This window comes from Malania oleifera, chromosome 5, assembly GCF_029873635.1.
Source record: "Malania oleifera isolate guangnan ecotype guangnan chromosome 5, ASM2987363v1, whole genome shotgun sequence".
NCBI classification, from domain to species: domain Eukaryota; kingdom Viridiplantae; phylum Streptophyta; class Magnoliopsida; order Santalales; family Ximeniaceae; genus Malania; species Malania oleifera.
The window spans coordinates 110,113,427-110,185,515 of NC_080421.1; the positions used below are offsets into that span (position 1 = coordinate 110,113,427).

The 72,089-nt window shown below is 36.2% G+C and overlaps 2 protein-coding genes and 1 non-coding gene across 5 annotated transcripts; 2 read left to right on the top strand and 1 right to left on the bottom strand.

The window, feature by feature from the left end:
• Positions 1 to 2,732: 2,732 nt before the first annotated feature.
• LOC131154826 (nitrogen regulatory protein P-II homolog) lies at positions 2,733 to 19,722 on the bottom strand. Its single transcript, XM_058107594.1, has 8 exons — positions 19,333 to 19,722; positions 19,192 to 19,237; positions 18,959 to 18,986; positions 15,966 to 16,053; positions 15,804 to 15,871; positions 15,454 to 15,523; positions 3,134 to 3,169; positions 2,733 to 3,044 (listed from the first exon to the last, which is right to left on the bottom strand). Exons 1-8 carry the CDS (start codon positions 19,520 to 19,522, stop codon positions 2,971 to 2,973), a joined length of 600 nt encoding a protein of 199 aa, XP_057963577.1. The 5' UTR covers positions 19,523 to 19,722; the 3' UTR covers positions 2,733 to 2,970.
• Positions 19,723 to 39,489: 19,767 nt separating this feature from the next.
• LOC131154827 (uncharacterized) lies at positions 39,490 to 43,722 on the top strand. 3 transcript variants are annotated; one of them, XM_058107596.1, is made up of 4 exons: positions 39,490 to 39,826; positions 42,635 to 42,685; positions 42,765 to 42,839; positions 43,411 to 43,722. In XM_058107596.1, exons 1-4 carry the CDS (start codon positions 39,674 to 39,676, stop codon positions 43,582 to 43,584), a joined length of 453 nt encoding a protein of 150 aa, XP_057963579.1. In that variant the 5' UTR covers positions 39,490 to 39,673; the 3' UTR covers positions 43,585 to 43,722. The 3 variants fall into 3 exon arrangements, with proteins under 3 accessions (XP_057963579.1, XP_057963580.1, XP_057963581.1); XM_058107597.1 differs by having other exon boundaries at positions 39,562 to 39,826; positions 42,641 to 42,685; XM_058107598.1 differs by lacking the exon at positions 42,635 to 42,685 and having other exon boundaries at positions 39,567 to 39,826.
• A 15,893-nt stretch (positions 43,723 to 59,615) lies between these two features.
• TRNAF-GAA (transfer RNA phenylalanine (anticodon GAA)) lies at positions 59,616 to 59,688 on the top strand. The gene has a single exon. It is a non-coding gene; the product is annotated as a tRNA-Phe (tRNA).
• The last annotated feature ends 12,401 nt before the right edge of the window (positions 59,689 to 72,089 follow it).

Consider the following 72,089-nt stretch of genomic DNA (forward strand, 5'->3'; position numbering starts at 1 on the left):
GTCCCTTAATATTTTTCAAAGTTATCTCTGTTCTACGTTTTTGCCACGTTTTATACAAAATTCTTTTTGTCTTTATGACCTTTTGTACATCTTTATCCCACCACCAACTCTCTTATCTATTCGAAAATCTTCCTATTGATTACCTAAAATCTCGTTTGCTATCTTTTTAATAAAGTTAGCTAATCTATTCCAAAGAGTATTTGTATCTATCCCATTTTCTATGGTCCAATCCCCATCTTTTATTATTTTATCTTTAAATTTTATTATATTTTCTACTTTAGGTTCCACTATCTAGTTCTCTTACACTGGTTTATTTTATCATTTTTCTTCCATTTTTTAATACATATGTCTAACACTAAGACTCTATGTTGTGTGGTTAGGCTTTCACCTAAAATAACGTTACAATCCTTGCATGATAAATGATCTACCCTCCTAGGATAAAAACAAATATTATTTGACTTCTATTTTGTCCACTTTTAAAGGTTATCAAGTGTTCTTCTCTCTTCTTAAAGTAAGTATTCATTATACTAAAATCTTATGACATAGCAAAGTCTAAGATCATCTCTCTAGACTCATTTTTGTCTCCATATCCATATCTTTTATGTATCCTCTCATAATTTTTATTATCTCTTCCAACATGTCCATTTAGATCTCCTCCTATAAATATTTTCACTATCCCTAGTATGCCTTGTATAACACTATCTATATCTTTCCAAAATTGTCTCTTAAGATTTTCTACTAAGTCGACTTTAGGAGCATGAGCACTAATGATTATTATCTCGTCTTAATACCATCTTGATTTTTATAATTCTATGCCCTACTCTAGTTACATTCACAACGCTATCTTTTAAGTTTTTGTCTATAATAATGTCTACTCCATTCTTATGTTTCTCTTTTCCAGTACACCAAAGTTTAAATCCCAATTTATCAATTTCTCTAGCTTTCTCCCCCACCCACTTAGTTTCTTCAAGGCATAAGCACTAATGATATTTATTATCTCTTGTCCTAATACCATCTTGATTTTTATAATTCTATTCCCTACTCTAATTACATTCACAACGCTATCTTTTAAGTTTTTGTCTATAATAATGCTTACTCCATTCTTATGTTTCTCTTTTACAGTACACCAAAGTTTAAATCCTGATTTATCAATTTTTCTAACTTTCTCCCCCACCCACTTAGTTTTTTCAAGGCAAATTATATATTAATTATTCTTCCGATCATTGTATCCACAATTTCCATACTTTTACCCGTAAGTATCTCTATATTCCAAGTTACTAATTTAATCCTAATTTCCTGAACTAACATCTTTATCTGTCCACATCCAGAATGATGCAAAAACCCTCGCATGTTTGACACCGTAGCACCGACACAGCGTGTTGCTTCGGGGCAACGACCTAACCCACGCTTGCCCACTTTTCACTACACCCAGGTGGTTCAAGTACAACACATCGCTCATAGGAGCGCCCCAGCAAATATTCTGAAAGGATTCATATCATAATGATTTAACAAATTTTACGCTGGCTGTCAACTACCTAATGCAACCCTCCTCCTTTTCCCGAGTTTGAAACCGACTGTGTGTGAAAAAATTAGAACATTAAGTACATCACATACGGAGTTATTACATTATATTATATACATCAAAATTAGAAAAGTGATTGAAATTATTTTTAAAATGTTACAATTATGTATATATATATATATATATATGCATTAAAATTTAATAATTGCTCAATTTCTCATATGTTATAAAATAAAGTATTTAAATTTTACTCAAATTTTACATTTTAAACTCTTATTTAATATTAGTGTGATATATATTTGTATTTTATTTCTTAGAATTAATTTTATATTTAAATTGATTCACCGCAAATAAACTCATATCATATGCACACATCCGTTATATTTTTTAAAAATCCATACTCCCAAACACTACTTAACACTATGTTTAGGAGAATGGACTTCGAACCTACAATTTATATTATATTTCATCCAAATCCAATACAAATCCAAATCCAAATCCAAGACCTCTTCAAACACAAGGTAAATACTTTTAAAAAATATTCAAAAACTCCCCTAAAAGTATAGGTTCCAAGAAACACTTTCAAGGTATTTCCTGTATTTTTATATGCAATTTTCCACATACAATGAAAAATCATTGTTAATAACACACTTATTATTTTTATTATTATTAACAAATTGCTCTTAACCAAAGGCATCTCAAAAACAATTTCGAAAATAGCTAAGAGACATATTTCAGTTTGAAAAATACACTAACAATATCCCTTATTTTCATTTAAAACTAATTTTTTAGATCCTTAACCAAAAGGCCCAAGAGATCAATTCCCACAACGGGAATGGGATTAAAATTTAAGCCCATTAATTATATCAGCCAAACATTATACAACAGGCCCACTAACACAATCTAATATTGGAACTCCCCCTATCACAGCAAGCAAGCAGATCAACACTGCCTCATCCAACGCCTGCAGTGAAGATGGATCATTCCTTGGGAGTGTAACAGATAGAGAAAAATAAATGAATAAATCATAGATGAGGTTGGCTTATGAGTCTCCTCATGAGACAGATCAAGATACTTCCATTCCATTTCTTGAACATTGTAAAACCTGTAGTCACTAAGGGTACCCACCTTTGGTTCTTGGTTATTCTGCTCTTCTCCATCATCTATCAGTTCAGCTAAAGCTGTTTAGATAAGAAAATAGAGCAATGGCTTGGGAAAACTGTGCTTGCGCTTTATGTTTCTAACAAAAAGAGAAACTACAAAACTGTGCTGCCCTTTTATTCTCCTTCCACATTAGATGTTGTATTTAGGAAAAAAAAAACACAATAGTACTGCGATATTCTGAGCTTAGCCCAGAAAAATGGAGTGGGTGGAGGGATGTTATTAGAGCACAGTGCTGAAAAAAGGGTTAGATGCTAATCTTCGATCTTCATTGCTCATCTCAAGACTCAAGCAGGTGATGCAATGGGGGAAATATCAGATCGCCCTCCCGTCATCCTTTCAGCTTGCTCTCCACGCTCTCCTGAAAGTTGGGCATCAATAAAACTGCTTAGAATGCACTTTGAAAAAGCAGAACTCCTCTGAAATGATATAGAAGAACTAATAATTTACCTGTGCGAACTCTTATAACGTCTGACACGGGCACCACTACACAAAAACAATGAAACCTCATTAGGAGTTTGATCAAATAGTGACTCTCTCTCTCTCTCTGGTAGTATAGTTTTCAATGAAAGTCTTATATCGGAAACATACGATTACAAAGCCGTCTCCATGCCACAAGGCTCCCCGCACACAGAGGATAGGGAAGGTCAACATGGTGTACACAGCATTACCTTTCTATACAGAAAGGCTGTTTTCTTGGACCCAAAACCGTGACCAGCCAGTCATAAAGTAGCAAACTTACCAACATAATCATTAATTCTGATTATAATGAAGATCAGTGCATTGTGATTATTAAGTTATTTGACCTAACTTTATGTGCCTGCACTTGAGTTTGGGCCAAGTGAGCTAGCTAGCTCGACCTCAGTTTGACATTGACCCATTCTATTTTCCATTCTTAGCTCAACCTTGGTTTGATTGACACTCGCCCGTTCTATTTTCCATTCATATACATATATCATATTCATTTCATATTGTATAAAAAAAATATAACCTGATAATTAATTATTTAATTAAAAAATTAAGTCAAATTATTGATATCATGGGTTCTGATCTTACTATTCATAAATTTTACTTTTATGGGGGATATAATCTTTTCTAACTATATGCATGCTATAGTCTTAATTGAAAGCCACCTGAAGTTAGCTCAAGGCTCATTCGAAAATAATGGGCTGAGCTTGAGCTTGAACCTTCCTTTTTGGGATGAGGTTCAACAAAATGGTCCAGAGCCAGTCCACCTGAAAGGCCTATAGCTAAAGCTACATGCAGAGGTAGATAAACTGAATGTCCTTGAACTAGGTCCGATAGCATGACATAAAATTCAACCTTCCTATGCATGAAACCACATGAGAAATTCTGTGATTCTCAGTGAGCAATTAACGCTATAATTGAGCTATGTTGAAGTACATTGTTGGCCCACAACCTAATAGCTTAAGCTTTTAGGTAAAGTGGTAATTTAACATGGTATCAGAGCTGGTTACTAGGAGGTCTTGGGTTTTAGTCTTGTTGCCCGCATTTATTATGTGGTGTTTAAAAAAAATTATTATGTTCCCTATCATAGGTGTTATTTATTGTGTGTTAATCTCTCCACACACTGTTCGGCTGCACGAGCAGGCGAGTTTTAAAGCTTGATATGCGCTGTTGGCCCACAACCTAATAGCTTAAGCTTTCAGGTAAAGTGGTAATCTAACAAGCTACTCCCCTTATGCCTTCAAGTCGAAGGAGGTTGTCAGGCTTCAATTTCAAGGGTTATACCCCTTCATTTCACTCCATGCTTTAGAAGTTACATCCCCTATGTTTTCCTCCATAATTATCCTTCGGTAAGAATTACTTCACTTTCCTTGACCAAGTCTTTGTATAAATATATATCATTTTTATCCCAAATGCCCCCTAATCCTAAGCTTTGGAAGCACTTTCAGGCTTAGGAGTTTCAAATATCTTTACTTCCAAGTCACTGTAGATCCACATTCATTTCCTGATCAGAACAAAACGTAGCCTCTTCACCAAGCCAAACAGACCTCAGTTCAACCAAGTCAAGTAGGCTGAGCCAAGCAGACCAGGCCAAACACAGCTGAGCATACCTTAGCATTTACATAGAACCAAGCACATCTCGGTTGTCAATCCAAGCAGACCTCGGCAGTCGATGATCAGCAGAGCTCTGCTGTCAAATGTGAGCAGAACTCAGCTGTCAATTCAAGCAGCTGTCAAGTTGACTTTTGACCAGTGAGCCTGCATCTTCCAAGAACCGCTACCTCAAGATATTCCCTGGACCTGAATATCCACTCTAAGAGACCACTCTTTGCTTGACTTCCTCCATCCTACTCCAAGAGAAAGTTAACTTGTGGTTTTTCTCCATAGACACGCAGCAGGCCTCTTCCTTCTCCTTTCATGCGGTTTTTTTCTTTGAATATTGTTAATTTTTCTTTAAAAGTCCTTTGAATATCCCTTGAATGTTTATTGGATATCCTTCAAGCATTCCTTGAATATCCCTTCTGAACATTTCTTGAACATCCTTCAAATTATCTTTAAATATTCAAGCATCTTTCTCATCATTCTTCGGATATTCAAACATCTCTTTGCACGTTCTTCAAACATTCAACAGTTATTTGATCACTCTTATACATTTTCTTTCAACACCATCTCATTGATCTATTTGTCATAGATTCGAAAAAAAATTTCATGATTCTTGTACACCACTGACCATGTAGGACCACACATCTCCTTCCATGCATGTGTAGCAGACAATGTTTCCTCAGCTGGGAGAACTTGGTCCACCTATGCTCCAAAACTGCATACCTCCTTCAATCAAGTCTGCCTGCCAACTGCCAAGGAACGTGCCCCTTGGCCTCAAAGGTTGAAACCTACCTTTATGAGCATTTCTTTGAGTTGGATCCACACTTCCTACTTCACCTCTTCTTTGTAGAAAGCCTCCAATTCTGTAACTTATATATGTCAACTTGCCCCAAACTCTTGGCAAACACTCGTATGCTCTGCCTCCCTTCTTCTATGACGTGGTCACCAACTTTCCTATGGAATCTTTAGGGCTTGCCTTCGGATGAGGAAGCACACTCACTGGGGTGAGGTGTGGTACTTCACTTGCAAAGCAGGATGCAAATTTTTCTTAACCAGGCCCGCCTCCATACATGGATGAAAAAGCATATGCTATTTTTCTTCTAGAGAGATAGGCCTCCAAGGACCTTTAGTGTGGTCCATTCCCTTCCAAGATGATCATCATTATTCTCTTACCTTCTTGAATTCACACGTCCTTTCACCTGACTCTCCCTTTGTTTACAGCCTAGAGGCACATACTTCCTTCCCTCAGCCGTGCCAAGACTACAATAGTCTCAAAAAAATTGCAGCATTTGGCCACTCACCAAGGAGTTACCCCATATTAAGAGTTAATTGAAGAGTCTAGCCTTACCTCCTGTGGGCTCAGCCCCGTAACCATAGGTCACTAGCAATTATGCTTTGCACTTGCATATACTTGATGCTGAAAACACGAAGAGACCTCTTAAGTGAAGAAGAAGCTCTCCTTCACTCCAGGCTCCAACATGACAACCAACTTGTTGTAATAATGATCGGATAAAGGATGCACAGCAGAATAAGTAAAATAACAACAAGCAAATGAAACACAACCAGTAAATGAGAAACAACAAGAATCAACACAAGAATTAACGTGATTCGGCAAAGCTTACATCCACAGAAGCAATCGGCACAATAATTCACTAAGAAATGTCAAAGTACACAATATATTTCACAATGATCTCTCTCTTCTATCAATACACACCTAGAAGAACATAAATAAGACTCCCTCGGAATTTTCACTCCAAATTCCCAACCACCCCAACGTTCCAATTCAAAATTAAAATATTTTCTCGCAGCCCAGATGCACTTGTCGACAAGAACAGGGCACTCGTCAACGAGCCAGAGAAGGCCACTCGTCAACTAGTACGGCCACTCATCAATGAGCCCATTTTTCTGCTCTCGGTATCTCAGAAACTCTGAACTTTTAGGCCTCTCGGTATCTACTTGTCGACGAGTCCCCGTTGTGCAGCACCCTTATGTTTTTCTTCCTTTCTTTGTTTATGAAACCCCAAGTATAAGAGTCACACCATAAACAACAATCTCCACCCTCGCGATTATATGCCCCTTAGGAGAACCCGAAAAACATATCTAACTACTCCACCTTGAACTTGAAATGCTCGGTTGGGTTTGTCTCCCTTCTATCAATTGGAAACATGGAGTAAGTTCAAGTAATGCTTGAACTTTTCACTAGCCATCGATTTTAACAAATATCCACTGCATTTTCAGACGTGTGAACCTTCTCCAATACAAGTTCACCCGAAGTAATCAACTCCCGAACCCGGTGCAACCTCACATCAATATGCTTGGTTCTAGCGTGGTACACTTGATTCTTTGCTAAGTAAATAGCACTCTGAATGTCACAACGCAGCACAACTTCATCTTGCTATAATCGCAACTCTTTGACTAAACTGGTAAGTCATAAGGCTTCCTTTGCAACTTCAGCAACTATCATATGCTTCAGTTGTGGACAATGCCACTAGAGATTGAACCATGGATCTTCAACATATAGGTCCTTCTACAAGGGTAAAGACACAACCCGTTGTAGACCTTCTCTCATCCATATTTCTTGTATAGTCCGCATCAACGAACCCCATAACTGAAGGACAACCCTGTTGCTTGCCGAACATGATGCCATAATCTGATGTACCCCGTAAGTATCTGAATATCCATTTGATAGCTTCCCAATGCAATCTTCCTGGATTAGAGAGAAATTTACTCACCACACTCACGACATGTGCCAAATCTGGCCTCATACACACCATGACATACATTAAATTCCCCACAACGCTAGCATAGGGGACCTTTGACATGTCCCGAATATCCTCATCCGTACTTGGGCAATCTGCAGTAGACAGCTTAAAATGACTCGCTACAGGTATGCACACCGGTTTTGTATCAGCCATGCTAAACCTCTCTGACAACTTCTCCACATAACCGCCCTAAGATAACCATAACCTCCCTGCAATTCTGTTCCGGCGAATCTCCATCCCAAGTATTTTCTTGACTAAACCAAGATCCTTCATGTCAAACTCCTTACGCAACAGTTCCTTTAACTGATTCACCTCAGTTAAATCTTTTGCAGCTATCAACATGTCATCGACGTACAATAATAATAAAATAAGAGAACCATCATCAAACTTGTTCACATATACGCAGTAGTCATACTCACATATTTTGTAGCCGATCTTGATCATGTAGGAATCAAATCTTTTATACCATTGCCTTGGAGGCTGTTTCAACCCGTAAAGAGATTTCTTCAACTTGCAAACTAAGTTTTCTTTCCCTAGTTCACTGAATCCCTCTGGTTGTACCATATAGATCCAATACTATTCTGATCGAAGTGTGTTGGACCACATTTGAAAAGATCTCATCATAGTCTATCCCCTTCTTCTGTGAGTATCCTTTTGCCACCAACCGTGTTTTGAATTTCTCTCCTTCCTTTTCTGAAATGGTTTCTTTCTTCTTATATACCCATTTACAGTCTATCGGTCTCTTCCCATGTGAAAGCTCCACCAATTCCCAAGTTTGGTTCTTATGAAGTGATTCCATCTCCTCAATCATTGCACTCATCCACCTATCTTTCTTTTGACGGTGCACTGCCTCTTGAAATGTAGTTAAATCGTTGCAACTAGTAAGGAAAGCATAAGACACTAACTCTTCAAATTCATACCTTGGTAGAGGTCTGATAGTGCATCTGGATCTCCGTATAGGAATATCGTCGACTTGCTAGTTTCCCGAGCTAGAGCTCCCTACAACCAAAGGACCATGATCATTGCCCTTACCCTGAGCTTCCAACTCCACCTGCACAACATGTTCATCACTACCACATCTTTCTGGTTCCTGTTTCTATTCATCACAATCTTGAGTACGCTTCACCATAACCTTTTCATTAAAGACTACATCCCTACTAATCACCACCTTATTTGCCACCGAGTCCCACAGCTTGTACCCCTTCACACTCTTCTGATATCCCAAAAAGATGCAACAACGAGACTTCAGGTCAAGCTTAGACCTCTCCTCACTAGACACGTAGACATAGGCAAGACACCCGAACACTTTGAATTCGGAGTAGTCTACTACATTTCCTGTCCATACCTCTTCTGCCACTTTACCCTCTAGTGATGCCATTGGTGATCGGTTTATCAGAAAACAAGTCATACTAACTACCTTGGCCCAAAAGTTCTTTAGTAGCCCTGCACTTAGCCTAAGACACCGAGCTCTTTCAGCCAGATTCCGGTTCATCCTTTTCGCCACACCATTTTGCTGAGGTGTCCGGCGAACGGTAAAGTGTCTCTTAATGCCCTGCTGCTCACAAAACTCCATAAACCGAGAATTAGCATACTTAGTCCCATTGTTTGACCTTAGATATTTGATTCTCCTCCCGTCTGGTTTTTCACTTCATCTTTCCACAAATTGAACGTGGCAAACGTATCAGACTTGTGTCACATGAAGTATACCCAGACTTTCCGTGAGTAATCGTCAACAAAATTCACATAATACACATATTCACCCTTTGATGCAACTCTAACCGAATCCAAACATCGGAATGCACATAATCAAAAATACCTTTCGTCTTGTGTACAGCTGGTTTGAATTTTTCCCTGTTTTTTTTTTCAAGAACACAAATCCTATAAAAGTTCAGCTGACATGATTTCAAACTTTTCAAGAGCTTCCTCTTGTGTAATTCCTTCATATCATGTTCCCCTATATGCCCAAGACGCATATGCCACAAGACAAGATCATCAGATTCGGCATCTATGACTACAGCTTCACCTACAACAATAGTTCCCTGCAATGTGTAGATATTCCCATCTAACTTTTGTCCTTTCATCACCGTCAGATTTCCTTTCCATACTTTCATAACTCCACCTTTGAAATTGTACTTGAAACCATTACAATCCAAGGTGCAAAGTGATATCAAACTCTTCCTTAACTCTGGTATATATCTTACATTGCTCAAGGTTCTCACAACACCATTAAACATTTTTATCTTAACATTTCCTATGCCAATGATCTTATAAGAAACATCATTACCCATAAGAACTGAACCTGAGTTCACTAACCTATAAGTGTTGAACCACTCCTTGTTTGGAGTCATATGGTAAGAACATGTCAAGTCAAGTATCCAAGAATCCGTAAGGTTATCCAACCCCGATGAAACTAAAAGAACACCACCATCACTACAAACCGAGCCTCCTTCTTGAACCACATTCGCTAATTTCGAAATCCCCTCATGCTTTTCAGCGTTCCCTTTCTTCCAATCCGGACACTCCGATTTGACATGCCCCTTTTTACCGCATTTATAATACCGAATTTCCTTTTTCTTCTTGGATTGAGTACGGGATTTCTGACTTGACCCACTTTTAAACTTTCCTTTGCCACGCTCATTGTTTCCTTTCACCACAAGTCCTTCTCCTTCATCACATATTTTCAGTCTTTGATGAAAATTCAGTAAAGCGCTTGTTATCTCTTCTAGATCAAGAGTCATTTTTCCCCACGTAAGGGTGGTAATTAGATTTTCATAGGTATGAGTCGATAGCAAGGAGTTTAGCAACATCAAAGCTTTATCATCTTCATCAAACTTAACATCAACTCTCATCAAGTCACTTATGATTTGATTAAAGGCATTTATATGTTGATCTAAGTTTGATCCTTCAACCATCTTAAGCCAATAAAAACGCTGCTTAAGAAAAAGTTTATTCTTGAGAGATTTGTACATGTACCAGTTTTCTAACTTTCGCCATATAGCCGCTGGAGAATCCTCCTCCATCACACAATAAAGCACTTCGTCGGCCAAACACAAGCATATTGTAGAAGCGGCCTTTGCTTGCAATTCTCCCCATGAAGCCTCATCCATTCCATCTAGTTGAACACCAAGTAAAGCCTTTCTCATTCCTTGTTGCACAAGTATATCCTTAACTCTTTTCTGCCATAGACCGAAATTTTCGATTCCATCGAATTTTACAATGTCAAATCTTGCAGAAGATGATTCCGATGTCATGACAACAATCGTTCTAATACCAATTTGTTGTAATAATGATCGGATAAAGGATGCACAGCAGAATATGTAAAACAACAACAAGCAAATGAAACACAACCAGTAAATGAAAAACAACAAGAACCAACACGAGAATTAACATGGTTTGGCAAAGCCTACATCCACGGAAGCAATCGGTACAATAATTTCACTAAGAAATATCAAAGTACACAATACACTTCACAATGATCTCTCTCTTCTGTCAATGCACACCCAGAAGAACATAAATAAGACTCCCTCGAAAGTTTTCCTCCGAATTCCCAACCATACCAACGTTCCAATCCAATTCAAAATTCAAATATTTTCTCGTAGCCCAGATGCACTTGTCGACGAGAACAGGGCACTCGTCAACGAGCCCATTTTTCTACTCTCAGTATCTCAGAAATTCTGAACTTTTGGGCCTCTCGGTATCTACTCATCAACGAGAACAGGCCACACATTGACGAGTCCCTGTTGTGCAACACCCTTATGTTTTTCTTCCTTCCTTTGTTTATGAAACCCCGAGTATAAAAGCCACACCATAAACAACACAACTGAAACTGCCTTTGAAGTTCAACAGGGCACACCTCGGCTTATTAAGATCAGAAACTCACAACCCTATCATCTCCTCCAACATGTGCATCACTACCTTCCCCAAGAGAACAAAGATGAGCTGAGTATGGTGATACTCAAGACCCTAGGTTCCTCCCTCCACCATGAGGCCTTCTGGAGTCTGCACATCTTATCATTTTTTTTTTTTTTTTAATTATTCTCTACCCATCTTCGGTAACCATTTTACCTTTAATGTACAGCTCAGACTCACCATGGAAGAAAAAGTAAGGATGCTTCAGCAAAGTATGTTGGACTGTCGAGGCCAAATGGACAAGATGCAAAAGCAATCCATAAAGAATGTCACTCGAATGAATGACCTTAAAGACAAAAATGCCTTTCCTTGCCAAATGGAACTCATAGCTGCCAAATAAATTGAGGTTCAAGGGCCTCAGAAGTCCCAAAAGAACAAAAAAACTCTCAACAAATACCCACTAGGTTTATGAAGGAGTCTTCCATCCTACCAAGATCAATTCGAGATGAAGTGCCCCTGATATCATTATTACCGGGATCAGCTCTGTAGGATATTGCCATTCTAGCCCCGATGAGGATGGATAGGATGACAAGGAAGATTGGGGAAGTGAGGCTAAGAGGGTTCTATTATAGTGGAGGAGAAGTCTTGGGAAAAGGAAACATCGAAATACAAAAAAGGCTTTGTGGTTCCCTATGTTTTTGGGGAATATAAAAGAAAAGGCTCTAAGAATCTCAGCACCAAGGCATATCCTGAGACAACGGTTCTTGGAAAATGCAAGCTCCTCAGCAGAAAGCCAACTTGACAGTTGAGCTCTCCTCAGAACAGATAGATTATCTATGCTCAGTATTGACAGCTAAGCTCTGCTTAGATTTGGCAGCTAAGTTCTGCTTGGAGTAAATAGCTGAGCTAAGCTCAGGATTGATAGCCAAGGTATGCTCACCTTAGATTGAATGCTAAGATCTGCTCACTTTGAATTGAATGCCAATGTCTGCTCGACTCGGATTGAATACCAAGATTTGCTTGGCTCAGTTGAACCAAGGTATGTTTAGCTCAGTGAAGAGGCCAAGGTTTGTTTATTGTGAATCTAATCTGGCATAGAATAAATAAATAAATAAATAAAACATGGTATTTAGTTCTATGATATAAAATACTCCTAAAGCCTGAAAGAGACTACCAAGGCGCGAGAGTGGGGGTATTTGCTGGGGATAAAAATGATGCATAAACGAAGACTTGGTCAAGGATAGTGAATGGTTAGGATAATTATGGAAGAGAACAAAGGGATTGACCCCTAAATTATGGAGGGAAATGAAAGGGTATAAGTTTGAACCACGGGAATTAAAGCCCCATAACCTCCTTCGACTTAAATCCACAAGGTATTAAACATGGAGGTAGCTCAACTATAAAAAGAGAGCTCATGAGGGGGTAGGACACAGTAAACTTATTCTTACTGTTGCCTTTTGATTGTAATCTCTTTCATCCTTCTTGACTTAAGATCCCTCGAGTACTCCCCAGGTCCTTTAAGCTTCTTCATTTTTTGCTGGTGATCAAGAATGTGAATTGGTCCCACGGATTTTGGCAGCAACAAACCTTCTGTTAATAATCTGCTTCACAATCAATGCTGGTTATGGGATTTGTACCAATAGATTGTAAACCAAAGATCATGCATTCCTGGATTATTTTGTAATTGTTAGCACTGGAGGAGTCCATGGGTGGGCTTGATACACATGAGTGAGCACCAACTTAACCCAAAAGTTTAAACCTATTGGGTCTTGGGCCCAACCATGTATATAAGCACTCATCGTCCACTTAATTTTTCCAATGTGGGCCAAACTCACAAGTGGAATTCTCAATAATATACCCCTCACTTGTGAGTTCCAACTGCTCCCCCTTGAACGAAAACTGTCTCCCTCATGCAAGCAATCCCAACTCTCCAACAGTTGTTTAAGTGGGTCTTACCACCACATCTTGTTGAGCTAAAATGGAAACGGAGAGTCTTGATGAGCCTTGATGAGGATGAGCTGCGGAGAGCCAGCTTTGATGCGCTGGAGTGTCAGTGCTAATCCACTCATCCCATTGAATCCCATTAAACACCTTCCTTTACTATCCATCCCATTCAACTATATAATGGAGATGCGTGTGCGTGATGTGTATGTGAGAGTAATTATGCTGAAGGTGAGAGAGAGAGAGAGAGAGAAAGGTGTGAGAAAGGCTGAGTTGAGTTGAGTGGTGCCTCCTCCTCTTGTTGTATTTTCTCCCAAGTTATAGTGAAATTCGGTGTGCTCTGTGGATTTAGGTCAGATTGGACCGAACCACATTAAATCTGGTGTTCCTATTTTGCTTGTTTATTTTAATTGTTGTGTGAATGTTGTTCCTAAATCCCTAACAAACCCAACCATGTATATAAGCACCCATCATTTACTCAATTTTTTCAATGTGGGATAAACTCACAAGTGGAATTCTCAACAATCTTCCCCTAACTTGTAAGTTCCAACTGCTCCCCCTTGAGCGGAAACTGTCTCCCTTATAGGAGTAAGCCTAATTCCCCAACAGTTGCTCAAGTGGGTCTTACCACTAGCGCCTTAAATGCGTTAGATTGCATTTCACATGCTTTCAAATCAATCCTACCTCTCACATCTTGACTTTATTCGGATCCATCCCCAACCTAGATGATCCTTATTGGCCGCAATTACACACTTGGTCCTCCAATTGTTAGCACGTCAAGAGAATTAACTTCACGTCTCAACTTTTTTACAATGTCGCTCACTCAGAGTTACAAACCATCGGCTCTTATGCTTCTTGTTAGCACCGTAGGAGTCCATGAGTAAGCTTGATACACATGGGTGAGCACCAACTTGACCCAAAATCTTAATCCTATTGGCTCTTGGACCCAATCATGTATATAAGTACTCATCATTCACTCAAAATTTCCAAGTGTGTGATCAAGGTCAATAAGGATCACCTAGACTTGGGATGGATCCGAATAGGGTCAAGACATAAGAGGTAGAATTGGTTCGGAGGCACGTAGAATACCCATCCAAGGCACATAAGGCGTCAGTGGTAAGGCCTACTTGAGCAACTGTTGGGGAATTGGGCTTACTCCCATAAGAGAAACGATTTCCGTTCAAGGGGAAGCAATTGGAACTAACAAGTAAGGGGGAGATTGTTGAGAATTCCACTTGTGAGTTTGTCCCACATTGAAAATTTTGGGTGAATGATGGGTACTTATATACATGGTTGGGCCCAAAACACAATAGGCTTAAGCTTTTGGGTCAAGTTAGTGCTCACCCATGTGTATCAAGTCCACCCATGTACTCCTAGGGTCATAACACGTTTTACGTGCCTCAGATTGCATTCCACGTGCCTCCGAAACAATCCTACCTCCCACATCTTAAACTTATTCAGATCTATCTTCTACACCTAGATGATCCTTATTGGCCTCGGTCACACACGATCCTCCAACTGTTAGTGCGTTTGGAGAATTAGTTTCATGACTTGACTTTCATTAGGTCGCTCACCCAGAGTTACAAACCATCGGCTCTGATACCACTTGTTGGCCGTAGGAGCCCATGGGTAGTCTTGAAACACATGAGTGAGCACCAACTTGACCCAAAAGTTTAAGTCTGTTGGGTCTTGAGTCTAATCATGTATATAAGCACCCATCATTCACTCAATTTTTCCAATGTGGGACAAATTCACAAGTGGAATTCTCAACGGTAATATCACAAATAAGCATTGAATAGCTAGATTGTTTCCTTGAGAAGTAGTCCCAAAAGTTTTTTGTTTATATATATATCTTTGAGCTTCAGGATAAGGATGCAACTCCCATGAAACTTGGAAGATTCCGGTTGTTCTATCACCATATTATCGATCTTCTTAACACACCCTAATACCGAGTTATTGATGACATATGATTAGAAAAATAAAATCAGGCAACATCTCTTGGTGAAATAACCAAGTTCATCTAAAATTCCAGTATCCGGCCCCTATATTTTACTGTTCATTATCATGTATTACAGCTTTAAAGTTCAGAAAGTAGGTGAGTAAAAATTTTCAAAATCTGCCAATTAAAATCAGGAGTCAAAGTCTTACAGAAAATCTTCCCATCACCAATCTCTCCGGTCCTTGCTTCCTCAATTATCTTCTCTATTACAGCTTCAACCTAAGACAAATTAATGCTGAGGTATTAGGAGTGAAACCAACAATCAACATTCTTTGAATACATTATCCTCTTCAATTATGTGTCTAATAAATTTCATTACTAACAAGACTAAAGAAGATTGACTTCTAATTCATACAACAATAACAACAACAAACCAAGCCTTAAGTCCCACTAGGTGGGGTTGGCTACAAGAATCCTTTTTTCGCCAATTTACACAATGATTTCTAATTCATGATAAAAATAAAATAAGTCCCACTCACAGACTTCATATTCTAAATACCTGGTCTTTAGTCACAACAATTTCCATCTTAACTTTAGCAACAAACTTGTCTTCAGAAAATTCTGAGCCTACACAGTGGTGCACAAAAATATCAAAAATGAGAAATAATATTTACTCCAACTAGAAGACAAGCAAGCATGAGGAGACAAAACAAGAGAATACCTCCCTGCCTTTCTGTTGAACCGCCTTGGGCACCAAATCCTCGAACATCAGAAACCGTAACACCACGAATGCCCATTTTAAGGAGAGCCTTAACATTAACAATAGGAACCATAGATTAAAACCAAAAAGAGTAGCACCTGAATAGATATATGTTCAAGGCCTTCATGTTATATAACTTGCCTTATCCATCCTTTTCCTTCTATGAGTTGGGCATTAAGTAACTAGCGCAACTTAAGAAGTTGAACAGACATTAAAGAAAATGAAGCCAATGGTGACAAGTCGCTGAATATTTTTTTATTCAATATGCACCATATGAAAGTTTCCTTGGACACCAATATCCTTTCGTATTACTCCAGCAGCTTTATTCAATATGCACCATATGAAAGTTTCCTTGGACACCAATATCCTTTCGTATTACTCCAGCAGCTTTATTCATCTTTTCACAACAGATTTGAAGTATTGTAATAGGAAAGTGCAAAACAACAGCAAGGTCACAGATGGGATCAAACTTTTGAAGCTTTCATCGCAATTTGAAATTTTGAACAATAAGCCTTTTTATTTGAGCACTAAAATATATATCACATACAGATAACCTGCAACATAATGGATTTTCCAATCCTAGTTTCTTCAAAATGGAATGAGATTAAGTAGATTGCCAAGATTTCTATGTTTTGTTTTCCCATTTTTGATTCGTAAGACTTGAAAATGGATCTCCTTTGCCCCAACCCACTGACTTATCAAGGACTCAAGGAGCATTTATATGTTTTTCATCAAACAAGATTGTATTTGTAACATCCTTGTCAATGAAAGATTTGCTTCAAGTAAAATGGGACATGATTCCAAGGCAACTCCGACCACCAACCTGACATGTCCACCCAATCGTCACCATTATGCAACATTTTGGGCAAGACAAATCACAATAAAACTGCAAGATATATAACATCGAGAATCACATCTCCAGTTACAGTTGCTATGAACTGTGGTAGTATGGGTGGCACAGAAAGAGTTTGTAAACATGAATGAGAAGATGAAAGTCTAGGAGGACCTGAAGTTAACCAAAGAATGGACTTCCCTGAGCTAGGACAAGGGTGGTTGAGGGCTCATGCTCGCCTAAAGTTCCACTAACAGGTAGGCCAGTCAATTCTTAGTTCAAAAACATTCCTCAAACTTAGTCCAAATAAGAAAAAGTTCAAACTCAAGTGCAGGCCATCATATTTTTTTAATAGCAGAAGAAAGTCCAGGCCATTGTTTTTGAATTAGTTCAACTGGAGTTTAAACAGCTCACAATTGAAAATATAATGGGCCCATAATTGAGTAAAAATATATCTGAATTTAATTTAAAAATAAAAATTTTAGATATAATACGAGAACCCAAATCTCAAGAATTTGAATGAATAAATAGATAATTAATTATCAATTTTAATTTAATTTAAATATTAATAAATATATAACACATAATAAAATGTATAATAACCAAAAGTTCAGGCCAGTTAAACTTAGGTTGAGCTAGGCTGGCTCAAGCTCAACCCATGCTGAAGTTCAGGCTCAAATTTTTGTCAAGTTTATAATTTTTAGGGCCAAACAGGACAGTATTCAGGTAGCTCAACCCAAATGACAGTATTATTAGCAGGATAATTGTGAAGAACAGATGAATGTATGGGTTTGATGAGACAAGGATCCCTTATGATTGGCTAACAGCCTAACACAGATGACCCCAACAAAGAATTGAACGTAGGAAAATAATTGACTTGAACCAATCAATCTTCTGATATACATCATGACCAAGAAAACTATGATATAAAATTCTGCTTGAGATTACAGACATATTACTCGAGGAAAATATCCATGCATTTAAAGGCTAGAGTTGGGTGGATGAAAAGAAAAATCAATGTAAAATAGGAAAACTATTTTTAAAGGCACAAGTAATTTTCCCTATTTTTTTCTTTGTTTGAATTTAAAGAGGGCACTACGTTTTCATTAGGGAAGCTGTTTTTACCTTTTAGACAGAAGAAAATATCCATCAGAGATGCTTTAAGGAAATGGTTATATATTTAAAGGCTTTGTTTGGTTGGAGAAGAAATATTACTTGAGGAAATAGGAAAGCATTTAAAGGAATTGTTTGGTTGGACAAGAAAAGGTTCTACACTGGGGAAACATTAAAAATATATTCCAAGACAAGAGTAATTTTCCCTTAATGTTTCTTCGTTTGAAGACAGAACTACTTTCTCATCAGGGAAGCTGTTTTCTCCTATAGAAGAAATTCCCCGTCATATATAATTTTCACTTTTATAGGCAGCACCGAAAAAAAAAAAAAAAAAAATCCCCTCTAAACAAAAAGAACCACATTGCCCCCCTTCAACTTGGTGAACACAAAGTACCATCAAACATCCCCTATCCATCTCAGTATCTCACTCTGCTGGTACCACTGTCACCGTGCCCCTTCCCCTTGCTAATGGCACATGATTATGGACCGTTTGGCAGGGGCAGGGCAGTGAACCCTCACCAACATATCTTGTCAAGAAAGAGCTCCAGCACTTAGAGAATTGGAACTTTTGAAGGTTATAGCTCATTGCATGGCACAATGCATTTGGGAATTGGAACTTGGGACAGAAGATTTGTACTATGAATCTATTACCCGTGATTTCCCTTTGTTTCAGTATTTTAACACGAGGCTCTTCAGAAAACACTAGTACTGCTTCTGACAGCAAGGAGTCCAAGCCCTAGATTTGATTACGTGGTTTTGAACAAAATGAAATACAAAAGTGTATTGAATTTTGTCAAACCCTGCATAACTCTAAATTCAAGGCTCAAAACTCCATAGTCCAAAGAACAGAGAAAAATTTATGCAGTTCTACGAATTGCAGAAAGCAAGAAGCTTCCAGCATACCAATGCAATTGAGAATGGCGACGTTTAGGAATTGCCCCACTAAAAACCTACACAGACAAACACGCACATAAAAAAGAAAAAATGCCCATGGTTCATCAGCTCTTACCGAAGAAACCTGCGGAATTCGCCAGGGCCTTTTTGTTCCAAATTCGCCGGCAGAAATGCAAAAGCGGGAACAGGAAAAGAATTAGCATATCTTCAAACAGAATCGCTGTACTATTTCAAACAAAAAGGAACAGCACTTACGAAAATGACGCAACGAAACAAAACAAACACATCGCCAAGCAAGAAAAAGAAAACTAAAACTGAAAAAAGAATTAAAATGAGAGATCTCAGCACCTCACAACCGCTTCCACTTTGTAAAATTTGGCAGCCGGAATGTAATCTACGAGCAAACAAACACAACCCCATCTGAAAATTAACGTCACCCAGCATGGAGAGAATCCAAAACCCACAAAAGAAATGGAATTAACTCCGCACCTGGGGCGCTCTGGGCTCTGATTACGGGAAGAACTGAGGCGTTTCGCGTGTGTTTAAGCCTCACATTGACCTCAGAAAATTGAGAATCCCTGGGCCTGGCACGGATCGAGCAGGAATCCAATAGTGGAAGCTCTTTGAAGTGAGAGTAGAGGGGACTGAGAGCGCCTGGTTTCGCCATTGCAGCAGCCATGGTTGAAGGATGGAGGTCGATGCCTCTGCCACTGCCTCGCAGTTCACGCTTGTAGCGTTTGTAGTATGTTTATTTTTCCGGCTTCGCAATGACGCATTGTTCATAACCATAAACCCCGAAAGACCCTTTCTTTCTTATATTCCACAGTCCTCCACCTATCATCTAATCGCCACTTTTTCTTATTCCTTTTTTTATTCTTTCACAATATTCACTTCAATAAAACTTTATTAATTTTTATTCAAGGAGCTTGTAAGACTCATAATTAATGACTCGTCTTAGATTTTGTCATTTTATATATATATATATATATATATATATAATCATGGTCTATTTATGCTAAAGGGCACTTACTTTTTTTATATTTGACAAAAATAAAATTTAAGATTTTAAAAATCTCATTGAACCCACTTATCGCCTATTTGGAACTTGAAAAATATGAGAAAAAGAAAAATATAAAAGAATTTAATTTCATATGTTTGTTTATCAAGAAAATAAATAATATTAAATTAATGAATAAAAATGTACACCACTTACGTTTAATTTTCTTTAGTTTTTAATGTACAACCTTTCATTTTTAGTAATATTTGATACAAAGAGAAAAAAGCAATAAAAAATAAGTTTCCTTGTCATTTTCATTTTCTTTTCTTTTCCTATCAATATCGTTGATCCAAACTAACCATAAAGGTTTCAAAATTTTTAAAAATATTTTTTGAGATTTTTTAAGAAGACATAATATTTGTAGACACCCCATTTTGTCGGCCATTATATAGCCAAATTTAGGAGATTTGTGTTCTTTAATTTAGTTTTTTAGTAATCATTTTTAAGTATCATATAAGGTCTTCACCAGACCTAGAGCGAGTCTCTCATTTTGATTCTCTCAATCTCATCGGGGCGGAATTGAGATTTCATTAATTACCCGTTTTGTACAAAACCTCTACATTCATTCATCTATGAATAGTACAAATACATCATTTTTAAAATAAAATACAAATTAAAAATAAGTCTTCAACCTGGGGGCTACTGTGTTTGGGCTAGAAATAGCGTTAAAGCTCAATTTGAAGCCAGCTCATCAACTATGTTGACTTTATGAGTCCTATTCCGTTTTGATTATGACAAATCCAAAATATCTCACTTGTACATTTAGTGCTTAAAAAGATAATTCTCTTAGAAAGCACGCAGAGTTGAGGTACGATCAAAACCATGAGGATCTCAAAACTCACACTACATGGTGACAATTAGGAGAGCAAAAAAGAATGAATACATTTTATGTTATATTGTAATGCATTAAAGTTTGGTCTGTAATAATGCATATCTTGTATGATGGGAATGTAAACTCAAACACAAGATCATAAACTGATAAATGCCCCAGAAAATTAATATGCATAAAAGTGTAAAAAATAATTAATTAATTAATAAGAATTATAATTTTAATAATATGATATATTAATATATTAATATGATATGATATAATATATATATATATATATATATATATATATAATATGTTAACTTCTGAAGCTTCTCAGCTTCAGGAGAGTTAAAGAGACCCCCCATGTTGAATTTTCTCTTTCTCTCTCTCTGTTTCTCTTGTCACTTTCTCTCTCCTCACTCTCTTCTTCTCTCCTCGATTTCCTCGATCAAATGTGCGTTGATCGAAAAACGGGAAATACCACTGGGTTTCTATCTCCGCCATCAACATTTTAATCAGAGTAGATTTGTCGTAAGAGCATTGTAGGCACTACTCCTAAATAAGGTAAACTCATTCACTCTCTTCAATTTCTCCCAAATCTTTAACCAAATTGACGATCAGAAACCACCATGTGGTTCTAAGGGCGATTCTCTCCACGATAATGGGAGCAGATTTTAGATTTGGGAATCTTAAGCACCACTCCTAGGGTGAGGTAAGGGGAATAAATTATATCAGTTATTTTTATAAATTAACGGATTAAATTAAAGAATATAATTATATGAATATTAAGTTGATTTCAATATGAGTATATGTTGGTTTTAAATTTGAATATATGATTATATTATGAGGTATATGATTTTTCTGAGTGTTATTAAAGTATGATTTTATTATTTAAATGTGTGGCGTGAGATTATTTCAGATTGCATAAATTAAAACCTGTTGAGATATTGTTGAAAGAAATGTGAAATAGGTTTATGAATATTGTATCATGGTATTGTGAAGTTGCATATCTGGGGAATCTATTTAGTGGTATCTAGGCAAAGGGGGATGGTAATACGTAATGCCTTGATCTTCAAAGTAGTATGAGGGCTTGCTAAATTGAGGTAGGGAGTAGAAGGCGCCTCAATGTCAGCGAGTGACTGGATATGCACCAGATGTGGTCACCGAAGGATATAACGCTTTATTATGTAAACATGAACCACAGTATAGAAGGTTATTTATATGATACAAGTATTGTATATATTTATATGTGATATACACAGAAACTCATTTGTCACATACTGATAATAATTTATTTCATCCTTACTAAGAGGTGTCTCATCCGATCCATATCTAATATTTTTCAGATACCATGAGGAGTATGACAGTAGTCAGAGTGCGTAGTGGAAAGGTGGGTGGGATTAAAGGTCTAGTTTAGAATTGTTAATGTAACGACCCAAAAATTCATACCAATTTTTTTTCAGCTGTAAACTATATTACTATGATACCCTTGTAATACCTATTATAGCATCTCAGTCCCGATCCCAAAGTGGTACCAAGGAATCCCTATTCATAAGATAATACACTTATGCAGCAGAAAACAAAAAATCATAGAACCATAATTACAATACCACAATTCAGTATCTTTCCAAAACATATATATATATATAGGGGAGCTGAGACCTACCCGCATACGCCCAACAAGACCCGGACCAAAGGACCCGACCCGGCTACATGGCCAGGTCACATCAAGGTAGGATTTTCATTTTTTTTTTCTTTTCCTTCTTTTTGTTTCCCGGAAAACAAGGGTGATTTTGACCCTTTTGGAGCCCATTTATCTCCAATCTCAAAACATGGAAATTGTAAATAATCTTCTCATCTTTCTCCAGGATTTCGAATCGTCTCAATTGAAGCTTGGACGGAAAAATTATGCATGAATTATGAATTGGTGCCGATTTTAGCTTCTGATAATTTTCCTGCAATAAAAAATGTCATAAATTCCTAATTTGCTCAATAAAACCCATATATTATAAATAGGACACCGTGTTAAAATATTGAGAGTAATTAGGTATTTAATTAAAAATATAAGCCCCAATGCGCGAATTAAAGTACCTAATTACATAGTTTAAGCACGTAATCACTGGTTGCACCACATGATCTAACATAGTCTTTTTCTCTTTTATATGTGTTGAGGCATTAGGAGTTTGGCTGGACAGCTGATCTGAGCTTTAAGTATCCCAAATACTCCCTTGGCTTCTCGTATTGCTTAACTCCTCGATTTTAACTTGTTTTTCCTAAAACACGAACAAACCTTGCATAACTCCGAAATATGATAATGAAGGGCATATACATAATAAAAGAAGAGAAAACAAAGGTAAATGAGGGCCTAAAATCATGCATTTTAGGGACTCATCACAAGTCCTTAACCCTCCTCTGCCAAAGCTTGAAATTCCCCGTTCTATTGAACTTATTAATATCAAACCTCATAAAAGATATCACAGCCATCGCGAACCAATAGCTCTGATACCAATTGTTGGTGAAACAATTGGCACTATGATACCAATTGCTTGTGACAATTGACGCTCTGATACCAATTGTTGTAACCAGTGAGCGCAGCGGAAGCCCTCACACAAACTCACGAAACAATCAATGGAACAAACAATGCAATCACTTAATGATGAACAATACGAAAGAAGTAATCACTCAACAATGAAAATAAACAAAAGCAATCATTCAAGATACAATATTTACATGGTTTGATAATTTGCCTACGTCCACGGGAGCAGTAGTTGTTTTTCACTATCACAATGAAGCTTACATCAAGCTTACCCAATTAGAGTTAAATTATATTGATGAAATACTAATCTTATGTGTACAGAAGACTTCAAATATATCTAAAACACTTCTGCAGTGATCCCTTGGAGGAAAAATCCTCCAAAATCTCCCAATATACTAATGTCCCATTCAAATTCTGTGACGTGCACCAAACGTAACCATCGACGATTTAGGTCAAACCGTTGATGGTTTGAAGCCAAGAAGCATTCACTGCATTCTGCATGAAACCGTTGACAGTTACACCCAAACCGTCGATGGTTAGCCCTCAAACCGTCAAGTAAACTGGCAACGGTTGCCTTCATGCAAACTTCTCTTTTATTCCTCACTTCATGATGCTTTTCCAATGCATGCATTCCACTCAAAATATGAGCCACAAACCTCTGGAAATTGAACTGAATTAAAGGTTTCAGTTCGGTGTTTTTGTGAATCGAAATTGATCCAAACCCTTCAATTAACCGATGGTTTGGTTAACCGACAATTCAGTTTGGATATCCAATTCAACCTGATTTTCAAACCATTGTAATTTTTTAAAGAAAAATGAAATATTTTACTTGGATTTTGATTTAGTATTTTGCACTTTATTTATATAAATTAATCACCCAAAAATATTTGTGCATACTATTTCGTGAAATATTTTACTTGGATTTTGATTATGTGCATTTACACTTTATTTATATAAATTAGTCACCTAAAAAATATTTGTGCATACTATTTTCTAACTTTAAGATATATTATATTTATTGTTATATGACAATGTAGAATATAAATAATACATATTATAAATAAATACATATATTGGTTTGGTTTGGGTAACCATTGGTCAATGAATCTAAAAATTGAACTAAACCGATAGTTAAAAATTGTAAAAAGTGAATTGAAATCGAACCAAGCAACTTGATTAATTGAAATTTTGGTTCGGTTCAAATTGGGCTTTTAGATTGAATCGATTTTCAAATATTTTTTAACAACCATATTGCACATTACTTAAAAGAACTTATACTAATGCATTCCATTTTCAAGGAATTATTGATGTCACATAAATTTACATAAATTCATATTCAAATTTAAAGAATTCAAAATTAGGACATATTTACGGTTATTATCTTTAGAAGCATTATAAGTTTAAATATGTGTGGATTTAGATAAAAATATATTATAAAATTAAATTGAATTTCTTCTAATTCCACATAAATTCTAATATAAGTTGTGAAACTCATATTTCCAGACGCTATGTGTTGGAAACATAAGTTTTATTTTCAATTTAAATTTATATGTATTTAGATAAAATGAAATATATTTTTATTTGTATATTAAAATTTGCATAGATATAAATTTGGCATGCTGATTGTCCTAAAAACGAAGTTAATGAGTTATTATATTTGTAACTAGGGCGCGACTGATTTCCTCGCTAGAGAATGAGAAATGAGAAACAATGTCATCTACGAAAAATAACATCTTTTACCACATTCTCTGAAAGGTATCTTTTGGATGGATAGGTTGGGTCTCACTTCCTTTCATCATTGATTTTTTTACTTTAGTTTATTTTATTATTTTTGTTTTTGTTAGGCCTGCTTAGATTTGTTTCTTATTTAGCTTTGTTTGGATCTGCAGTCCTGTGTTGGGTGGTTGTTGGTGTTGTTTTTGGGAGGCTTTTAATTTTTTTATCTGTAATCTCCAAATGCTTGTCTTGTAACCACAGTATTCTTCCGCCAAAACTGAGGGTATATCAATAAATAAATGGAGGTGTCGCCCTCCTTCTAAATATATATATATATATTTGTAACTAGGGTTGCAAACAAGTTGAACCGGGCTGAGCTTCAATATACTCCAGCTCAACTTGGTAAAGTTAAAGCTCGGCTAGGGCTCAGGCTCGATTCGGTTTAAGTTCAAAAAGTTGGGCTCGAGCTTGGATCAAGATTGAAAATATTGGCTCAAGCTCAAGCAGCCAAGCTGCAAGCTCGGCTCGGGCTTGGCTCATTTGCAAGTTCGACTTGGGCTCGGCTCATTTGCAGGCTTGGCTCGAGCTCAGGCTTGGGCTCAAACTGAAGTTATATAAATGAGCTAATAATAACAGTTTAATTTGCCTATTTTGTTTGAGTCAAATTCGTGCCTTTCTTCTTTGGTGATTAGATTGTCAAAACTAAGGAAAAATTTTCCTTATTTCCTGGTTCATCAATTACATGGAATAATAGGTAATTATATACAAGAAGAAAAAAAATCTAATTTGGGTTGTCCCTTGTATCAAGGGATTTACAATCAAGGCCTTGATACAAGGGATTTAAAATTATGATTTTTCCTAAAATCTCTCTAATTAACAGCAACTCACGCCAACACTCCCCCTCAAGTTGGTACATACAAGTCTCGCATGCCCAACTTGCCAAGTGAGTTGTAAAAGATTTTGCTACATACAACTTTTGTGCGTACATCTGCCTATTGGTCTTCAGACTTAACAAAAGGAAATCAAATTGTCTTATCCTCAAGATTTTTTTTTTTATGAAATATCAATCCACCTCCACGTGTTTAGTTCGGTCATGTTGGATAGAATTGTGTGAGATATCAATTGCAGCCTTATTATCACTTAACAGATTCCATCTCACAACTTGGGGCAAAACCTATTTCAGTTAGTAGTCTCTTAAGCCAAAGAAGTTCACAAAGACCTTTAGCCATTCCATGGAACTCAGCTTCAACACTTGACAAAGCCACCACATTTTGTTTCTTACTTCTCCAAGTTACAAGATTCCCGCCAATAAACATGAAGTACCCTGAGGTGGATTTTCGATCTGATATATTTCCTACCCAGTCTACATCTGTATATCCCTCGACTTTGAGGTGTCTATTTTTTGAGAACATAAGCCCTTTCTTTGGAGATGATTTTAAGTATAGAAGAATTCTTAGCACCGCATCCATGTGATCCTTGCTCGGACAGTGCATGAATTGACTTACTACACTTACCGCATAAGCAATATCAGGGCGAGTATGTGATAGATAAATGAGCTTTCTAACTATCCTCTGGTACCTTTCTTTATTTGTTGGCACATGGTCTGGATATTCTCCTAGTTTTTGATTTTGAACAATTGGTGTGTCTACGGGTTTGCATTCTAGTAGTCCCACCTTAGATAGAAGGTCTAGGATATATTTTTGTTGGGAAAGAAATATACCTTGCTTTGATCTAGCAACCTCAATTCCCAGGAAGTATTTAAGTCTTCTTAGATTATTCATTTCGAACTCAGTCGCCAAATGCTCTTGGAGTCTTGATATTTCTTCCAGATCATCTCCTGCAATAATCATGTCATCTACATAAATTATTAAAGCTGTGACTTTACCCTGTTGATGCTTTAAGAATATTGTATGATTAGAGTTGCTCTATTGATAGCCATATTTCTTCATTGCCAAGTTGAATCTCCCGAACCATGCTGTAGGTGATTATTTCAAGCCATACAATGCTCGTTGTAATTTGCACACCACCTCAACTTTGGAAGTTGTTGTATAGCCTGGTGGAACATCCATGTAGACCTCCTTCTCCAGATCTCCATGGAGAAAGACATTTTTTACATCAAACTGGTGCGATGGCCAATCAAGGTTTGCTGCAAGGGATAATAATACCCTAACCGAGTTCAATTTTTCTATCGGTAAGAAGGTCTCTTGGAAGTCTACACCATATGTTTGGGTGTAACCTTTTGCTACTAGTATTGCTTTGTATCGATCAATCAAACCATCTACTTTGTGCTTAATGGAGAACACCCATTTACACCCTGCCGTCTTCTTTCTTTTGGGCAAGGGAACAAGAGTCCAAGTTTTATTTTTTTTTGCAGTGCCTTCATTTCTTCCTTCACAACTTGGGTCCACTTAGGATTTGTCAGAGCTTCATGAATATTGGTGGGAACACTACCCAAGGAGAGTACATGTACGAATTTCTTGAGTGGTTCGGAAGGCCTTTTTGTAGACACATAGTTAGCGATTGGATACTTTAAGTTTCATCCTCTAATGTCCGGAGAGTATCTATTTGGTGGTTTTCCATGATTATGCTTGAAAGGTAAAGTGTAGCCAACATGGATATCTTTATCATTAGAGTTTGAAGGTCCAGGAGTGTTTACCTCAGGGATATTGTCAGGAGATGGGTCTTTGGGTACTTCGTTGTGAGGGGGGTTTTGTGACGACCTGTTTAATTTTCACATTTTTTTTCATAATATAATAAAATAAATATCACAAATCCCAACTCAGCAGATCATAATCCACCTGAACTCGTGGGTACCAGGGATACATCATAACACATAATGGAAGCCTAAGCAGTAGGAAACATATAATCTCAATATTACAAATACAAAACATCCATTGTAATGACCCGAATTTAAATTGGAAATTTGAGTAATAAAGAGAGAGGGAAATAGAGACAAAAACAGAAGGAGGTCGTAGATTTCGTCGACAACAATACATTTGGGGAATAAAATAATATTTAAGAAACTACCTGAATTTGTCGACGAACACAGGGTTTCGTTGACGAAGGCTTAAAGGATTTCGTCAACGAACACAGGGTTTCGTCGACGAATAATTACCGAGAGGGGTTCTGGAGCCGACTAGATTTCGTCGACGAAGACTAGATTTCGTCGACGAAATTTGTGAAGAACTCGTCAACGAAGGTCGGGCTCGTCAACGAATTCCGCACCTATAAATATGAAAAATCCGATTGTTTATTCATTTTTCACGCTCCTCTCTCTCTCTCCCCTTCGGCCCTCTCACTCTCTCTCTCTTCGATTTTGGGCTGGTTTTATGCCGGATCGAAGATCTGAGGCTACCACGACGCTCCTAGCGAAGTTCCCTGCAAGTTTGCCAGATCGGATTGTCGGGAAAACGAAGTTGGAAATCATCCCAAAGTTGAGGTAAGGCTTTTTAAGGCAAATTAGACTTTATGGTAGTTATAGAAACAGATGTATGCATGAAAATACGGATGTTTAATACTGGGAATTTTGAGTTTCAGGGTATTGAGTAGGAAATCCTACGGAGGTCAAGCTAGGAATTTGAGGGGCTTTCTCAGTAGCCAGGTAAGGGAGTAAACTAAAGCAGTTCTTTCCCATGCAAACTATTATTGATTATGAGTAAATTTTTTTTTCAGAAAAGCTTATGATATATCCATTTATTATGAATGAAATGTACGATTGGGAAAATACTGCTATGATGATTAAAATGTATATGTATGTATGAGATTCCAGAAAATTATGATTTTAGTATGACTTTTAACAGAGCATGTGTGGCATGAATATTATTTTCCATGAAATGAGATATGATACGAGTGCTTTTACGAGTAAAACACATCTTCAGGTATTTTGGAAAGACGAGTTATGTTATATTGAATTTGATGAATATATGATAAATGAGTATTTTCAGAATGTAAATGCCTAAAACGATTTGGCGCAAGGCCATATTTTATGCTATCGGCGCGAGGCCATATTTTATGTTATCGGCATAAGTCCGTATTTTATGTTATCGACACGAGGCCGTATTTATATTATTGGTGCGAGGCCATATTTACTATGATTTCGGCGCGAGGCCATATGTATGATTTCGGCGCGAGGCCGTATCTATGTTTTCGGCACGAGGCCGTAATGATGTTACGTATGATCATGTATTATATGTTTTTACAACCAGGATGTTAGTTTAGTTCAGACCAGGAGCTCGGTACCGTAGTTATGGGTTAATTTTGGCATGAGGCCTTATTAGTGCTACCGTCCCACGAGGGGATGGGAGATGGATAGTCGATGTGGCTTTCAGTAGAGTGTAGACGTCCACCTGACAGTTCGGACCAGGGTGCAGCAGGCCTATAGTACTTACAGACATATTTGATTCGGCAGTGGTCGGCCAGCCATTGTCAGGTCTCGCCTTCGGGCTGTACAACCCGTCATGGGGGGTAATACATGATATTAGCTAGCTATTCATCCTGGGTATATTTTCAGTATTACGAGTTAAAACAGATGATTATGTATGTTATGATTTATTAACGAATATGAAAATACATGATTATCCAGCATGATATTATGCTTATCTCCAGAGTTATGAAATGTACTGTATATGTATAAGCACTTTAAATATTCATGTTGCCACACAGCTGTATTTAGTTTACTTTTTCTTACTGAGAAGTGTCTCACCCCCAACATTAATATATTTTTCAGGAAACCTAGAGAGACCGGTGGGACAGGGCCGCCATTGAGTGATTGGTGCTTCCCTACTAGAAGGGTAAGCCCTAAGTTGGGACTAGGAGATTTTGTTGCATAGTCCTAGTGTTATTTTGACTTTTTGGAGATTGTACATATGAACAGTATATTGATGTTAATAGAAAGCTCTCGTATTATGTCATATGGATGGATGTATGGATTTTAATGTTTACTGCTGCGTAGGTTTTCCGCTGTGTATGACAGATGTCCCCGTTACCCACCGGTTCGGGACCACATTTGATTTATTACGTTGTATTTTATTGAGAGACGTTACATCCATCACATTACTATAAATACCAGAGTCACTATATCAACTGTATCTCAGTATATACATCCCAAAAACAAGGTCTAGGGACATTTCTCACAAAAATCTAGTTGTCCCTATTAAAACTTACCCTTCAAAAAGGGCAGACAACAGTTCCAGATTAGCAGGGCTTTTCCCGCTCTCCTATCTGGGGCTCCTGAAAAGTTTATAAAACTTTAGGGTGAGATACCTCTCAGTAAGGGAAATGAACTAATATCAGTGTGTGGCAACATGAGTATTTTATGTTATACATATACCATACAGAACATATTTAGTAACTGTTTTGTCAAATCTAGGAAAACATATATATCATCAAAACATGGCAGAACATACTGCATTTTCATAAACATATCTCATCTCATATAATAATAATATAAAAACATTCCTGGTAGGTTAGCTGACTGTTATCATATATTACCCCCACATGACTGGGTTGTGTGGCTCGAAGGCAGAACCTGACAATGGGTGGCCGACCACTATCAAGTCAAAAGTACAATCTGTAAGTCTGATGGGTCTGCCAGACTTGGTCCATACATCAGGGGCGACACACACTTATTATAAACCACATCGGCCATCCAATATCACACCACTCCATACAGTGGCGTTCACACAAATATCATGATCATGAAGACCATGGACACATAGCAACGGTACCGTGCAAGTGCTAGCTTAGACCAAGCCAATCAAGTTCTGATATCATATAACATATACTGAAACTATGATACATGAATATCTCATATCATTAATTATCAAATCAATCATATCATTTTTCATATATACGTATATCATAAAAATCATCAGCTCGTACGTTGGTATTACACATTTTACCATAGCTCGGCCCGTATGTCGGCAAATCATAGCACAGCCCGTACGCTGGAAAATTACATCCATAGCTCGGCCCGTAAGCCGGCAAATCATATCATAGCACAGCCCGTACGCTGGAAAATCATATCCATAGCTCGCCCCATACGCCAGAAAATCATACACATAGCACAGCCCGTACGCCGGCAAAACATATAAAGATCTCGGCCCCGTATGCCAGTTTTTCCCATTATAAAAATTCGTATCATAGTCACATTTCCAGGAAAAATAGTATTTCAAAACAATTTCTACTAATGCCACACTAACAGGTTTTTCACATATTCAACATACCATCATTTTAACAGTATCTTCCCAAATATAATCATATATATAAACATATTTACTTTCCTGAAATCAAATGCTATATATATACATACATTTTCTAAAAAAAACTAGCTTAGTTTATCCCCTTACCTGATTCTTGAAAAGTCCCTAAAAAATCTGCCCTGCACCCGCAGGGTTCCCAACTCAACACCCTAGAAACAACATTTCCCAAAATTAAAATTCAGTACTTCTAAGCGTATAACACTTTCTACAACTTCCAAAAATCCAAATACTGAGTAGAAAGCCTTACCCTAGATTTGGGATGGTTTCCAACTTAACCCCACCAATAATCTGCTCCGGAAGACTTGCAGAAAACTATCCCAGGAGCATCGTGGTGGCTTTGGATTATCGATCCGGCATAAATCTGGCCCAAAATCGACGAAGGAGAGAGAGAGAGAGAGCCGAAGGGGAGAGAGAGAGGAGAGAGATTTCTTAATTGGAAAGTAAAATCCGGATTTTTCTATATTTATAGAACTAGATTCGTCGACAAGTCACGTCATTCGTCGACGAATTCTTTAATAATTTTGTCGACAAAATTCAGTCCTCGTCGATGAAATTCAGCCGACTCAAAACCTCTCTAGGTATTTCTTTGTCGACGAAATTCATTCTTCGTCGACGAATTCTCTTAAACCCTCGTCGACGAATCCCCTATATTCGTCGACGAATTCTCTTAAACCCTCATCGACGAATCCCTTGTATTCGTCAACGAAGCCTTGATGATTCCCCTCGGTTATTCCTTCCAAAGTGCAATGTCGCGTTCGTCGACGAAGTCGGCTGCTTCCTTCTATTTCTGGTTTCCATTTCCCTTTCTTTTATTATTTAAATACCATTATTCTTTGGGTCATTACAGGTTTTCTATTTCATCTTTAGCTTCAAGTGATGTAGACATATCTCTGGAACCTATATCTGCTTCTGAACTCACACCTTTTTCTGTATTGGGTTCCTCATTGACATACATTTTAGTGTTGTGTTCGTTCGGCTAGTCAAAAACCAGCCAATTTGGCTCATCATTACTGATCTTGCCCTGACGAGGAGAATTGGGTAAGGAGGAAGAGAAAAATATCTCGGACTCCAAAAAAGTGACATCCATGGTTACATAGGTACATTTGGTGGTCGGATCATAGCATCGATACCCTTTTTGGTGTACGTCATATCCCAAGAAGAGGCATCGAATGGCACATAGATCCAGTTTCGTGCGCTGATTTTTATGAAGGTGGACAAATGCAACACATCCGAAAATTCAAGGAGGAAGCATCAATACCGTAGGTAAGGGACCATATGTAGATAGGGTGTGTAATGGAGTCTTGAAATTCAAGACTTTGGAAGGCATCCGATTGAGGAGATGCACAGCCGTAGCAACAACATCAGTCCAATGGCAACTATGCACATAAGCCCCAAGTAATAAGGCCCGAGCAGTTTCAAGAATATGACGATTCTTTCTCTCAGCGACACCATTTTGTTGAGGAGTTTGTGCGCAGGAGATTTCATGGATAAGGCCATGATGCTGAAAAAAAGGCTTAAATGGTTAATTCATATATTCACCATCGTTATCTGATCGAAGAATCTGAATCTTAGCTGAGAATTGAGTTTGAACCATTGTGTGGAAGGACTGAAATACAGTTAGTACTTCTTTTTTATGTTTCAGTAAGTAGAGCCAAGTCATGCGAGTACAATCATCTAAAAATATCACAAACCAGTGGAAACCAGATATTGTAGAAATTGGGGAAGGACCCCATACATCCGAGTGAATTAAAGCAAAAGGATCTGTGCCTTTATTCATACTTAAAGGATAAGTAGCTTTATGGCTTTTAGCAAGAATGCAAGTCTCACATTTCAAATAAGATATTGAAATATTGGAACATAAATCTGAAAATAAATATTTCATATAACTGAAGGACGGATGCCCTAACCAACGGTGCCAAAGCCAAATTTGTCACTCTTTCTTGTCAACCGGAGGATGCATATGATGTGCACGTCCCATACTGAAATCGTCAACATAATATAGCCCCCCTCTCTTAGTACCATGCCCAATGATCTCCTTGGTAAGAATATCCTGAAGTAAACAAAAAGTAGAATACATTAATACAACACAGTTTAAAGCTTTAGTAACTTGGCTCACAGAGAGCAATTTATGGGAAAAAGAGGGAACAAGCAAAGTATTAGATAAGGATAAAGTGGGTGATAAATCCACAATTCTTGCTCCCTGTAACTGGAGATATGACCCTATTGGCATTAGTAATGCAGGTGCGCTAGGGTTGAGATATTTTGGAGAAATCATATTCATCGAATGACATGTGATCGGTAGCTTCCAAGTCAACAACAACAACAACAACAAAACCAAGCCTTAGTCCCACTAAGTGGGATCGGCTATATGAATCCTTTCCTGCCAATTTATGCAATCATTAACCATTTCTTTTGATAGATTCAAGGATATTTTCCTCCCAAGTTATTTTAGGTCTACTCCTACCCCTTTTACTGCCCTCCACAGTAACTAAGTCACTCTTCCTCACAACTGCACTATGTGATCTACGTTGCAAGTGTCTATACCATCCAAGTCGTCCCTCCCTTGTCTTATCTTCTATAGGAGCTACACCTAACTTACCAAAAATATGTTTATTCCTTAATCTATCTTTCAATGTTATACCACTCATCCATCTAAGCATTCTCATCTCGACAACTTTTACTTTTTAAATATTATGTTTCTTTGTTGCTCAACATTTCGATCCATATAGCATAACTGGTTTTATAGCTGTCCTATAAATCTTCCCTTTCAATTTTAAGGGTATTCTACGATCACATAACACACTTGAAGCACTTATCCATTTTACCCAACCTGCTTTAACTCTATACATTACATTATCTTCAATTTCTCCTTCAACTTGTATAATAGATCCAAGGTATTGAAATCTACAAGTGCTATTTATTTTTTCATCATCAAGTTTAACTTTGTCTCTAATATTCCTCCTATCATTACTAAAATTACATTTCATATATATTTTTTTATTTCTACTTATCCTAAAGCCTTTAGATTCCAAAGTTTCTCTCCATAATTCTAACTCAGCCTCTACTTCGTCCCTAGTTTTGTCAATTAATACAATATCATCTGCAAACAACATATACCATGAAACCTCCTTTTGAATACTTTTAGTCAATTGGTCCATCACTAAAGCAATAAGATGAGGACTCAAAGTAGATCATTGATGTACACCTACGGTAATTGGAAATTCACTAGTTTCTCCATCTATAGTCCTTACACTAGTCATTACTCCATCGTACATATCCTTGATGACATCGATATACCTACAACATACACCTTTTTTCTAAAACACACCATAGAACTTCCCTAGGTATCCTATCATATGCATTCTCAAGGTCAATAAATATCATATGCAAGTCCCTCTTCTTTTCCCTAAACTTTTTCATTAATCTTCTTAAAAGATAAATAACTTCTATGGTAGATCTTCCAGTCATAAAATCAAATTGATTTTTTGAGATCTTCATTTCTAACCTTAATCTTTGTTCAACTACCATTTCACATAGTTTCATCATATGACTCATAAGTTTAATTCCACGATAGTTATTATAATTTTGAATATCTCATTTATTTTTGTATATAGGTATTAAACTGTTTTTCCTCCATTCATCTAACATTTTCTTAATTTTTACAATTGTATTAAATAAATTAGTTAACTATATAATTCTGTTATCACCCAATCATTTCCAAACTTCAATTGGGATGTTATCTGGTCCCATATCTTTCCCATTTTCCAGCTTTTTTAATGCAAACTAAATTTCGTTAACTCTAATTTTGCAAATAAATCTTATAATTTTAGTATTTTTCTCATTTAACAATTCTAAGTTTAAGTCTTCTATTTGGTTTTCGTTAAATAACTTACTAAAGTAACTTCCCCATCTTTCTTTAATATCTTCGTCTTTAACCAAGACAATATCATCCTCACTTTTTATACGTTTTACATTTCCTAAATCCTTGCTCTTTCTTTTTCTAGCTTTAGCAAGTTTAAATATATCTCTTTCCCCTTCTTTTGTACCTAATCTATCATACAAACTATTAAAAGATCTCTATTTAGCTTCACTAACGGCTCTTTTTGCATCTTTTCTTGTCTCCTTATATTTTTCAAAGTTATCTCTATTTCTACATTTTTACCACATTTTATACCAAATCATTTTTGTCTTTATGATTTTTTGTACATCTTTATCCCACGCCAACTCTCTTTGCTATTCGAGACTCTTCCCCTTGATTCACCTAAAATCTGTTTTGCTATTTTTTAATAGAGCTAACCAATCTATTCCAAAGAGTATTTGTATCTATCTCATCCTTTATGGTCCAATCCCCATCTTTGATCATTTTATCTTTAAATTTTATTATATTTTCTCCTTTTAGGTTCCACCATCTAGTTCTCCTACACTGCTTTATTTTATCATTTTTCTTCCATTTTTTATTACATATATCTAGCACTAAGACTCTATGTTGTATGGTTAGACTTTCACCTAGAATAACTTTACAATTTTTGCATGATAAACGATCTACCCTCCTAGTTAAAAAAAATCTATTTGACTTCTATTTTGTTCACTTTTAAAGGTTATTAAGTGTTCTTCTCTCTTCTTAAAGCAAGTATTCATTATACTAAAATTATATGACATAGCAAAGTCTAAGATCATCTCCCTAGACTCATTTTTGTCTCCATATCCATATCCTCTATGTATCATCTCATAATTTTTATTATCTCTTCCAACGTGTCTATTCAGATCTCCTCCTATAAATATTTTCTTAGTCCTTGGTATTCCTTGAATAATACTATCCATATCTTTCCAAAATTGTCTCTTAAGATTTTCTACTAAGCCAACTTGAGGAGCATAAGCACTAATGATATTTATTATCTCTTGTCCTAATACCATCTTGATTTTTATAATTCTATGTCTTACTCTAGTTACATCCACAATGCTATCTTTTAAGTTTTTGTCTATAATAATGCCTACCCCATTCTTATGTTTTTCTTTTCCTGTGTACCAAAGTTTAAATCCTAATTTATCGATTTCTCTAGCTTTCTCCCCACCCACTTTGTTTCTTGAAGGCAAATTATATTAATTCTTCTTGTAATCATTGTATCCACAATTTCCATACTTTTACCTGTAAGTGTCCTTATATTCCAAGTTGCTAATCTAATCTTAGTTTCCTGAACTAATTTCTTTACCTACCCACGTCCAGAATGATGCAGGAACTCTCACATATTTAACACTGTTCCAGGGCGCCGACACGGCGCGTCGCTTCGAGGCAATGACCTAGCCCACCATCGCCCACTTTTCGCTACACCCAGGTGGTTCAAGTGCAATGCGTCGCTCGTAGGGGACGCCCCAGTAAATATTCAGTAAGAATTCATATCATAGTGAACTGACAAATTTTACACTGGTTGTCAGCTACCTAACGCAACCCTCCTCCTTTACCCGGGCTTGGGACTGGTTGTATGTAAAAAAAATTAGGACATTAAGTGCATCATAGGCAGAGTTAGCTCCCGAGTCAAGTATCCACAAACTCTTATCACCATCACGAGACAAACTACTAAAAGCAATACCACAATTACCTGGTTTCGAGATTGGTGAATCACCTTGGGCGATCTTCATGTGGTGCGAGTGAGGGTTGTTAAATTCGGCCATGGGTGCGGCAAAAGAGAAATACCGCAATGGAGAAGACAAATAATGCAGTAGTAGAGAAATACCGCAATGGCGATGATGACTTGGTGAGTAAATATTTAATACGAAGAGCGACAAAAGTTTATGGATTCATAAAACATAAACACCTCTTCAAAATGCAGGCGTAGCCAGGTGTATCACCTTGAGATTTGTGATCGGACGTATCCTTCAATGCATTGAATACAAAATTATTTAAGTAGTGTAGGCATCAGTGATCGCAGATCTGATCCGGTGGTTTAGAAAAGTGCAAGCTGAAATTCTTCCTGTTCATGATATATTATTGCAGGCATCAGCACATCAAAGACCAATAGGGCTCCTTTGAAGATGGCGACAACGGAGAAGCAAGGCGAGTGGGTAGGGGCACCCAGGGGCGGCTCTGCCTTTAGGCCATTGAGGCACCTGCCTAGGGTCCTAAATTTTTGGGGCCCCTTAATTTTTTTTAATATAATAATATACTTTTTGGGCCTTAAATTTTTTTTTAATTAAATAATATTAATATTATTTATTATGCTCTATTCTCATAATTTACTTTCCAACTAACAAATAAATGAAATTATATTTTAAATTATCTATTACTCTCATCTCTCTCTCTTAGTCTCTCTAAATTTTTTTTTTCATCTCTCACACTCTCTCACTCTCATCTCTTGGTCTCTCTATGATTTTTGCTCCAACTATTGTGTTCATCATCTTCGGGCCTCCAATTCTCTGTAATTTTCTTCAACTCTAATTTTGATTTCAATTTTGTATATTATTTTTCTATTATTTTCACTCTGAATTTTTTTTTCTATTTTTTCTTAGATTTTGGAAGTTTTGAGGTTAGAACACTGTATCTGACAAGAATCCGATATCTCTAAAGTCTTACTCGCCGATCGATTTACAATAATAATAATAATAATAATTAGGTTATATTGTTTCAATCTACTATTTCTATAGATTTATTAAATTTATTTTTATTTGTTTACATAATTTGTCAATTTATAGTGTTAATTTTGAAATTTAACTATTTCAACGAGAAAATATGAATCCGAATATGAAAAAAGAAGAAAAAAATAATAATAGAAGAATTAGTGTCATCTCAAAAGGAAGCTCTTGATAAATTTATTTTTAGTTCTAAGTAAAATATAAATGAGCCCGTTCCAATTCCCTTACGAAACTATGTCACAAGAAAGATTAAATAGATTCACTATGTTATCAATAGAAAAAGAAATACTTAAAAATTTTGAATATAAAACTTTAATTAGTGATTTTGCATCTCAAAAAGTTAAAAAAATTAATATTAAATAAAAATAAAAATTAAAAAAAATTTTAAGGGTCATTCATTAAATAATTCGCCCAAACCCCATATTGTGAAGAGCCGGCCCCGGGGGCACCAGTGTGGTTTCGGCTTCTTCGTGTCGCTCGAGCGTTGTTCCTGCAACAGCACCGCCGTCGTTGATGACAAGAACAAGGAGGGGGCCAATGACCGTCCTCTTAACGACGGCCTTCGTTGGTTCGATTAGGCAATGGATGGCCAGAATCTTGACGACCCTAGAATGGGCATCAACGATGTTCGGTTGGGTGCGACGACGCCAGAGAAGGAACTGGTAGAGTTGTCCGGATATTAGTCATCGATGATGACGCAACGAACTCCACTAGTGACAAGGAAACCGAGCGACGAAGGGTCAAGAAGTTTGTCAACAAGATCAGGATCGATTCCTGTTTTAGAGAAAATAGAGGAGGCAACGACGTCTGGAGAAAGCCGCCGGTGACGAGAGTCGTCGGCTGTTCGCCAGTTGGTGAGGTAGTCGTCCTGCAGGAAACTTTGGAAAAAAAATAAAGGGAAAAAGAAAAACTAGGTACCGAATCGGCCTTACTCTAATACCATGTCAAAATTAAGGAAAAATTTTCTTTATTTCTTGATTCATCAATTACATGGAATAATAGGTAATTATATTTAAAAAAAAAAAATTTAATTTGGGTTGTCTCTTGTATCAAGGGATTTACAATTAAGGTCTTGATAGAAGAGATTTACAATTATGATTTTCCCTAAAATCTCTCTAATTAACAGTAACTCACGCCAACATAGACTATTTGACTCTTGGGATTGGGCCAACTTAATGAGTCTATTAACGAGTTAATTACTCAACTCTTTAGCGAGCCAATTCGAGCTACTCACGAGTCAAAACGAACTGAGCTTGTTTATACTCACACTCGACTCATTTACAAATCGAGCTGAAAAATTAGATTTGAAATTTGCTCATTTAGGTAATAAATGAGACCGAATGAATCCTTACTAAGTCGAGAGCGGCTTAATTCGTCTGTAATCTTATTTGTTACAAAAGCTATGTACATTTTTATGATTTTTATTAAATGAAATATTTACCTAGTTGTTATATTCAAAATACAATATATTTATTACAATTAAGCAGCTTATATTATATTTGGAAGAACTTTTAGATTTTGATTTATATAGATTTTAAAAAAATATAATACAATATTATATTAAGTTTTATGAATTCATTCAAGTTCAAAGTCCAAAAACTCGCAATTAATGCTCCCAAACTAGCGTAATGATAAGCCCATTCAAGAAGAGGAAGTTTCGTCTGCTGGGCTTGGCATGGGCCTTGGGCTGGAAACGCTCGTACCCAGAAAAGGCCGTCCGGCCCAACGGTAGGTAGATCGTCGAGCAGATTAAATTTCCATTTTGCCTAGCGCGGACTTTCTCAGGTTTCTTGCCCTCGGCTACTGCTGCATTGACGCGAACAATGGCTGGTAAGGAGGAAGAGGGCGTCGCCGAAGAATTTGTGTACAGAATCAGTACCGCCGAGGAGTGGGAGGAACTGCAGAAGTCTGGAAGCACTTACGGCGGCGATCTTGACAAGAAATCTGGTTTCATTCATCTTAGCAAGCTCAATCAGGTCTCTCTCTCTCTTTCTCTCTCTCATTGAAAATGGAAGAATGTTTTGATTTATCGGTACCTTGTTCTTTCTGGGTTTAATGTTTTTCTTTCTAGCTCAGAGCAATTAATGCGCCCTTTTAATTATCATTGTTGGTTTCTTACAGTGGGGGAACCAGAATTCATGAAGGAGGGTATGATCTAATTTAGTTTTTTTTTTTAAGAATAATTATTGGCTATCGTTTCATACTTTCATTGCATTCTATCAAATATTTGATGAGTTAATTAGTTAGCTGATATTTGGAGCTAAAACACATAATTTTGTATGTATTCGCTATCACTAGTGGAGGGAGGCCTTGGTGGAACGGTAAAGTTGTCTCTGTATGACCTTAAAGTCACGGCTTTGAGATATAAAAACAGCCTTCTGTAAAAATGCGAGATAAGACGTAGTACTATACGCCTACAGTAGTCTGCCCAATTTTGGAACTCCGCATGAGAAGAAGCTTTGCGCACCGGGCTGCCCTCTTTCATTAGTTATCACTAGCCATTGAACACATGCAATGTGTATGATGTTTTATTTAGGTTGTTCATAAAATTAATTAATTCTTTACCTTTTTTGTCCGATTTTAAATTTAATTAATTCTCTCGATATTAATTAGCGATATTTTAAGATGTTAAAAGAGCAGATGTCCAAAACATTGGTAACCTGTATGTTATAGATATTTATGCATTAGATAAAACTAATTAAGGATTGGCTATAGCATAACTGATATTTGGTGATATTGTCCTTTTCATATTTGGCTAATACTTTTGCAGAAATGTTTTTAATTCTTTAGAAAATTTAGTTGCATTCTTATCAACCATAGGCAAACACCTTAATAGTTTGATCATAAAATTCTGAGGTTAAATCCTGGAGTGGGATGTAGACGGATTTGTGAGGGAGGATAGGTTTTTCTTGTTGTGTTGCCTAATCCCAGCAGGCCTCTAAAATAAACAAGAGGGAAGTTTGGGGCAGGGTGGGGCAGTGATGGTATTTGTTGAAAAATCAACATATTGTGTTTGAGAGCATCAATTTCAAGCTTTGAATTTGGATTTTTGTGGGGTTGGACAAATCTTAGTACAAATTTGTGCTACATTTTGTCCAAAATTCTAAATGCAGATGATCTATGTCCAAGCTCTGAATTTGAAGGATCCAAGAATAATAATATACTTGGTTTTGTTAGGTTGAGCAATGGCTGCGTTGAGGGATGGCTGCCCCCTTGCCTCCGCACCTGCCAGTGGTTTTTTACTTGGCGATCATTAGTTCAATCATATTATATTCTTGCCATGAAAAATTAGTTCAACTTCAATGCTTATTTTTTACCATTAAATTCTCGCTGATAGCTCTCATTTCTCATGGCTATCCAGCATTTCAGCTTGTGGCACAAGTAGAGCAATATCCTCAATCATTCAATAATTTTCAAATACTAAGTCATACCCTTTGAAAAATTATAGCTCCCTCTTTAAAATGGATAGGGCTTTAAGACTTTTTGTTTTAATAAGATGGAAATTTTTGGTAGAAAGGCTTGATTTGGTACTTGATCTTTGGATATGTGTTCCCTAACTCCTTGTACTAACTAAGAGTAGGATGAGACCGGGTGGATTTTCATTCATCAATAAGTGGTGCTTGTTCTTGTTCTTGTTCTTATAGTATGTATGGGAATGAACTTTTGAGTTATTGAGTGCAGAGGAAATATCTTGCTTATGAGTCGTGTTGTAGGGGGAATTTGGTTTGCTGTATCCTTACAATACTCCACTAAGTTTTGTGAAATGCAAACTAATGTTATGTTCTGTTCGCATCTAAAATAGAACTTTAAAGAAGTTATATTCTCTCAATCTTAGATTAAGTTGTGCACATCAGTAAATTATAAGATTTAGACAGATTAAGTTAAGTTAGATTGAATGAGAAAGGTATGAAAGTTACCTCGAAACATATTGAAGCAAATATCTAAGAAAAGAGGCCTAGGCATGCAGTTAGATCTATTTAGTCCTTCAAGTTTGGCTGAAGCTCCTATTCCAACCTGATCAATCTCCAGGGATGCTGAGAGGGCTACCAGGGTCCCTTTTCATGTTTCCATGATCCAAGAGATTGACCACAATGATAGTGACAGAAAGAAAAAGCAGATAGGTTCTGTGTGGGGGAGACAGAGGAGGCTATTCCACCTAGGACTCCCCTCTGGCCTCACAAGGCTTTTTATTTTACGTGGGAACCCTCGCCCCAACTAATTTAAATTTCTCACCAAATTTGAAAACTACTTCCCAGGCAGGGATTATCCAAATCCAAGTCCATGTAGGACACTCCTTATGGAGGAGCAATAACTTGTGTGGATGATCCAATGAGTTGAGCCGAATATAGCTCATTTCCTACACCAAAAATGTTTTAGAACTATTGAACTTTATCTGAATCATAGATTCCACATCTGCACCTCAACGTACCACAACATGCACATTCTGTGGAACCTCCTACGTTGGTTGATAAGACTTTTGAACATTGAAGCATCATTTCCTAATCAAAATAGTTATATTAAGTGAGCAGACTCCTCTGGATGGAAAGAATACTGACTTATTATCAGTTTGGGGCTTTGGGCTGTGTAACTAACAAGTTGATTCTGCTTGGACAAAGCTTTTAATGGGGTTTTGATCTTAGAAAACAATTTATAGTGTGTGATATTACTTTTTAGAATGATTATTTCATCACCATCACCATCACCACCATTACCACTACCTCCACCGTGCACCACCACCACCAGCATAGGTCTGATAGCATTGGCTTATTAATTTAAATTTGCAGGTACAGTCAACTCTGCAGACTTTCTTTGCTAGCCCTGAGATGGTTCAGTGTGTATGATATGATGCTTCCCTCCCAACTGTCTTAGTTTTTAACATCATTATCATAGTTCTAAAGGATTATCCATTTGCAGGTGAGGCCAATTCTGGAGAATTTTTGCTCCAATACTGAGAAAGATCTCTACCTGCTTCAAGTAGACTCCAAAAAGGTATTTAAAAAAAAGCTCCTTTTTCAATGAAAACAATTGCATATGATGGAACCCAAGCTTCATCTGCACTTTATAATTGACGAACTTGTATGATTCTTGGACGTCGAGATGTTCAAGGACATACATCATCCTTGAACTCATGGAAACGTTAAGTGTCATAGCCCTTAAAGCATAAAATATGCAAGAGACTGATGTCCTGCCCATTTGTCATCGCAGATGATACTCTACCATTGAAGCCACATTTTAAACTGAAAAGCTATGTTTTGTTTCTGATCTCTTGTTTTGGCAACCACATGGTTGTCGAAAGTGGTTTCACAAAGTTGGAAGCCTGCAAGATGTCTTGCAGCTTCAAACTGCTAAACAAAGTGTAGGAAACCAAATCTGCATAAATAGTATTAGAAGGAAGAGAGGCAATATCTTATTTGAAGGATTGAAGATTATTGCATGACCCCAGAAAATGAAGGGAATGAAAAAACTCTGTGGGTTGGATTATGATCTGTTGTTTGTCTGTCAAGAAGGTTTAACATAATTTTTTTTAACTTGTGGCGGCGGGTGATGCTATTTGCTGCAGCTGGGGGACGGATTAATTTATGAAGCTGTGGATGTAGTTGTGGGTGGCTCCAATGTCTTCCCACATTTCTACGGCCCGTCTCGGAGTTTCAGTCCTCTCCCTTTAGATGCAGTGACAAAAGCAGAGAAGATCACTATGTCTGGTGGCCTTTTCAGCTGCAGTTTGCTAGATTAAGTGTTGTTGCGGATTGGGTTCGACAGATCCTATTTCATTTCGAGCTTTTCTTCTGTACATGACATCTGTGTAACTGAGCTATTCGATTGACTGATGTAACAATGTCTTAGCTAAAATAAATCAAGCTTCTATTTTGTATCCCTGGTTTCCACTTCCATTGCGTTTGGATTTGGATTAAGGATTTCGTGCAAGGAAAAAGAAGAAAAGAAAATGAGAGGAAAGTTGGCTCTTTACCATATTTTCTCTCCATCTCAAATACTGTTAAGAGGGAAAATTTTAATCATATAGCAATTCCATAATTGATGGTGGTGATTAACGTTTGGTGCATCTTGGTCATCTTGCTTTCTATGGGTGTGTTGGATCAAAGATTTTAGTTGGAAAAGAAAAAGTAAAGGAAAATAAGGAAAAAAATTATTTTTTATTATATTTTTTTAAAATTAAATTTTATTAAAAATGAAAGTTTTATTTTATATGATTAAAAATTAAGAAAATTTAAATATTAATGATATGAAAAATTAAAAGTTTGTTTATGAATTTGATATATTTTTTATTTTTTATTTTTTACTTTTCTCGATAATCAAATATGAAAATATAGATTACTTAATATTTTTTTTTTCCTATTTCCAATATCTTTCGAATTCCAAATGAAGCATAAAAGATCAATAACAAGAATTAAATCAGTTTCTTCGAAACAATGGCATGTTTTGATGAATTGGTTTGGGCATGGGATGAACAGATTGGGTCAAGCTTAATAAGGCTAACCATCAGAAAAAGAAATTAAATAAATGAAAAATGAAATGAAAGAAATTTTCACAAAGAAAAAAAAGGGATATAAATGGGGAGAATGAAGAAGATAATATTGACGCCCAAAAAAAGTGTTTCAGAAGGGAAAAGGAAAAAGAAAGAAAGAAATAAGTAAACAAACCTAATTAGATTGTTTAGAATTAAGGGTACAATTGGATCAAGAATTTTGTTTGGGAAAAGGAATGGGAAGGAAAAATAAGGAAGAAATTTATTTTCCTTTATATTTTCTTTCTCTATTAAATACTATCAAAAGAAATGGTCCATGATATACAGAGTAGACATAGTTGGTGCGGTACTATTCATCCTAAGTCTTTTGCTTTCTTGTTTGCTATTTAATATATAGAAGATGACAGAAACTATGTGTGTAATAGTAGAAGAAACTCTATCCACACGAACTCTAACCCTAACAACTTCGACATCATCCTCAAAGGCGATAGCTAATGCTAAGTTTGAGATGGGGAAATTTGATGGTACCAATAATTTTGATATATGACAATGTGAGGTGATGAACATCCTGTGTCAGCAGGAATTAGATTTAGCTTTGAATGATAAACCAAAGGATATGAGTGATAGAGATTGGGAAAAGATCAATTGTCAGACATGTGGTACAATTCGTCTGTGTCTCGCTAAAAATCAAAAATATTGTGTTATGAGGAATACATCTACAAAGAAATTGTGGAAGCCATTAAAAGATACATTTATGACCAAGAGTCCAAAAAATCAACTCTATTTGAAAAAAAAATTGTTTCACTTCTAGTATCAACCAGGTATTTCGATAAATGGCCACATAAATATTTTCAATAAAATTTTGGTTAATTTGTTAAATTTAGATGAAAAGGTGAAAAATGAGGATAAAGCCTTACTGTTTCTAAATTCTCTCCTTGATGATTATGAACATCTGACCACCACTTTATTGTATAGGAAAAATAAAGTTACTTTTGATGTTGTTTGTACTGCATTGATTAATACTGAATGCAGAAAGAAGGATCAGAGGGTCCATAAGAAAACAACAGAAGTACTAACAATAAGGGGACGTTCTCAGAGTCATAAACCTAGAAGGAGGAGTAAATCTCATATGAGACCTGCTAAAGATGAATGTGCTTTTTGTCATGAGAAAGGATATTGGAAGAAAGATTGACTTAAATTGCAGCAGAAGAATAAGGGCAAAACACATTCTAATGCCAATACAGCCACGCATAATGGAAGTGAATCAGATTTTTCTCTTGTTGGAACATTTTCGACACATTACTTTGGTGAGTGGATTTTGGATTCTGGTTGTTCCTATCACATGTATCCCAATAGGGAATGATTTCTAATTTTGAAGAATTAGATGGTGGGATTGTTTTTATGGGAAAAGATAATACATGTAAAACAACTGGAATAGGTTCAATATAGTTGAAATGTCAATATGGAACTGTTAAAACCTTAACTGATGTTAGGTATGTTCCAAGTCTAGAGAAAAATCTGATTTCATTGGGTGTCTTAGAATCTGATGGATTCATTATCACTTTGAAAGATGGAACCTTAAAGATTAAATTAGGTGCACTTGTGGTGATGAAAAGTACTAGGAAAAATAAGTTGTATTATTTTAAAGGTAGTATAGTTATTGGCTCAGTAGTTGTTGTTTTTTAGAATGATGTAGGTTCAGATACAATCAGGTTATGACATATGCGGTTGGCACATGCAGGTGAAAAATCTTTGCAACAATTTACTAAGTGAGGCTTGTTGAAGGGTGCAAAGGTATGTAAGCTTGAGTTTTGTGAACATTGTATTCTAGGAAAACATACAAGAGTGAAATTTGGCACGGCGACCCACCGGACTGAAGGTATCTTAGACTACATCCACACAGATGCATGGGGGCCTACCAAAATTGCTTCATTAGGTGGTATGCATTATTTTGTTACTTTTGTTGATGATTTTTCTAGAAGAGTTTGGGTGTATTTTATGAAGCATAAAAATGAAGTGTGTGATATTTTCCTTACGTGAAAAAAATTGGTTGAAACTCAAACTAATAAAATGATCAAACAACTTAGATCAGATAATAGTGGTGAATACACGAGTGATCCATTTGTGAAGGTATGTCAAGATAAAGGTATTGCATGACACTTTATAGTTAGAAATACACTATAACAGAATGGGTTGGTAGAGCGCATGAATCGAACTTTGCTGGAGAAAGTTTGATGTATGTTGTCTAATGTTGGGTTGGATCGTAACACCCTGAACCCTCCAAGTGGGGCCCAGTGTGTTATGTGTTCTATTTACCTATCTCTGATACCATAAATATTATCCAAGTAGCAGAATATAATTAAACATCCTTAAATATAACACCAGAGTACTTTATTACACGTCCAAAAAGGTATTTTCGTCTGTCCATATTACATAACCAGAATTTTAAAACAACATAAGTTTAAAGACTTTAAAGATCTCATAAGCACTCACACTACACTATGCTAACCAACCTTGCCCTGAGCTCGCTAAACCCAATCACGCGATGGTCCTGAAAAATGAGTTGTATATTGGGGTGAGACACTTCTCAGTAAGGACGCATAAACTATTATTAGTGTGTGGCTATCATGAGTTTTAGTGTATACAAAATATGATCGTTTATTAATCAACAACAACTGAGAAGACACATGCATACTGTACTCACACATACATAATCATTCATAAGCGATAGTTTCCGAGGATTGGGGAGATTACAAGCCCATGACATGTAATGCCCCTTTACTCTGATACCATTTGTAACTTTGCCCTTTTTATTTGGGTGTGACTATAACTGATACTTATTAGGGCACTCACCTTATTCAACAAGCCCTCAGGCAGATAGTCTTACTTCGCTATAGTCATTCATGCATTTTAATTCACATACATGTATACCACAGCAGATCCACATTTACCATATATTCAATCCACATTCATGCACTCATACCCATAATTGAAAATACACATTTACTTCACAACCCGTGATTCTCAAGGCATCCCTCCCCATCATCCCCCCCCCCCCACAACCATTATTACTTCACACACTTCCACAGTCACAACACACACATCCCTATTTATAGTAAAACAGTAAAACGACCTTCTCATGCCTGCCAACGTCTTACCCCTATGTAAATGACAATATAACAACCTCCTCAAGTCCTACCAATGTTAAATTGCCATGTATAATAGGTACAATATAATAAACTCCTCACTCCTGCCAACATTATAATACAATTTACATGAATAACAGTATATCAAATCGGTTAAACACACCACAACAATCACAATCAGTTTCTTACAAAGAGTTAATCGCATGCCACACGATTTAAGCATTAAATCATAATTTAATAAACTGAGATGGTCAACCCTACTCACTTTGATCATTTATAAAATACGTATAATGATTCAAAACCAATAATTTATTCCGATTAGAACGTTCAAAAAATTCATTACTATAACTCCGTGTTCATATATTTTAGTTTATTTGGTTAGTTTTGGAAATAACAACTGTTTACATAACCCTAAGCTTTAATACTCCTTTTAAAATGGATAGGTTTCGAAACAAAAGCGGTATTCATATACATAAACCTATATACTTCATTTTAATGGGTAGATTTCTCGAAAATGGCCCGAAACGAACGGGAAAGCAAAACCCTAGCTTTTCGAAACTTGCTGATGAATGGGAACCTTTGAGTCGGGAGGAGGGAGAGAGGATCAGAGAGCACATGAGAGTGATCTAGGAGGCTTAGGAGAGAAAGACACGACGGAGAGAGCCAAAAATTCGAAACCCTAGTTCTTTAGAGAGAGAGGAAATCTATTTTTCTAAAAAAAACGAGCTCACCTCTATTTATAGAATTGTTGTCCCGCATGAAAACGTTGGCGGTTTCCCTGAAACCGTCGATGGTTTGGCCTGTGCCAAACCCAAATCCCAAGTGTACTGCTCTCTGTAGTTTGAACCTGCAAGAAAACCGTCGACGGTTTTTCCTGATGTTGATACCCCAATTTTAACCAGACTACCTTGAGGACACCCGGCGTTTTAAAAATTGAATTGAATCACGAATGGGAGGATCTGATTGTATCCCGGTGAATTCTTGAATCCCGGTGAATTTTTGAGTCCTGGTGGATTTTAATTGAGCCTTGGAATTCTAACTAATTCCCGTTGAATTTTGAAGTCCTAGGAAATTTTTATCGAGCCTTAGTGCATTTTAATCGAGTCCCGGAAAATTTTAATTGTGTTTTGGCATTTTAATTGAACCCCGGCGAATCTTAATTGAATCTCGATGAATTGTAACCGAGTCCCAATATTTTAATTATTCGGGTTTGAGTCCCCCGGTGTTCATAAATCAAGTGTCTCTGAAACAATTGAAAAAAAGAAGAAGAGAAATACATAAAAGATGAAAAATAAAAAAATAAAAAAATAAAAAAAGGGGAAGGAAAGATACAGGAAAGACAATTGAAATAGAAAAGAAAATTAGTTCAAAGTCCTCAACAGCACGCTCGCAGCATATTCTAGAGGCTCCTGTGTCATTTGAAAGAAAAATTCAAGAAATGAGAAAATAATAATAATAATAATAATAATAATAAAAATAAAATGGCATGGGCATATAATACTGCCTCGTATTCCCTTGTACCCAAACCTCCAAATCGCGGGAATAAAGGAACAGAAAAGTCGGGAAAGCTAATTTCAGTTATAACCAATTGCAAAGAGTGATTCTCGTGCCAATGAACCCTCTATAAAGAGAGGGTCGCACAGAAGGAGAAACGGGGGGTCCCCATCTGATCTCATTTTTCACACAAAGCTGAAAAGGAGGTCTGAACTTTTTTTCTTTTCTCTGGCGCTCCCCAGACTCCCATCTTCATCTCCTCTACCTCCATTCCCCCACGAACCTCACTAGCCATCCCCTCGGCATCTCACTCTCGTTCAACTCACTCCCCCACGCAGACCAGCCGTGAGCTCGCCACCCTCGTCCACTACTCTCACGGTCGGCGACAACAACGAGTAGCTCCGGCCATACAGCAAGCTTGACAGCTTTTTCCCAAGTCTCCTAGCTCTCTCGTCTCTCCACCATCCTCACCGTCTCAAACCCCACGCTTCACAGTAACTGTGCCAAGCTCCCAGCCGCCATAACCACCAGCAAAACACTGCTCTCACTCTTTCTCATTCTCCAACCTCGCCCAGATTCCGACCACCTCCCCACGACTACACCGTACGTACAAAACCAGTGGAGGAAACAAAAAAGGATAAAAAACACCAGAACATCTCTCTTTCTCTTCACTTCCCCACGTCCCCTTCTCTCTTTTCAGTTCCTCTTCGTAGAGACGAACTTCTCGGAAGCCTAGTGGGAAGCTGTGAGTCTTGGGCACAAGTTCTGGAACTCGAGAAGTGTTGGGGCTCTGTTCAAACAGCATTCTCCTGGTGGTGATTTCCTTAGTTCTATGGCGCCTACTGGGTGCTACAAATCGTGCGCATTGATCTTTAATGTGATGCATGTGAACAAAGCAGTCATGAGCACAATGATGATGTGCAAAGTTTGATTTCTCTATTTACCTTCTATTTACCTTCGATAACAAACCTTCTACTTGAAGTCTCAACCATGGTTGCCTAACCGTTTCATCTCCAGTTTCATCTCCACCATCTCTGGCAACTCCCTTCCACCTTGATAGGTAACTTTTCTCCTATGAAGATTGTTGACCTAATTAGGCTTTTCAATCATGTTTTGATGATAACAAAATGAAAGATGTTTTAACATATGATATTAAGTGATGTGTTTTAGGTAAAAAAACTCTCAAGGTTGATACGTTGAAGCTTAATGTTAATCTGGTGAAAGCTCCTCAGAATGTTGAAGGCAATGAATGACAAATGAAAAGTTTAAGGGCAAGTAAACTCAGAGTCAAAAGTGAACTTCAAAAGGCTGAAGGAGGCTGAAAATTTTAAGAAGACCATAATTAGAATAATTGTTGTAAGTATTTTAAAGCCAAATGCTAGTTAGATATGTGAAGCTCTCATAAGTTAAAAGAAACTAAGAAACACCTTGTTAAAAGAGCTTAAAATATGTTTTTTTTTTTTTCATTTTGAAGCTCATTAGGCAAAGAGACTTAGAGACTTTAGTTTAAGTCTTGGAACACATTTTTCAAGGTTAAAAAAGTTAATATTCCAAGATTAATTAAGCAAATAAGAGTTTAATTCAACAATTTAATTAAATAAGGAAATTGTTCTTTGGAAAAATTTTGAATTTCAAAATTAGTTCAATAGTTTAATTGAATGAGAAAATTGTTCTTTGGAAAAATTTTGAATTTTAAAATTAATTCAATAATTTAATGCTACCTAATTAAATGAGAAAATTGTTCCTTGGAAAAATTTTGAATTTCAAAATTAATTCAATAATTTAATTAAATGAGGATATTGTTCTTTGGAAAAATTTTAAATTTCAAAATTAATTCAATAATTTATTGCTACCTAATTAAATGAGAAAATTATTTTTTGAAAAATTTTGAATTTCAAAATTATTTCAATAATTTAATGCTATCTAATTTAATGAGGACATTATTCTTTGAAAAAGCCTATAAATACCTCTTTGGGTAATGAAAAAAATATGATAGAGAAAACATAAGAAAAGAGATAAATCAGATAAAATTTGAAATTGATCTTGTGCTGAAATTCTCCTGAAATTCTTCTTTGCTCATATCTTTTGCTCGAGAGGAATTCTACAATTTTGGTAGATTGAAAATATCAAAGCTCGGTTCCGAGTTACAATTCCATTTCTCTTTTAAACGAACCATTGGTGACTTCTAAAAACTTTAGAGTTTCATATATTCTAATTTGCTTTGGTTTTTTGAAGTACAATTTACATCTCGATTTGTACAACCTACTCTAAATTTTGAGAGTATTTTTGGTACCCAGAATTTATATTATATTCTTGTAGATTGTGAAGAATTCCAGGTTTTCTGGATCATTGGCTAGGCGAGGGATTATCGCTTAGAGAGGTGCTGCTCTAGCCTTCTGAAGGAGTGTGTAAAGGTATTGTTCCGCCCGGTAAAGGAACATGTTTAGTGAATCCTTTGGTGGTTTTTCCAAAGGTGAGGACGTAGGTTGTGTTGAAGTCGAATTCGTAAAAACCTGTGTCTCACTCTCTCTTTCCCTTACTCTTTATTTTCAGCATATTTATATTGCGTGGATGGTTTAAATTTAAAATCATATACACTACGTATATTTGGAAATCAAACAAACTTAAAGTTTAATTTTGATTTGGATTGCGGAAACTGAAAGGGAGTACGTTGGTTAAACCATATTTTACGGAAACCATACGGGAGTACGTTACTTGGTTAAAACACCCAAAGAAAATTAACTAATAGTTTACTAGAATTCTGAATTTTGGAAAGAGTGTGGATGTGTGGTTGTAAATTATATAAAAGAAGCAAATTTATTTTAACAAGCATATCATTCGACTATAGGGCTTGATTCATATTTATAAGCCATACATAAACAAACAACCGTCCTAATTTCTTACTACTGCATATCTTAATTTTGGTTTGGTTGTTTGCTTTCAAATTGTGTTTGATTAGTTTGGATAATGTGGTTGATTGAAAGGTTGTTTGGTGATTTAGTTGTTTAAGTGCTTGTGTTGTTGATTGTATAAAAGAAACCAAGTTATTGTGTGTTTGACAAATTAAACAAACAAGTAAAAGAATTGGTTAAATAATAAAAGAAGTTCAGTATTCTTAAAAGGAATTAAAAAAAAAGTTTTTGAATTCCCAATTCACCCCTCTCTTGGGAAGCTATCCTACTTTCAATTGGTATCAGAGCCCAGTTATAGAAAAATCTAATAAGTAGCTATATAAAGATCTAAATGACACAAATAGGAGTAGCTCCCTTTGGTGAGGGTCAATCCTCAACTAGGCCACCTATTTTTTGTGGATTAAATTATACCTTCTGGAAGCAACGAATGAGAATCTACCTTCAAACTATGGACTGAAAGGCATGAAACGTTGTAACAAATGGAAATTTAATCCCCACTAAGCTAGTTGATGGAAAAGAAGTACCTAAAGAAGATAAAGAACTAAATGACTCAGATTATAAAATGTTGCAAATTAACTCAAGTGCAATAAACGCTTTATACTATGCACTTGATGCAAATGAGTTCAACAGAGTAATGACATTTAAAATTGCCAAAGAGATTTGGGATAAATTATAAGTAACCTATGAAGGCATAGTAGATGTTAGGGAAAGTAGAATCGATATGTTAACCAGTGAATATGAAGCCTTTAGAATGAACTCCGATGAGAGTATAACAAGCATGTACACTAGGTTCACTCATATCATAAATTCACTTAGTGCCTTAGGAAAAACTTATTCCACCCATTAGATGATCCGTAAAATTCTAAGAGCACTCCCATCTATTTGGGAACCAAACGCCATAGTCATTACAGAAGGAAGAAATCTTAAAACAACTTCTTTAGATGAACTCATAGGATCTCTTCTAGCCTATGAAATGATGTTGAAATAAAGAAGCACGGAAAACAAAAATAAGAAGTCTATAGCTCTAAAAGCTTTGAAAGAATATTTAAGTGAGGAAGATAATGAATCTAGTGAATTAGAAGATGATGACTTAGCTCTAATAACTAAAAGGCTTGGAAAATTCTTAAGAAGAAACAAAAAATTCACTAGAAAATTTAATGGATCAAAAGCTAAAAAAGGAGAAAGCAATAAAAAGGAGTACAAAAATAAAAATGATCCTCTCACTTGCTATCATTGTAAAAAGGTCGGGCACATCAAACTGGAATGCCTACAACTCAAGAAGGACAAGAAGAAGAAGAAGCCTACAATGAAGGCAACTTGGGATGACACTAGTTCCAGTGAATTGGAAAGTGAACCAAGTGATCGAGAAATAGCAAACATGTGCTTCATGGCGCATAACAAAGAGGTAAACTCTTATTATTCCCTCTTTGAAGATTCGTGTAATGAATCTTGTAGTAATTCGTGTGAAAGTATGTCCTCTTACAAAGAACTTCAAAATGAATTACTCTTTCTACATAACAAGTTTATTAAAGTCTCAAAAAGGAACATTAGCCCCTGCTACTGGGAGTTTCCTACCCACTATAACACACACACACAGAACCCACACTTCCCAGCTGTTTGCCCGAGCTTTCTCACGACCAGAGCATCCTCCGTCTCCTTCTCCTAGTTGCATCTCCATATCTACCCTCTCCTTTCCGGCGCCACCACCCTCCACACAGTCGTGAACACTGTTCACGGCCAGCTCTCATGGGACCACGCCACCACCCTGATCTAGATTCTCCTCTGTAAATACATGCAGATATATATATAGAGCTGCAACATAAACCTTCCTCTGCTGGTCCTTCCTGCCATATTGTAAGAAGAGGAATGACTGTTAAGTTCAAATCGTCCAAACCCGCGGCCAGATTATCTCCTCGTACTCTTGAAAAATTCATCAAAACCCACAGAATTTTCCTCAAATCCTCACCAAGGATTTGGACTGATAATGAAGATGATTCCTGCCACTAAGTTCTCTTTTTGGGTGTAATGGCTTCTCCAAAAGCGTTTAAAGTTCCAAAGAAAAATCATCGGTTCGTTAAGCCGTGAAACCTTGTCTCTGCAGTGCCTCCATCAGTGAGGAGAATTGTTCTTGTTTCATCAGTCCAATGAACTCACATGGAGCACAATGAACCTGTTTAGTGTTCTCAAGTACAAGAAAATGGGAAAGGATTTGCTCCGCAATTATGGTGTTCCATTTACTATAATCAGAGCCGGTAGATTATATATTTTGTGGGATGGACCTAGATATCTTTTGGGTTGTGTATTGTGTACATATATATACAGTGATTGTAGTAACTCTGGTATTGTGATGTATGGTATAATGAGGTGTTTGTGATTTATGTTTCCTGCTGCATAGGCTTCCGTTATGTGTTATGATGTATCCCTGGTACCCACGAGTCCAGGTGGATTATGATCTGCTGAGATTTGTGATATTGATTTTATTATATTTTAAAAAAAATGTGAAAATTAAGCAGGTCGTCACAGCTACTGCATGCTTCAACAACAATTCTGCTAGCTTCTCCAACAAGTTTATCTCTTGGCCCATAAGGACTGCATGTCGATACCCTGTTGTTGCCTTTATCATAGTATTCATATCATATGATGTCAAAACACTTACCCTTCTGGAAGGGTAGACCAACCGTACTAGATCAGCGGGGCTTTACCCACTCTCCAATCAAGGGCTTCTAAAAGGGAAATAAACTAATACTAGTGTGTGGCAACACGAGTATTCCGTGTTATACATATATCATGTAGAAACATATTTAACAACTGTTATGTAATATCTAGGAAAACATATATATATATCATCATAACATGACAGAACATACTGCATTTTCATAATCATATTTCATCTCATAAAATATACTAATACAAAAATATTCCTGGTAGGTTAGCTGGCTGTTGTCATGTATTACCCCGACATGACTAGGTTGTGTGGCCCGAAGGCGGGACCTGACAATGGTTCGCCGACCACTGCCAAGTCAAAAGTACAGTCTGTAAGTCTAATGGGTCTACCAAACCTGGTCCGTACACCAGGGGCGCTCACACACTTCTTAAAACCACATTGACCATCCAATCTCACACCACTTCGTATAGCGGCGTTAACAGAGATATCATGATCATGATGACCATGGACACATAGCAATGGTATCGTGCAAGTGCTAGCCTGGACCAAGCCAACTAGGTTCTGATATCATATAACATATACTGAAACCGTGATACATGGATATCTCATATCATTAATTATCAGATCAATCATATCATTTTGCATATATATATATATATATATATATATATATATATATATATATATATATATATATAGATACGTATATCATAAAAATCATCGACCCGTATGCCGATAGTTCACATTTTACCATAGCTCGGCCCATATGCGGGCAAATCATAGCACAGCCGGTATGCTGGCAAATCACATCCATAGCTCGGCCCGTAGGCCGGAAAATCATATCATAGCACAGCCCATACGCTAGCAAATCACATCCATAGCACAGACCGTATGTCCGCAAAATATATCCATAACTCAACCTGTACACTAGCAAATCATACATATAGCACGGCCCGTACGCCAGCAAAACATATAAAAATCTCGGCCCATACACCGGTTTTACATTATAAAAATCTGTACCATTCACACATTCCCAGAAAATAGTATTTCATAACAATTTTATTACTCATGTTACACTAACAGATTTTTCGCATATTCAACATACCATCATTTCCAACAGTATTTTCCCAAATATAAATCATATATAAATATATTCATTTTCCTGAAATCAAATGCTATAACAATATACATATTTTCATAAAATACTAGCTTAGTTTATCCCCTTACCTGATTCTTGAAAAGCTTCTAAGAAAATTTGTCTCACATCTGCAGGGTTCCCTACTCAACACCCTGAAAACAACATTTCCCAGAACTAAAGTTCAGTATTTCTACGCATACAACACTTTCTATAACTGCCAAATAACCAAATACTGAGTAGAAAGTCTTACCCTAGATTTGGGATGGTTTCCAACTCAGCCTCATCGACGATTCGCTTTGGCAAACTTGCAGAGAACTTTTCCAGGAGCATCGTGGTGGCTTCATATCCTCGAACCGGTGGAAATCCGGCCCGAAATCGAAGAGAGAAGGAGAAGGAGCCGAAGGGAACTTTCCCTATTTTTTTTAAACTATCAACATATCATCAACATACAAGAGTAAATATATAAAATATCCATTTTGTAGTCTATGAAAATAAACACAATGATCATGTTTATTTCTAATGTACTTATGACCAATCACAAATTGATGAAATCGTTTGTACCACTGTCTTGGATACTGTTTTAAAACATACAACAATTTTTCCAATTTGCATACCCAATTTTCTTTTTCAGTAACCTTAATCCATTTGGTTGAGTCATATAGATTTCCTATTCCAAATCATCTTGTAAAAATGAAGTTTTTACATCAAGTTGAACTAGTTCAAAATCAAATTATGTTACCAAAGCCAAAAAAAATTCGAATGGAAGAATGTTTAACAACTAGAAAAAATGCCTCATTATAATCAATACTTTCCTTATATGCGTAGCCCTTAGCTACCAATCTAGCTTAAAAGCAAACATTATTTGCATTTGGAAATCCTTCTTTCTTTACATAAACTCATTTGCAATCAAGAGTTTGAGATGAAAGATCTTGGTGAAGCAAAGATGATACTTGACATGGAGAATATGTAGAGACAAAATGAAAGGAAGAGTTAGTTTGTCTCAAAAATAGTATTTGAAGAAGGTAGTACAAAGTTTTGGCATGTCTAAGCAATCAAAACCAATTAGCACTCCACTTGCTCCTCACTTCAAACTTAGTGCATTTTATCTCCAAATTCAGATGAGGAACGTAAGTATATGTCATAAGTTCCTTATGTAAGTGCAGTTGGTAGTCTAATGTATGCAACTGTTTGTACAAAACCTGATATTTCACAAGCTATTAGTATGACGAGCAGGTATATGCATGATCTGAGTAAAGGACATTGGCAAGCTGTGAAATGGATTTTACAATACATTATGAGTACTATTGATGTTGGTATAGTATTTGAGAAAAATAATACTATTGATCAACGTGCTGTTGGATATGTGGATTCTGATTTTGCAGGTGATCTAGATAAACGTCGATCAACTACTTGATATATTCTTACATTTGCTAATAGTCCAATGAGTTGGAGGTTTACCTTACAGTCTACCATTGCTTTGTTTACAACAGAAGTAGAGTACATGGCAGCTTCAAAGACTGTTAAGGAAGCTATTTAGTTGCAGTGTTTACTTGAAAATTTGGAGTTGTTTAGAAGCACATTGTTGTGTTCTGTGATAGCCAGAGTGTTATTCATTTGACAAAGAACCAAGTATACCATGCATGAACGAAGCACATCAACGTTCAGTTTCACTTTATACGAGATATAATTGATGATGACAAAATACTCCTTCAGAAGATTGCTACAGCTGAAAATCCCACATATATGTTGACCAATTGTGACAACAATCAAGTTCAAACATTGTTTGGACTTGATTAATATCTTGCAAGTTTGAATATTTTTTGAAGGCACCGATAATGTGAAACTTCAGAGAATTTTGGTGGCTGAAAAATTTGTTGAATTTATCATCAAGGTGGAGATTTGTTGGTTTTTGTTTGTCCCACATTGGTGGGAAGGTTTTTTGAAGTTTTTTATTTGTCCCATATTGGTGGAAAATGTTCTCTGAACTTGAGGTTGAAACTATATAAAGAGCTCCCCTCACCATTTGTAAGCACACCTTAAAGTTGTAATTTGTCTAGAAGTAGTGGATTGATCGTCGGGACCTGAGGAAGTAAATAATTTTGTACCGAACCTTGTTAAATTCTTGTGTTGTTCTTTATTGCTGTCTTTTATTATTAGTTTCAGCATTATTTTAGTTTTTATATATTCAATAACATTAGTTGTAGTATTGGTCGCTCACAAGTGGGGGAGCTTCTGCTCAAGGGAGCAGTTGGAACTCACAAATAAGGGGGAGATTGTTGAGAATTCCATTCACTAGTTTGTCCCACATTGGAAAAAGTGAGTGGATGATGAGTGCTTATATACATGATTGGACTCAAGACTCAATGAGCTTAAACTTTTGGGTCAAATTGGTGCTCACCCATATGTATCAAGTAGGGGTGAGCATAATTTGAGGAAACCCGCATTAACCGAATTAACCGACCGAAATTGGTCTGTTCGGTTCTGTTAAAAAAACCAATTCGGTTGGTTCGGTTATGCCTTCCAACATTTCGGTGAATCGGGTTTCGATTCGGTGAATAGAAAATATTAATTCGGTTAACCGATTTAGTAAGGATACTCAAAACTAGAGCTTGGTGAAGAACCACTTGTTTTTACCGGTCTTGAATCTCTCCTCGAGCTTGGCCTTTGTTTCTTTGGTGGCGGTGACCTTCTTGTCGCGGGACTAAAGGGTTTCGAGCGTGACGATGTCCTTGAGATCGACGCCAAGGGTGTACCGCGTGGGCATAACGTGGTTGTAGTTCACTAGCTTGATGAAGGCCTTCACGCGGGACTTCTTCGCGGTCTTCTTGGCGGAGTCCTTGCAGTCTGCAGATCACCTTCTTCGGGTACTTGGCTGCTCCGGCAACCAAACAGTGCCCGTATGGACGGTCACAGACTCACAGGTGCCATCGTCGAACGATCGAATGATCACTGAAAGAACCCACCAACTCGGAAGAAGAATTTGAGCTGGTAATCAAGTACACAGCTCCGCGGCTGAACCGGAAGCACATTATGTAGACGAAGGGTCTGTACTCTGGCGCTAGCCCCTCGTGCCCCATCTCTCTCTCTCTCTCTCTGAGTTTAGAAAAAGGAGATGACTCTGCGCTTCAATCTGCTCGTGCCATTGATTTTGGTTCTCTTCCTTCTGTTTTTCTTCTCTCTCATTGTCAGATCTTCAAGCAATGGAAGTATAGAGAAGGAAAAAACATTAGCCATGATAAAACCTAATGGATACATGAACCTGCCTTTCGGTTAAATTCAGTTAACTGAATTACCCGAAAAAAAATTTGGTTGGGTTTGGTTCGATTTGACCCAATGGTTCGTTCGGTTCGGTTAACAGTATTTTTTAATAGAAAATTTCGGTTAATTAACCAAATTTGGCCGAACTGACCGTTTGCTCACCCCTAGTATCAAGCACACGTATGGACTCATCCGATGTTACCATAACCGACCTCACCTCGTGTAACTAAAGGCTTATTTTTATTATTGTTGTTGTTATTTCCTTGATAACCAAACATAAAAATGTGTATTCTTTGATATTTTCCTTTCCCTTAATATTTTTCAAGTTCCATGGGTTTGTTTGGATCATGAATTTTGGTGAGGTAAAAGATAAGAAAAGAAAATGAGAAGAAAACTTATTTTTTATCTTATTTTCTCTTCACATCAAATACTACTAAAAATAAATATTTGTTCAAATATAGTTAATAATTAAGAGCGGAATGTAGGCTACTCTCTCTTTTTCTCCGGGCAGGGTGTTCAGCAGCCAGTTATATTACATATATCCTCACGTCCGGACGTTGGAGGAGAGCCAGGAGGCAAATTGGTTCCGGGCCTTCAACGCTCCATTGGTTTCGCAAGTATGATTAAATAAAACTTTATAAAATTATAAGGATCCAGTTTTCCATGCGGCGGGGATAGCTCAGTTGGGAGAGCGTCAGTCTGAAGATCTGAAGGTCGCGTGTTCGATCCACGCTCACCGCATCTTCACCCTTTTTTCGACCCACAGATTATCTGAATTTTGAATATGCCCTCGTTCTTTTATTTATTTATTTTTTTTCGAAACTCACGAACTCCCAAAGCTGCATATTGGGTCTTTGATGAAAATTGTGTTCTTCCCTCCCTTCCTGTTTGGCTGCTCCGGAAAAACCAATCTCATTTTGAAATCTCTATGGAGAAAATGTGTTCAAGGTCGGCCAGACCAATTCAAGCATTCATCAATTAAAAAAAAATTAAGTAGGTTAAACTGCAATTATTACATTTAGTTAGTTAGTCATACAATTTCCATTAGAAACTCATTTTGATGTTTGGTGCTTTCATCAGAGACAACAATGAGATGGAAAATATGTCAATTTTTAAAAGTGCCCCAACTGATCTGCTAACAAAAGTTATTCCTTTCCATTAGATTTATGCTATGTATCACGGGGTGTGATTGTTGTTTTTGTCCCACATTGGTAGAATACTTCCACATTAGTATAAAAGGTTGTTTTGAATTTTTTATATTATTTGTCCCACATTGGAGAAAAGTGTTTTTTAGACTTGAGATTGAAGCTATATAAAAAGCTCAACTCTTCATTTGTAAAACACACCTCAAAGTTGTATTTTATCAAGAAGTAGTGGATTGATCATCAGCTCCCGAGAACGTAGGTAATTCTATACCGAACCTCGTAAATTTCTTATCTTGTTCTTTTTATTGCATTATTATTAGTTTCTACATTGCTTTAATTTCTTATATATTCAATAGCAATAGTTGTAGTATTGGTATTTGATACAAGTGGGGTGCCCGGCACAACAATTGGTATAAGAGCTAGGTTGAATAGTGTTGATACGAAGGTGTTCCTCTGTTAGAATCCTTGATTCCATGTTTGATGCCTAAGAAAGACCTTGTCTAAGCGAGTGCTCAGAGACCATTGCGGCTCAGTCGCTCCCTAGAGGTCGGCCTGGTCAAAGTAAATTTCATACGATAAAACATAGTAGACACAGTTGGTACGTACTATTCATCCTAGGCCTTTTGCTTTGTTGGTTGCTATTGAATATATAGAAGATGACAAAAACTAGTGCAGCAGTAGAAAAAACTTTGTCCACACGAACTCCAACCCCTTTAGCTTCGACATCATCATCGAAGACGATAGCTAATGCTCGGTTTGAGATGGAGAAATTTGATGGTACCAATAATTTTGGTATGTGGCAATGTGAGGTGATGGACATCTTGTATCAACAAGAACTAGATATTGCTTTGGATGATAAATCGGTAGATATGGGTGATAGAGATTAGGAAAAGATCAATTATCAGGCATGTGGTACGATTCGTCTATGTCTCGCCAAAAATCAGAAATATTGTGTTATGTGGGAGACATCTGCAAAGAAATTGTGGAAAACATTGGAAGATACATTTATGACCAAGAGTCTGGAAAATCGGCTCTATTTGAAAAAGAAATTGTTTCGCTTCCAATATCAACCAGGTATTTCGATTAATGACCATATAAATACTTTCAATTAAATTTTGGCCGATTTGTTAAATTTGGATGAAAAGGTGAAAGATGAGGATAAAACCATATTGTTACTGAATTCTCTCCCTGATGAGTATGAACATTTGACCACCACTTTATTGTATAGGAAAGATAGAGTTATTTATGATGCTGTTTGTACTGCATTGATTAGTACTGAATGCAGAAAAAGGATTAGAGGGTCCATAAGGAAACAGCAGAAGCACTAACAATAAGAGGACGTTCTCAGAGTCGTATGCCTGGAAGGAAGAGTAAATCTCATGGGAGGAGTAAATCTCGTGGGAGACTTGCTAAAGATGAATGCGCCTTTTGTCGTGAGAGAGGGCATTGGAAGAAAGATTGCCCTAAATTACAGTAGAAGAATAAGGGCAAAGCACGTTCTAATGCCAATATAGCCAATGATAATGGAAGTGAGTTAGATTTTTCTCTTGTTGGAATATTTTCGTCACATTATTTTGGTGAGTGGATTTTGGATTCTGATTGTTCCTATCACATGTGTCCCAATAGGGAATGATTTTCTAATTTTGAAGAATTAGATGGTGGTGTTGTTTTTATGAGAAATGATAATACTTGTAAAATAACTGGAATAGGATCAATACAGTTGAAATGTCAAGATGGAACTATTAAGACCTTGACTGATGTTAGGTATGTTCCAAGCCTAAAGAAGAATCTGATTTCATTGGGTGCCTTAGAATCTAAAGGGTTCACTATCACTTTAAAAGATGGAACCTTAAAGATTAAATCAGGTGCGCTGGTGGTAATGAAAGAAATAAGGAAAAATAACTTGTATTATTTACAAGGTAGTATAGTTATTGGCTCAACAGCTGTTGTTTCTGAGAAAGATGCAGGTTCAGATACAACCAAGTTATGGCATATGCAGTTAGCACATGCAGGAGAAAAATCTTTACAACAATTAGCTAAGCGAGGTTTGTTAAAAGGTGCAAAGGTGTGCAAACTTGAATTTTGTGAGCATTGCATTCTGGGAAAACAAACTAGAGTGAAATTTGGCACAACAATCCACCAGACTGAAGGTATTTTAGACTACATCCATACAGATGTATGGGCCCCCACAAAAACGGTTTCGTTGGGTGGTATGCATTATTTTGTCACTTTTGTTAATGATTTTTCTAGAAGAGTTTGGGTGTATTCTATGAAGCATAAAAATGAAGTGTGAGATATTTTCCTTAAGTGGAAAAAATTAGTTGAAACTCAAACTGGCAAAAAGATTAAACGGCTCAGATCAGATAATGGTGGTGAATACATGAGTGACCCGTTTATGAAGGTATGTCAGGATGAAGGTATTGCTCGACACTTCACAGTTCGAAATACACCACAACAGAATGGGGTGGCGAAGCGTATGAATCGGACTTTGCAAGAGAAAGTTCAATGTATGTTGTCTAATGCTGAGTTCGACAAAAGGTTTTGGCCTGAGGCTGTTAGATATGCGTGTCATCTCATCAATCGTCTATCATCATCTGCAATAGGGGGAAAAACACCCTATGAGGTATGGTCTGGAAAGCCTGCTAGTGATTATGATTCTTTACATGTATTTGGTATTATGGCTTATTATCATGTTAAAGAATCTAAGTTAGATCCAAGAGCGAAGAAAGCTATATTTTTGGGGATAAGTGCAGGAGTCAAAGGAAGTCTTTGGTGTCTAGAGACGAAAAAAATGATTTTAAGTAGAGATGTAACTTTTGATGAACTTGCGATGATGAAGAAAACAATACGCAAGAAGTCATGAGTTGAAGAGAAGACCAGTGGTACTCAACAACAGGTGGAGGCTGAGACAATTTTGGGAAACCCAGTGAAAAATGAGACTACACAAGGTAACTCTCCAGTTACGGTGGGGAATAGTGTACAAGAAGAGGAGATTTCAATTCCAGAATCTTCACAGCAACAAGAATCAATTGTTTCTCAAATGCCAAGATGAGAAATTCAAAAACCTACTCGGTATATTGATATGGTGGCCTATGCACTTCTAGTTGTGGATGATAATGTTCCTTACACTTTCAAAGAAGCAATGAGGAACTTTGAATCAGACAAGTGGAAAAAAGAAATGGATGAAGAAATGCAGTCTCTTCATCAGAATCAGACTTGGGAGCTAGTCCTGCTGCCCAAGGGTAAGAAAGCAATTGGTTGTAAATGAGTTTATGTAAAGAAAGAAGGATTTCCACATGCAAAATAATGTTCGCTTCAAAGCTAGATTAGTAGCTAAGGGCTATGCACAGAAGGAAGGCATTGATTATAATGAGGTATTTTCTCCAGTTATTAAACATTCTTCCATTAGAATTTTGTTGACTTTGGTAGCACAATTTGATCTTGAACTAGTTCAACTCGATGTAAAAACTGCATTTTTACATGGTGATTTGGAAGAGGAAATCTATATGACTCGGCCAGATAGATTTTAGGTTGCTGGAAAAGAAAATTGGGTATGTAAATTGGGTAAATCATTGTATGGTTTAAAACAGTCTCCAAGACAGTGGTACAAACGATTTCATCAGTTTATGATGGGTCAGAAGTACATCAGAAATAAACATGATCATTGTGTTTATTTTCGCAGACTAAAAAATGGATCTTTTATATATTTACTCTTGTATGTTGATGATATGTTGATAGCTTCAAAGAATAGGGAAGAAATCAACAAGTTGAAAAGTCAGTTAAATCAAGAGTTTGAGATGAAAGATCTTGGTGAAGTAAAGAAGATACTTGGCATGGAGATTCGTAGAGACAGATTGAGAGGAAGAGTTAGTTTGTCTCAAAAAAAGTATTTAAAGAAGGTAGTACAGAGTTTTGGTATGTTTGAGCAGTCAAACCAATAAGCACTCCTCTTGCTCCTCATTTCAAACTTAGTGCTGCTTTATCTCCTAAATCAGATGAGGAACATAAGTATATGTCACAGGTTCCTTATGCAAGTGCTGTTGGTAGTCTGATGTATGCAATGGTTTGTACTAGACCCGATATTTCACAAGCTGTTAGTATGGTGAGCAGGTATATGCATGATCCGGATAAAGGACATTGGCAAGTTGTGAAATGGATTTTGAGATATATTGTGAATACGATTGATATTGGTATAGTATTTGAGAAAAATAATACTATTGATCAACATGTTGCTGGATATGTGGATTCAGATTTTGTAGGTGATTTGGATAAACGTCGATCAACTACTGGATATATTTTTACATTTGCTAATGGTCCAGTGAGTTGAAGGTCTACCTTACAGTCTACTATTGCTTTGTCTACAACAGAAGCAGAGTACATGGCAGCTTCAGAGGCTGTTAAGGAAGTTATTTAGTTGCAGGATTTACTTGAAAATTTGGGAGTTGTTCAGAAGCACATGGTTGTATTCTGTGATAGCCAGAGTGCTATCACTTGGCAAAGAACCAGTCTACCATGCACGAACGAAGCACATTGACGTTCGGTTTCATTTTATGCGGGATATTATTGATGGAGGTAAGATACTTCTTCAGACGATTGCTACAACTGAAAATCCCGCAGATATGTTGACCAAGATTATGACAACAATCAAGTTCAAACATTGTTTGGACTTAATCAATATCCTGCAAATCTGAGTATTTTTGGAAGGCGCAGATGATGTGGAACTCCAGAAAATGTTGGTGACTGAAAAATTTGTTGAATTTATCGTCAAGGTGGAGATTTGTTGTTTTTGTTCCACATTGGTAGAATACTTCCACATTAGTATAAAAGGTTGTTTTGAATTTTTTATATTATTTGTCCCACATTGGAGAAAATTATTTTTTAGACTTGAGATTGAAGCTATATAAAGAGCTTAACTCTTCATTTGTAAAACACACCTCAAAATTGTTCTTTGTCAAGAAGTAGTAGATTGATCATCGGCGCCCGAGGACGAAGGTAATTCTATACCGAACCTCGTAAATTTCTTGTCTTGTTCTTTTTATTGCTTTATTATTAGTTTTTGCATTACTTTAATTTCTTATATATTCAATAGCAATAGTTGTAGTATTGATGTTTGGCACAAGCGGGGTGCCCGACACAACAATGATAATACGGGCTTGCGTGACAGGTTCTCTCTAAGACCTACACTATTGTATCCGGTACGTACTGTTATACTCAGTGAGCGCCTGCCAAGTAGGCTCATGTTATCACGGTCCCATGATGCATAGCATAATTGTACCCAGTGAGAGCTTGCCACATCGGCCTTTGTCATCAAGAGCTCGTGACACTAAACATTTTTATTTCCACTATGGTTTTAAAATCCAACTAATATCAAGTGAAACAAAAACTTAGTTTTTATACTATTGATTGAAATCCTTTTTAATTTTTATATTTTTAATTAGTATAATAAAAGATCAGTACTTATTAATTTTATTCAATTAAAATAATCATCTAATATAATTTAATAATTACAAATTGAAAGATAGGACAAGCCCGCACTCTATGAATTATTTGTTCCCTTTGGGGGCTAGAATATTATTAGCTGTGAAAAAGTATATATTATTTTTAATTATTTTATACTCATCATGCACTTGAAGTCATAATTACTTTACAAATATAACTTCTTGAGTTTTTTTTTTTTTTAAATTTTGTTTTGAAGCTTACGGCTCCTAACAAATAATAATATCGACAAAATGCAAAATGCCAATCCAAAAATATTTTATAGATGTAAGAGAAATTCACTAATATTATAAAAAATCTAATATTATAAAAAATCTAACATACCTCTCTCTATATTTGACATAAACAAACTTACCTTAATTTTTAGTAAAAAGACAAATAAAAATGAGAGTATAAGTTTTTTTAAAAACCAACTGGTAAGAGAAGATAATAGAATTTTTGAAATTTAAAAGGATTCTGCATTGTTTCGTCAAATTTTAGAGTAAGTACATAAAATCTTTTAAAATTCAAGATATTATTATTGACTGTCTACCAAAAGCCCAAGAAAATTTAGTGTCACTCAGTCGAAAAAAAAATCAAGTCCTCTCTAAGGATTAGTTTGATCGCCATCCAATTCAATGTAACCATTCTAATTTTTTTTTTCTAATTATTTATTGATATACCATCACTTTTAGTGGAGGAATACCGTGGTTACTTGATAAGCATTGAAAGATTACATATAAAAAAGACATTAAAAGTCTTCCAAAAATAATACCAACAACTAACCAAAACAGGATTACAAATTCAAACAAAACTAAACCAACCAAACAAAAATTTAGAGGATGAACTAATGACGAAGGAAAGTGAGATCCAACCTATCCATTCAAAGGATACCTTTTAGAAAACGTGATAAAAGATTTATAGTCGTATTTTGGTTGATTGTTGGTATTATTTTTGAGAAACCTTTAATTTTTTTATTTGTAATCTCCTAATACTTATCTTGTAACTACAGTATTCTTCTGTCAAAAATAATGATATATTAATAAATAATTTGGAGGTACCACCCTCCTTTAGTTAAAAAAAAAAAATTTATATATATTTAAAATAATTTCATTAGAGACAGAAGAAGAATTAGCATTGTCATAGGAAATGACCTAATTTTTTTTCTTTATTTTACCTTTTTTTTTTTTTTTTTTTAACACAACACTTGTCATTAAGAACAAGTGCACCCAATTGATAAGATGTGTGATTGGTCAATTTGACCAGACGTCCCTATTGTTATGTGGAACCTGAGTTGGGATTAAGGGCAACTGTCCTGAATCAATTGGGTAATTGCCCTAAGTTGGGTAATGGTGGATTGGGAAAATGACATGTACAGCTGCCTTTGCTGACACGTGGTTTTGTCTTTGCCTTACATTTTCTTAATAATTTTAGGACTTATGATTAAGATTAAAGTCCCTTGTGCTGGACAAAATCATTTGAATGTTTGGTTGCTTGGAAAAAGGGGGAAAAAAAAAAAAAGGGAGATAGTGAAAGTTAAGGTAAAAAATTTCATCACATTCAATGGTTCACAAAAATGTCATTATTATTATTATTATTATTATTATTATTATTATTATATAGGAACTCTAGCCACCAATGAGCCATTCGAACCCCCTAGTGCGACATCAAATCTACGGATCAGCGTCCTCTGTTCTCAGATCTCACCGATCAGGGTAAAGTTCAGAATGCGGACACGACTTTTGTGCATCAGTTAAATGTTCGACTAATTCGACCTCAGTGACACATCTCCATTACCATCAACGATTCCCATTGGCTCACAGAGAATTTTCACCACGGTTCCCACTAACTCACAGAGAGAACTTTCATCGTTCACAGTTTCCGCTAGCTCACAAAAATGTCATTATTATTATTATTATTATTATTATTATTATTATTATTATTATTATTATTATTATTATATAGGAACTCCAGCCACCAATGAGCCATTTGAACCCCCTGGTGCGACATCAAATCTACGGATCAGCGTCCTCTATTCTCAGGTCTCACCGATCAGGGTAAAGTTCGGAATGCGGACACGACTTCTGTGCATCAGTTAAATGTTCGACTAATTCGACCCCAGTGACACATCTCCATTACCATCAACAATTCACATTGGCTCACAGAGAATTTTCACCACGGTTCCCACTAACTCACAGAGCGAACTTTCATCGTTCATAGTTTCCGCTAGCTCACAGAGTAAACTTTCATCATTCATAGGTACCGTTGGTTCTGTGAGTGTATTTACCTAAAATTGAACTCCTGATGCTCATTCTTACTTGCTGATGCCTTTCCACTGCGCCATGCGCGCAGGGGCAAAAAAAACAAAGTCATTATTATTATTAGATAATGTTGAATTAATCTTTTAAACACTTGACTAATTCATTAATTTTATATTTGAGAGACGCCTTAAATTTGAATTTATATGGATTTAAAAAAGATATAATATAAAATTATATTAATTTTATCCTAATTTATTCAAATCCAAATCTCGAAATTCATGTTCTGAAAAATAATCTAAAGTACTTTGACTCTATTTTTAAAGAAGTCTTGAATTTAGATTTATATTGAATTTGAATAAGATGTAATATAAAATTATATTAAAATTTATCTAAATTCACTCAAATTCGAATTCAAAGTCCGAATAATCCATGCTCCCTGATGTAACATGAGAATTTAAATTTTAGAATTTGAATTTGAATTTGTAAAAAGATTAAAAAAAATTAAATTATATTTTGTGCAAGGTTTTTTTTTTAATATTTAAATTCATATAAATCTAAATTAGAGATTTGTATTTCATACTTTCTCTTATATTTCTTTTCACTCACATATCAACTTTTAATTAAAATCAAAAGCATATAACTCATAGACTCGAACTCAAATAAAAAATCAATAAACTTTTAAATTCATAATCAATGTTTGAGATAATAATAATAATAATAATAATAATAATTATAATAATAATAATAATAATAATTATTATTATTATTATTATTATTGGGGTGGGCTCTTTTTTTTTCTTAAATGATTATGGAGGCTTCTTTTCATGAAGATGTGATTTGTCCATGTTCAAAAGTCAATTATTCAACATAAAGTATCCCATTTGACTTGCAAAGTGGAGGGTATATAGATGTATTTGGAATTCATTGATTGCTTCTTCCCTATTGCCTATTCATAGAAGGCAATTATTAATTAATTCAAAAAGATTTGTAGATTATTTTTTGTTGATGGTATTTTGACTTTTAAATTTTCCGTCCAAGGTAAATGATCATTGGAGGAGATCTAAGATTATCTTATATGACAATTGACATAATCTAAAGGAGTTTGCGATATTAAATTTGATATTAATTTATATAAAACTAAAAAATAAAAAAAATATTAATGGATCAATAGAAAGGAGGTAAGATTTGTGTGATGACGTCTGGTAGAAAATAAAAAATATATATATAAAATAATAAAGTGGGATACGTGTCACCTTCAGTATGGTGACACGTGTCACAATTTCAATCGTCAGATTTATATTTTCTCTAGACGGTTGAATTGTTGTCATGTTAACAATCCCTATTATCCGTCTAGAGTTACTCAAAAACTCCCACGTGGCAGGCTGATGTTCACCCTGCTGCATTAATTAAAAAAAACAAAATAAAATAAAATCTACCATGCGTCACTATTATGTGTTGACACGCGACCCCCACTTCTTGAACCCGTTAACCTGATCCAGTCGGCCAAACTGGTTTATTTCTTGAACCGTTTTATTTATTTATTTATTTTATTAATTTAATTTTAAATTATTTTTCTAATTGAAATAATAATAAAATATTCTAAAAAATAAGAAAAAATATAGAAAAATCAAGACAAATTAGGAAAAAAATGAGGAAAAATATTTTGAATGTAACAACCTGCTTAATTTCCACATTTTTTTCTTTAAATAATAAAATACAATACCAACATATCAAATCTAGTAAGTCATAATCAACCTGAACCCGTGGGTACCAGGGATACAACAGAAATACAACATGGAAGCCTAAGCAGCAGGAAATATAAAATCATAAATAACTCATAATTTTGTATACAATACCATCCATCACAATACCAGAGTTACTATATCCACTGTAATTACATATGTAAACCACCTAAAAGAGTCCTAGGGTCACTTCCCACAAAATTCATCTGACCTTATCACAAAATACGTATCCTTCAGAGTGGGCTAATAAGCCGTAACTATCTCAACGGAGCTTTATCTGCTCTCCTATTAGGGACTCCTGAAAATTTCATGTAATTCGGGGTGAGACACCTCTCCATAAAAGAAAATAAACTAATATTAGTATGTGACAACATGTGCTTTTCTGTGATATACTTATATCATATACATAAACATAACCAGTAAAACTGTATGTATCATTTCTAGGAAAAACATGTACAATCATAGCATAACAGAACATACATGATTTCCTTGAGCATAATCCATCTCATACAATAATGATAATAAGAAAACAACCTTGGTAGGTTAGTTGATTGTTGTCATGTATTACCCCCCCATGACTGAGTTGTGTGGCCTAAAGGCGGGGCCTGATAATGGTTGGCTGACCACTATCAAGTCAAAAAGTACAGTTTGTAAGTCCAATGGGTCTGCTAGACCTGGTCCGTACACTAAGGACGCTCACACTTCTTAAAACCACATCGATTATCCGTCCTCACGTTACTCCGTACAGCAGCGTTAACACAATATCATGATGATCATGAATACATTGCAGCGGTACCGTACAAGTGCTAGCCTAAACCAAGCCAACCAGGTTCTGATAACATATAACCTATAATCAAACTATGATACATGAATATTTCATACTTATATTTACCAAGTTAATATCATCACATCATTTTGCATATATATATACATTATTAAAATCATCGGCCTGTACGCCGACATTTCATATTTTACCATAGCTTGGCCTGTACGCCGGTAAATCATATCCATAGCTTGGCGCGTACGCCGGAAAAACATATCCATAGCTCGGCCCATGCGCTAGCAAAACATATTCATAACTTGACCTGTATGCCGACAAACATATATAAAATTCTCGGCCCGTAGGCCGATTTTTTCATTTTTAAAAATTCATATCATTGTCATATTTCCAGAAAAACAGTCATTCATCATTAATTCTACTCATGCCACACAGAATGAGTTTTACATATATTCATAATATCTTACCAGTTTTAGCAGTATTTTCCAACATAACACATATTTACATATATTTATTTCTTTGAAATCAAATATTATAAATTATACTTATATTTTCATAAAACATCTAGTTTAGTTTATCCCTTAACCTGATTCCTGAAGAGCCCATAAGAAAACAGTCCTGTACTCACAGGGTTCCCCGTTCAACACCCTGAAAATGATATTCCAAAGAACTAAACTTCAGTATTTCTACACGTACTGCGCTTTCTACAACTATCAGGAAGTCAAATATTGAGTAAAAAGCCTTACTGTAAATTTGGGATGAATTCTGAACTCGACCCACCGACGATCCACTCAAGCAGAAATGTAGAGAACTTCCCTAGAAGTGTCGTGGTGGTTTCGGATTGTCAATCCGGCGGCAGACGGACCTAGAAATTGAGAGAGAAGGAAGGAGAACCGAAGAGGAGAGAGAAGGAAGGTTTTGCGCATAAGATTTCAGCCATAAATGGAGTTTAGACTTATTTATACACTGACCTTTGTCAACAATTGTCGACGGGCCACGTCACCTCGTCGATAAGGTCTAGAATACAATTCGTCGACGAACTTTCTCCTTGTCAACGAAATACCATAATTCTTAGGGTCACTACATTGAAGGTCAGAAAAATAAAAAAAAAACAAAATATATTTGGGCTAATTCAAGCTGCAAAAAAAGTGAGAAAAATCTTTAAAAATTCCAAAAATTTTAGAAAAATATTGAAAATTCCATAAAATTTTTGCAAAAATTTTAAAAAATCTAGGGATGTTTTTAAAGATTATTTTCCTTGTAATTTTATATTTTCCCCTATTTTTGTCTGCATGTTTCCCTATGATTTAGAAAAGGGCAATGAGGTATTTTAGACCTCACCTATATTAGTTCTAAGGGCGGTTTATCTAACAAGATCCCTTTATTTGGAGGTCTTGTTAGACATTCCTAAATCACAATGAGTTTTTTTGAAGCTCCTGTTAATTTTTTTTTCATTTATTTATTTTTTATTTTAAAAGGAGTAAATTAAAGGTTATCAAATTCAATTTGAAGATAATTCATAATTAATTAGTTAACGTTTTTTGAATGGGTATGTAGGGGGTGCGAATACCTTCCCCTTGCATAACAGAACTTTGATCTCAATTCTGGTAAAAAAAGACCGTGACTATTGGTTCTTTGGCCTAGGTTTAGTATAGTGATCAATAAAATGAATAGTAATTAGGTTTTCTAATTACACCTAGGTAAATAATAGGTTAGTGACAACTCCATCAAATTTTCAATA

What these genes read in the sequence shown, in the direction of transcription:
- LOC131154826 (XM_058107594.1), bottom strand. Translation starts at nt 19,522, where the DNA reads ATGGCTGCTGCAATGGCGAAACCAGGCGCTCTCAGTCCCCTCTACTCT. An exon ending in CAGAGCCCAGAGCGCCCCAG is followed by an intron (nt 19,238 to 19,332) that starts GTGCGGAGTTAA and finishes GTTTGCTCGTAG; the next exon opens with ATTACATTCCGGCTGCCAAA. An exon ending in TTGTTGTGACTAAAGACCAG is followed by an intron (nt 15,524 to 15,803) that starts GTATTTAGAATA and finishes AATTTGTCTTAG; the next exon opens with GTTGAAGCTGTAATAGAGAA.
- LOC131154827 (XM_058107596.1), top strand. Translation starts at nt 39,674, where the DNA reads ATGGCTGGTAAGGAGGAAGAGGGCGTCGCCGAAGAATTTGTGTACAGA. An exon ending in GCCCTGAGATGGTTCAGTGT is followed by an intron (nt 42,686 to 42,764) that starts GTATGATATGAT and finishes ATCCATTTGCAG; the next exon opens with GTGAGGCCAATTCTGGAGAA. An exon ending in TTCAAGTAGACTCCAAAAAG is followed by an intron (nt 42,840 to 43,410) that starts GTATTTAAAAAA and finishes TATTTGCTGCAG; the next exon opens with CTGGGGGACGGATTAATTTA.